General features: G+C 41.5%; 2 long non-coding RNA genes and 1 pseudogene across 4 annotated transcripts; 1 reads left to right on the top strand and 2 right to left on the bottom strand.

Moving 5' to 3' along the window:
* Nucleotides 1-44,810: 44,810 nt before the first annotated feature.
* Nucleotides 44,811-53,140, bottom strand: LOC105373260 (uncharacterized). Of its 3 annotated transcripts, XR_949340.3 has the most exons (4): nucleotides 52,808-53,140; nucleotides 47,628-47,812; nucleotides 46,422-46,737; nucleotides 44,964-45,483 (listed from the first exon to the last, which is right to left on the bottom strand). It is a non-coding gene; the product is annotated as an uncharacterized LOC105373260 (long non-coding RNA). The 3 variants fall into 3 exon arrangements; XR_949339.3 differs by lacking the exon at nucleotides 46,422-46,737 and having other exon boundaries at nucleotides 44,811-45,483; XR_949341.4 differs by lacking the exons at nucleotides 46,422-46,737; nucleotides 52,808-53,140 and adding an exon at nucleotides 52,427-52,587.
* LOC105373261 (uncharacterized) lies at nucleotides 52,672-62,777 on the top strand. The gene is made up of 3 exons (XR_949342.3): nucleotides 52,672-52,741; nucleotides 55,912-56,033; nucleotides 62,015-62,777. It is a non-coding gene; the product is annotated as an uncharacterized LOC105373261 (long non-coding RNA).
* RN7SL148P (RNA, 7SL, cytoplasmic 148, pseudogene) lies at nucleotides 66,920-67,198 on the bottom strand (annotated as a pseudogene).

Here is a 72,089-nt window from a genome sequence, read left to right as displayed (position 1 = left end):
CCAGTTTTCTTAGAATTATGAAACCCCGTCACCATTGATTTTGTTTATCACTTTGATCAACTATAAAATTCTATGCCACACACACACATACACACCTATACCTTAATGAAAATATAATTTAGTATGTTCTAAAGATTATTATCTATTTCATGATATTTCTTGAGTGCATTTGCCCTCTTCCTGATTCATTTATTAATAGCTATTTATTGAATACCTATTACTTGTTAAACACAAAATCCTGCTTTCATGGGGTTTACTTTCTACTAGGGGATACTGGGAAAAAAAATTATCAAATCAGTTAACAAGATAATTTTAGATAGTGATAGTGCTATTAGAAAACTGAAACTGCGATTTGATAAAGGTGTTTGTGGGGTAAGAAGAGAGCTATTTAAGACTGGTAATATTTCTGGGTATATATATAAAGGAAATAAAATCACTATCTTGACGAGATATTTGCACTCTTATTTTCATTGCAGCATTATTCACAATGGCCAAAATATAGACCCAACCTAACTGTCAATGGATGGATGGAGGAAGAAACGCAGTGTGTGTCTATGTCCATATCCTAGACCTATACATTGACCAGAAAAGACGACAATTTATTTTTAGGCAGACACAGACTCCATAATTTAAATATATTTCCCATTTGGCAAAAATGGTGTTGTAGTTAATGTATGTTATGTGTGTATGTATGTGTATATATATACATATATGTTTTTGTATATGTATCTATACATATATGTATGTGTGTATATATATACACAGATATACATACACATACACATGTACAATGAAATATTATTCAGCCTTGAAAAAGATGGAAATCCTGCCATTTGCAACAACATGAATGAACCTGGAGATCATTATACTAAGTGAAATAAGCCAGACACAGAAAGATAAATACTGCACAATCTCTCCTCTATGTAGAATCTAAAGGAGTTTTACTCTTAGAAACCGAGTAGGAGGGTGATTAGCAAGGGTTGGGGAGTGGGGTAGATAGGGAGACATTTGTCAAAGGGTACAAACTTGCAGTTATAAACTGAGTAAGTCCTGGAGACCTAAAGTATAGCATGGCAACTATAGGTAATAATAATATATTACATACTTAACACTCACTAAGGGAGCAGATCTTAAGTATTCTTAACACACACACACACACACACATACACACACACACAAGGTAACTGTGTGAGGTGATACATTCATTCGCTTGATTGTGGCAATCATTTCACAATGTATGCATATATCAAAATATCACATTATATACCTTGAATATATATATATATAATTTTGATTTGTCAGTTATGCCTCAGTCATGCTGGGGGTGGAGGAAGAGATTGATTGGGAAGGATCACTCAAGGAAATGACATTAGATCTAAGACTGAAACTACAGAAAAGATCCAGCTATGATCTAGGAAGGCCTAGAAGAGGAAGTAGCCAAGGCAAAGGCAGTATTGGGGAATAGTCTTTGCACATTTGAGGTGCGAAAAGACATTAGATATGCCACTAGAGCTCTAGGAGAAGAGCGGTAAGGACCCTGATGGAGAGCTCGGCAGGGGCTAGGTCACATAGCGCTTGCTGCATCATTGTGGCTCACGGGAAAAGACTTGGAGTTGATTCTAACAGCAATGAGAAGCCATTGGTAGTTTTAAGTAGGGGAACTACAAGATTAATTTATATGTTTAAAAAAGGTCACTTTGACTACTGGGTAGAGGAGTAAGAATAGAAGCAGGGAACCCATTAGAAGGTTGTTATAATAGAACATAAGTTGGTTTTAGATCATAATGATGCTATTAACATTTATTAAACACTTAACTATGTGTTAGGGGACTGGGCATGCTTTATCTTAGGTGATCTTCACCATAACCTCTGACTTAGGGATTATCTTCCCCATTTAATAGGTGAAGAAACCGTAGGATTTCAACCTGTATATGTCTCATTTGGGTAGGCTTGCTGCCTCTTCATGCTATGCAACCAAACTGGAATAGACAACCATTACTTTATTGTTTCTGTATGCCTTCAAATAAGAAAGAGATGATGATACAAATACATTCAGGCCAGGCACGGTGGCTCACGCCTATAATTCCAGCACTTTAGGAGTCTGAGGTGAGAGGATCACTTGAGTCCAGGAGTTTGAGGCCAGCCTGGGCAATGTAGTGAGACCTTGTCTCTACAAAAAATTTAAAAAATTGTCTGAGCACAGTGGCTTGTGCCTGTGGTCCGAGCTACTCAGGAGGCTGAGGTGGGAGGATCACTTGAGCCCATGAGGTCAAAGCTGCATTCAGATATCAAAGCCTTACATGTCATTTAAGTGAACAAAGTTCCTTCACAAGCTCTATTTGGGATTGAAAAAAATACTATGGCAGATATCTCTAAGAAAACAGGAAGAACTCAGACAACAATCTCAGGTAATCAAGGCTTATAATACCTTTTTGTGCAATTAAGAGTGATAAATGAGGCCGGGCGCGGTGGCTCATGCCTGTAATCCCAGCACTTTGGGAGGCTGAGGTGGGCGGATCACGAGGTAAGGAGATAGAGACCATCCTGGCCAACATGGTGAAACCCTGTCTCTACCAAAAATACAAAAAAATTAGCCAAGCATGGTGGTGTGCGCCTATAGTCCCAGCTACTCAGGAGGCTGAGGCAGGAGAATCGCTTGAACCCAAGAGGCGGAGGCTGCAGTGAGCCAAGATAGTGCCACTGCTCTCCAGCCTGGGCAACAGGGTGAGACTCTGTCTCAGGAAAAAAAAAAAAAAAGCAATTCTATTTCAAATCCCCAAAAGCTGGGTTTCCCTAGACGTGCTCACACAGGTTTTTACCTCACTCCTAAATTCCAATGGCTTCTTAAATGCTCTTATGTTTGAAATTTACCTGTGGAACATGGAAAATAATTTCTTCCCCTGAATTTATCAAATGGTAGATTTCATACCCCTTTTACTCACCAAAGTTATCTATTTACTCGAGCTGTAAACTTCCAGAGAGATTGAGAAAATTAAGTTCTAATAGACCCAGATGTAGCAAAGGGTTCTTACGAATATTTACTCTTGTTATTCTTGCACATGTGACAAAAAACACAAAAGAACTATAAGATCCCACCACTGCCACAGAAACATGACTAACTCATGGGGGAAACAGGCAATATGGCGTTTGTCTTGTCATCTGAGCTCTCTTAGATTTTCATACCCATGGTAACCTTGGGCAGAAGAACACTGTTCTCAGATCACATTACTTAATTAGCTTCATGAACTCTTCTTTTTAAAAAATCATTACAAATGTCAAGTGCCCATTACTTTTACATTGGTTCCCAGTTCTGATATCCTATCGCTTTCTATAGTAGCAGAAGTTTGTACTAGTAAGCTGACATTCAACATCATCAAACTCCCACTCATTAGTCTAAATAAATCTAATCTAATTAATGTAAACTAACATTTTTTTATCTTTATTGAGCAAGCAGATACTTCCACCATGATGATGTGCTTGTTTGGACTCAATTAACCAAATACTTTCACTCAAACAACTAGAAATTCATTTTATTTTCTTTTTGGTTAAATGTTTGACTAAATTGGTCATTTGTCTGAATGTATCCATCGGTTTAACTGAGAAAACAGATCTAATTATGTATATATGCTCAATTATACTATTGAAATCACTTTCATTTGAAGTCCATTTTTTACTAATATCAGTATTAGTATAATATTTTTACAGTATTTTGCTACAAAAAATAGAATAAACTATTTCCCTTATACTAACACTTTGTATACTCCTCCTAGGAATAAATGCTTCCTCAAAAATTCTGCCACTTGGTTTCTTCTGTCCGTTGAAAATGTTATGTCAGTTTAAGATCTTCTGGACTTGTCATGACAACTTATCAATGAAATGTAGCTAGTTTCACATCATTATTATCACAGACATTAGAATCCAGGCACGATGACCTTGAGATTCCTCATTTAGGCTTGAGCTGTGACTATTACCATTCTAACAAAAATACTACATGCCTGGTGCGGTGGCTCATGCCTGTAATCTCAGTGCTTTGGGAGGCCAAGATGAGGGGATTGCTTGAGCCCGGGAGTTTGAGACCAGCCTTGGTAATATGGAGAAACCTTGTCCCTACAAAATATAAATAAATACTATTTTAAATAATTTTTATAAATAAAAAGAAAAATTAGCCATGTGTAGTGGTGCACCTATAGTCCCAGCTACTCAGGAGGCTGAGGTAGGAGGATGGCTTCAGCCCAGGAAGTCGAGGCTGCAGTGAACCATGATTGCAGTACCGCACTCCAGCCTGGGTGACAGTGCGAGACCCTCTCTCAAAACAAAACAAAACAAAACTGTACAAAACAATAAGGGGGGATGGTTTTGAAAAATGACGTGTCTCCTTTGCTAGATAGGCCCAGAACCATCTAGAACATTCAACTTCCTAACCTCAAACCTAATAGGTTCTGGGTTTCTTCTTTTTTATATGGAATTCTTGGAAAATGTGATATTTGAGTTATGGTGATTAGAATCAGTTCTCAGAAAGGGGTCTGGTCAGAGAGGTGGCTGTCAGAGCTCCAGCATCCCACTGGATGTTTCTCTTCCTTGATGACGGCCTTGGTTGGGTTTTTAATAGTATGTTGAGTTTCACATTACAGCATTTTGTAGACAGCCTGTGGCATGGTTTATAATGAAAAACCTCTCAGGGCCATTTGATATCCTGATGTTTCATCTTGATGGTGAGTTGAGGGGACTGGCACTGCTGGTCCCTAGTCCCAGAACCCACACACACAAGCAAAGTGGAGCAAGCAACACTGTGGAGTGTTGTGAAGGTTTGTATCTCCCAGATAGACAGCCCCGATGAGACTGGAGAAAAAGGTCAGAGTATGCCCCAGCTACTCCACCGAGATGGTCTAGTAGACACTGAGAAACTTGCCTCTTCTCTCCTCTTTCCCCATCTGAAAGCTCCCATCCACTCCCTCCCTGCTCTTTGACCCCTGGAGGCGCTGTAAGGACCTCCTGGCCCTGCGGCTCTCTCAGGTGGAAGCTGTTCTTATTCTACGTCACTGGCTCTGTGTTCAGCTCTCCTAATGGCGCCTCCTTGTCACTTTTCTCTAAATGTTGGGGTATCCTAAGACTCCATTCTTGACTTTCTAATCTATCTACATCCTTCCAAGATGATCTCATCCAGTCCCATAGATTTAAGACATATTTCCTTGCTGTTGACCATCACATTTATTTATCCAGCCCTGACATGCCTTTGAGCTCCAGATTCACATACTCATCTAAGCATCCTTGCTTAGATGACTAAGTGAGGCACCCCACAACCAACAGTGTCAATGCTGAAACCTTCATCTTTTTCTGCCCTCAGATCACTTCTTCCCATCCCAACTGAGCTTTCCCCTTTTCAGTATGTGGCATCATTGTCCACCCAATTGCTCAGACTAAAACCCTTGGAGTTGTTACTGATTCTTCTCCTTCCCTTGGAGTCTACACCCAATCCATGAGTACATCCTGTCAACACTACTTGCAAAGTACATCCCCAAGCTGACCAATGCTCACCACCTCAACTGCAACAACCAGGTCCCAGGTCCCATCATTTCTCCTATGAACTGTTGCTCCTAACCTGTTCTCATCTCCTCATTGCATCCTACAGTCCATCTTACACAGGGCAGATACAGTGATTTTTCTAAAGCATAAATCAGATGATATCACTCCCCTGCCTAAACTTTGCTGATGTCTTTCAATGATGCTTAAAATAAAATTTGAAATGGCCTCCGTGTTCTGGCTCCTGCCTTCTCCTCTCACCTAACTAGGGACCCTTCTCCCTTTCGCCCTCTGCACTACAGTCATACTGTCCATTTAGCCACAGCCATTTTTATCTTAACACCATTGCACCTGCTATCCTGCTGTTTGGGGCACTCTTTCCCCAGGAATTTGTGTGGCCCCTGCCTCTCATTCTGGCATCTCCTTAGAGACGCATGCCTTCCTCACTCTGTTGATTAAGCAGTGCCCTGTCTTCCATCCCAGTCCCCAGGTTCCCTGTCTTATATAAGGGCCCTATTTTATCTCCTCAGTGTACTTAGAAGTACCTGAAATGATAGCATTTGTTTGTTTGGCTTTTTATGTTTGCTCCTTATCTCCCTCAATGGTAATGTGAGATTATAATACCTCACAGGCTAAAAGCTAAGATTATGTTTCTTCCCATCTACCACACAAAAACGTTGTAAGGTTTAATCCAATGAATGCTCCTCTTTAATGTAATGATCAGCATTAGCAATACTCAAACTCATGAAAACATCAAAAAGCACCCAATGCACTGCCCTACAAGGCTAGGGTAAAAATATTAAGAGGCCATCAATGTATCTGCATAGGATTGATTTTGCATTTCACGATGATTCATTAGCAAGAACAGGTGTTTGGAGCACAGGGACTGCGTCTTTGAGAGGCTTTAGTAGGGTCTAAAGTTTCACTCAGCATTGATCATGTGAGAACACTTAATCAAAGTGCATGATTAGTGGAGAGAGTTCTGTGAGCTCGTATGAATTTGGTTTGCTCTCTTTCCAAAGGGTAGCTTTTTGTTCAGACTGACAGTAGATGTCATTGATACCTCCTGAAGGCACAAGAGCCCGCTCTGTTTTGGGGGTTGCTCCAGACCTGCCTGGGATGTGGGAGCTCTGCTCTGACCATGGAGCACCCTAGACATGAGACAACCATATCCATGCCCAGTGACACCTATGTAAGGTGAGGGGCCACCAATCCCCAGGGACCACCCCAGAGGAGAGGCCAATATGGATAATGCCAAAAGCGATGAAGATAGTGTCATGTGGCTAGAAACACCTTCAGCACAGCCTAAGAATATTCAGAGATGCAAACTGAAGAAATGCGGGTAATGGCAAAGGCATTCGAAGAATCTCTTAGCTCTGGGAGTATACACAGGAGGAAATCCTATCTAGGAGGGAAGTGAGTCAGAGCCTGCTTACCACACTGGAGAAGGACAATCAGGTTTTAGAAGAGTCTTAGTACTTTATATCCTTGGGCTTTAAAACATTCTCTGATTTTTTTCATTTTTGATTGTTGAGTCCTGGAACAGTTATCAGGAAGTGCCTTTGGTGAACCCAGCTATGGGGAGAGGAACAGGTCTGGGGCCAGGCTCTGAAGGACAAATGCTCCGGACAGTGCTAGGAGGCCCCCGGAAGGCATTTCCGATGTACCCAGTGCCTTTCTGGAGAGTTGGCAGCAGTTCAAGAACTGTGCCTTATCCCGTCTTGTTAGGATATAAAACCGATGCTGGATATGGTGCATTGAGGCAGGTGGTCTGTAGTTTACATGCTACTTAAAATTCTGAAGCCACCTACAGTAAATGCTTGAAATAAATTGTGGGAAATCACTTGAATAATCTTGCAAACATCCATGTAATGCTTAAACAAAGGCCACCTAGAGACCAGGGAAAGGCTGCTGGAAGCCAGTGCACAGTTTACCTGGGAAGCCCCAGGGAGCAGCATGGGGAAGATGCTGGGAAATTACCCACCTGAGCTTCAGGCCATCCCCATTCATTCTGTTCTTTTTTTCTCATGATATATCACCCAGCCTAATCTCAAATTCGCTCTCAGAAATGGGGGAAGGACATCATTTCAGTTTTCGCAAAGTAACTGATTAAATCCCAGGTTTAAAATGCCTTGGTGAACAGAGTTCTTTCTATGCAAAGGATGAGCCCTGAATATACTATTTCCTTTTGGCCTGTGGAGGACTCTAATGTGAACGATTCTGCCATGTGGTATGAAATTCTCACGTGAATCATTGATGGCCTTGGAGAAAGGAAAGATCCTGATGCACGGCTCATCTCCTTATGAGGGAAATGGCAAACGAACCATAAAAGCAAGCAAATAAACCAACATGTGCCCAGGGAAACAGTGGCCCAACAAATCCTAAGCCATCAGAAGCAGTGAGATGTCCCTAGCAGGAATCCTCCCAACGGCAGCGCTCAGAGCTCCTGGTTAGAATTTCAGTTGTTGCTTATATAATTTCAAGTGATAACAAGAAGCTATTTTATTACTCTACTGGGTTCAGACTCTTGATCTATACTACCACCTTGAAGGATCATTTCATGTGTAATTTAGCAGCATTTATCTGATATGTGTCCAACAATAACTTACCCATTCTCTGTGGGTCAGCCTTATGGAATCTCTAGGGAGGCAGAGAAAGAAAAGAGACTGTTCCCACTCTCTAGGACTTCACGGTCCATGAGAAACAGAGACCAGCAAATCCACAATGGCAATCCGGGGGCCACACCGGCTGGGCAGAGTACAGAGCATGTCAAGGGTCACAGATCAGGGTAGAGGAGGGGCGCCGAATTCAGCCCTGGTGGGCTCCAAAAGGAAAGGTGTTGGGAGCAGAACATACTTAAGGTGAGTTTTCATGAAGAAATAGAAGTTAGCTAAGAGAAGAGGAGGAAAAAATGCACTCCCAAATAAGGAGGAACTGAGGCTGAGGATGGGATGTGTCAGGGAATAAGGCCCTTTTGGACACCTGGCTGTAGGGAACATGGGTGTGGGCCTCTGGGAGAAACTGAGGGAGGTAGAAACCAAGCAATGAAGATTCTTCTAGGCTACTAAGGATGTTGCCATTTACTCTGAAGGCCGTGGGGAACCCAGCATAATTAGGCTTATATTGCAGAAAATTGACTCTGGCATCAGTGTCAGAGGCATTTGAACCAGAGCAACTCCATCTTGAATAGGGGTGGGGTAAAATGAGGCTGAGACCTACTGGGCTGCATTCCCAGATGGTTAGCCATTTGATGTCACAGGATGAAATAGGAGATTGGCACAAGATACAGGTCATAAAGACCTTGCTTATAAAACAGCCTGCAGTAAAGAAACTGGCCAAAACCCACCAAAACCAAGATGGCGACGAGAGCAACTCTGGTCGTCCTCACTGCTACACTCCCACCAGCGCCATGACAGTTCACAAATGCCATGGCAACGTCAGGAAGTTACCCTATATGGTCAAAAAAGGGGAGGCATGAATACTCCACCCCTTGTTTAGCATATCATCAAGAAATAACCATAAAAATGGGTGACCAGCAACCCTCGGGCAGCTCTGTCTGTGGAGTAGCCATTCTTTATTCCTCTACTTTCCTAATAAACTTGCTTTCACTTTACTCTGTAGACTGGCCCTGAATTCTTTCTTGCGTGAGATCCAAGAATCCTCTCTTGGGGTCTGGATTGGGAACCCTTTCCGGTAACATCAGTATAGATGACAGATCAGAGAGCAGCAAGGCTAGAGGTTTAGGATGAGGATGAAGGTGGGAGATCAAACGATGCTTCATCAATAGAATTGAACACAATGGATGACTCACTATATAGAGAGACTGAGGGAAAAAGAGTTGGGTGTGATGTCCAGGTTTCTGATTTAGACAAGCAGACATTTGCTTAGAAATGCAACATTGAGGGATATGTCTTAAAGATGACAAAACTTCAAAAGTTTCCAAGGTAAACCTGTTAAAGTTTCTAAAGTAAACACAAATTATCTTAATTCAACAAGCTTATTCTAGGCTTCACTTTGACTATGAATCAAGAGGCAGAGCTTTAAGCACCCAAGAGGACTCTGGATTGCAGATTTGAGTTACAATGCTTGAAGTTCTCAGGGTATATTACAGTTCCCACGTAAGTGGGGTGTGACCTTGAATGCACAAAAGATGAGGACCCTAAGAATAGCGATTCTGCTGCCATGCAAGCAAGATATATAAATATGAATGTCAAGCCACTCCAATGCATGAAAGGCTTTAAAGATGCCTGAGAGTTCCAAAGTGCACCGGGCCTCACATAAGCACAATGAAATGATAATGAAGACAACCAGTAGCAGCGACCACCCACCAGCGGTTTTATTGCTGTAACTAGGAATGAAGGGTCTCCCTGGAACAATTGACACTGGATGGCATTGTCATTTTTAGCACATGCTAAAGCTGTGATTGTGAAAGGAATTGTCTCTGTTAAACCAAAGCCAGACTATTTATGGACATCCCTGCTCCCACTCCATTCTTGTGCCATGGCCATAGGTAGGAAAAAATGGAAAATGGCTGCTTGGTTGCCACACATTTTCCCATAAATCCCCTGTCCATGCTTAATCAACCAAGGAAGAAATATGCGTCAGAGGCCTCTTTTTGGAGGGCTTTGAGCTTAAGTTCAGCAAAGGCCCCTACCTTCCTATTTATTCCTTCACCTTCTGCAAACCTTGGGTCACGGTCCCCACTCAGGCCACCCACAATGCTACAGGTCAAAGGACTGCACTTAACCTTGGTGGGAGTAGCTTTCCAACAATCAGAAGAGACAAAGTCACTGACTTTAGTATGTGGAATGCAAATATCAGACAATAATAACGTCATTGTCCCTGTTTTAGAAACACTCACACACAGGCAAGCACAAAATCCTCGACAGTCTATGCTGTAGGAAGTGAGCTCAAAGAAACAGTTTTTGTGCCCATCTCCTCATTACTCCATAGTTAAGACTACTCAGCACTAGAAAGAGTGTGGTGAGGTTTTTGTGGGTTTCAGTCCTTCCTGGTTTTTTAACTCCATAGTCCAAGTAGATGAGCAGGCAGGAAGACTGAGTATGACGACTACACCGTCCATTTCGGTCTCTCAGGCGCCAGCACAGGTTTGGAGGCAGAGCGAGGAAAAGGACTTTGAAGTCAAGTAAGTTTATGCATTTTTTTTCTGCTCTAAGAAGTACAGTTTCTCTCAGTCCAAGAGCTCCATTCAACTGGACATCCAGCCTTTTTTTTATTTGATTATTTCCTACTGCCTATTAGGTGGCTTCTAGAACGAGGAACCTCTATGTTCAAGAAACATGATGTGTCAGACACTGGAGGGAGTGAGGGCTGACAGGGCCTACACAGTGTGGATTCCTTCACAGAACTAACAGGGATGCCTTGCACCCCAAGAATTCTATCAGGGATGACAGGCCACTAGGAAGTCCTCAGGACCAAAAAAACTTGCAAAGACAAGCATTCCTCTGACAAGAACTGAGGCCAGTTATGTGCTGGCATAAGACCAAATCAACTGAGTCTCTGCCAAGTAGGTTGTCATTTCATTCAGACTCGGGGGACATCCACGTGGGGGTAAAGATTTCGGGGAGGGGCACAGTGGAACCAGAGGTTGCATCTGACCAGCGTCCGCAGTTTCAAAGACACTTGCACAGCCTTTCCTAATGGCCTTTAATCTACAACGAGCCACAACGATGGTGCCCCGGCCACCACCAAGCAGATCCTTTGGAATAGCAGGCTCTGGAGTCACACACACCTGCCTTGGGTTTCACCTTTGCCCTCCGTGATCTGGGTAACCACAGGTATGTCCATCTGGCCAAGCTTTGGTTTCCTCTTTGGTAAAATTAGGTATGAAAATAATATAACTTCCCTGTGGAATTATTTTGAAGTGCTGTGAACTAGTGCCTGGAACATCCCAGCATTCAATAATGTCAGGTATGAAGACACAACTCTACTCCACAGGGCAGAGCCAGGAGGATGGAGAAGCGACGGCCCAGCATCTGGGCACAGAGCTGGGAATACAGGACTTCTCACTCTGAATTTGGATGAAAATCGTGACTTCCAAATTAGACAGCATTAGAATAAGGCCTCTATTCTGGATATTTCTGGCCTTGTTTGTCTCCAAGCCCAAATGCACCATGCTGCTAATCCCAGGACACAGGGATTCACAGCACTGTGCCAGGCCGTTGTTGGCACCAGGGAGACAGAGGTGTAACATGTTTTGCCTTCAGCTCCCTAAACTAACAGGTAAAGTACATGCCTGAAAACCCACTATCCCTATTTCACCACCTTCAGCAATTGTGTGTTGTCTGCAAAACAGATTTTGCTGCATTTCAACCAAGGTCCATATACCCGCAATGGGCCTGAGGTTACAGACTGCTAACAACACTGCCCGGTTTCTTACCAAGAGAAACTTGTCCTAGACTGGAACCCAGGAAAGAACTCCTTCAAGTACAGTTCTGACTTTGAATGAGCCTCAGATGTGTCTACATCTCTTGGACAAGGAGAGTTACAGGTAGATAAGAGTCACAGCAAACAAACTTTGCTTCCCACTTGCTGGGAGTGCAGGACTGGAGGAGAAGGAGAAGAAGAAGGGTGGGAAGGAGAGAGGGAGGAGGTAGACAAGGTAGATAGAAATGTGACAAAATTACCTATGTACTTATTAAAGATGAAAGCTGATGTGGCTTTAGAGAAGAAAATCCCTGCATTAACAAATAGTGGCCGGGTGCGGTGGCTCACGCCTGTAATCCTAGCACTTTGGGAGGCCAAGGCAGGTGGATTACTTGAGGGCAGGAGTTGGAGACCAGCCTGGCCAACATGGTGAAACCCCTTCACTACAAAAAATACCAAAATTAGCCAGGCGTGGTGGTGGGCACCTGTAATCCCAGCTACTTGGGAGGCTGAGGCAAGGAAATCATTTGAACCCAGGAGGCGGAGGTTGCAGTGAGCTGAGATCGCACCACTGCACTCCAGACAGGGCGACAGAGTGAGACTGTGTCTCAAAAACAAAAACAAAACCAAAAAACAAATAGCGACTTTTCTTATTGATGACTCCACCTGAAAGACGTATAATTTCTATTGATAAAGCTGGTTATTTTTAATTTCGATAATAAAAAATGAACTTGTATTCATCTCTGATGTGCTATTACAACTACCACAGAATGCACAATGGAGGCCACAGCATGACAAACTGTAATTCATTCAAAAAATTAGATATTTTTACCGAAACAATGGCTTCAGTACAAATTGGCTATTCTGTAAAACATTCTAGGCCTATGTCTGATGTCTGGATATTACTTGTTATGCTATTGGGTCCATCTAAAAGTCATGGTATTGTGAGATTGTAACTAATACTGTCAGAGGCCTGAGCCAGAGTGACTCCATCTTGAATAGGTGCTGAATAAAATAAGGCTGAGGCCTACTGGGCTGCATTCCCTGGAGGTTAAGGCATTCTAAGCCACAGGATGAGATAGGAGACTGGCACAAGATACAGGCCACAAAAACCTTGCTGATAAAACAGTTTGTGGTGAAGAAGCGGGTCAAAACCTACCAAAACCAAGATGGCAATGAATGTGACCTCTGGTCATCCTCACTGCTCATTGTACCCTAATTACAATGCAGTAGCACTCTAAGAGACTCTCCCGCCAGCACCATGACAGTTAACCAATGCCATGGCAACATCAGCAAGTTACCCTATATGGTCTAAAAGGGGAAGAACCCTCAGTTCTGGGAATTGCCCACCCCTTTCCCAGCAAACTCATGAATAATCCACCCCTTGTTTAGCATATAATCAAGAAGTAACTGTAAGTGTTCCTAACTGAGGAGCCCATGTCTCTGCTCTGCCTATGGAATCACCATTCTTTATTCCTTTACTTTTTAAATAAACTTGCTTTCACTTTATGGATTTGCCCAGGATTCTTTCTTGTGTGAGATCTAAGAACCCTCTCCTGAGGTCTGGATCTGGACCCCTTTCTGGTAACAATACATCTTGATACAAATTATATAGTGTACTCTGATTTCTTAAAAGTAATTTTTGAAATTTAAGGCAGTACGAAGTTGATTTAGTAGGCAACTGCATACACCCAAGGACTCTGGGTACTTAGAATTACGGTAAAAATGTCCCCAAAACCCTCAGTGTCCTAAACAGATATCTTCAGTGCCAGTTAGATCTAAGCTGTTTATCCTCAAAAAGCAAACAGGTACAGCAGCATTATTCACAACAACCAAAAGGTGGAAATAACCTGTCCATCAACAGGTGAATGGATCAATAAAATGTGATATAATATTATTGGAATATTATTCAGTCATAAAAAGAAATGAAATTCTGACACACGCCACAACATGGGTGAACCTTGAAGACATTTGCCAGAAGGAATAAGCCAGTCACAAACCACAAATGCCGAGAATAGGCAAGTTCAAAGAGACAGAAAGAATAGAGGCTATCGGGGGCGGGAGGGAGGAGAGTTACTGCTTAATGGCTAGAGTTTCCACTTAGGATGCTGAAAAAGCTCTGGATATAGATAGCGATGGTTACAGAGCATTACAAAGGTACTTAATGCCACTGGATTGTACACTTAAAGTGGTAACGGTAACTTTTAAGCTATGCATAGTTTATTACAATAAGAAAAAGAGAAGGAGGGAAGGAAGGAAGGGAAGGAGGGAAGGATGGAGGGGGAAGAAAGGGAGAGAGAGAAAGAAAGAAAAGAAAGAAAGAGAGAGAAAGAAAAAGAAAGGAAGGAAGGAAGGATGGAAGGGAGGAAGGAAGGAAGAAAGGAAGGGAGAGAGGAAGAGAGGAAGGGAGGGAAAAGAGAGGGAGAGAGAGAGAGAAAGAGAGAAAAGAAGAAAGAGAGAAACAAGGAAGGAAGGAGAGAGAGAAAGAAAAAGAAAGAAAGAAGAAAGAAAGAAGGAAGGAAGGAAAGAAAGAAAGAAAGAAAGAAAGAAGGAAAGAAAGAAAGAAAAGAAAGAAAAAGAAAGAAAGAAAGAAAGAAAGAAAGAAGGAAAGAAAGAAAGAAAAGAAAGAAAAAGAAAGAAAGAAAGAAAGAAAGAAAGAAAGAAAGAAAGAAAGAAAGAAAGAAAGAAAAAGAAACCCAGAGCAGTACCCCTTAGCTCTCACTGTTGGGAACCAACTCTTCTGCATCTAAAATTTCTGAAGAACAGCAGTGTGTTATGTCTCTGAGTTCTAACAACAGACCATTAACCTACTCCTTACCGAGGGTGAACTAGACACAGGCATAGAGGTAAAGTAAGATGCTCCTGAAACTTTCAGATTGTTGTACAGTATGGCTGGGAACAAAAGGCAGTGGGTAGAGGGTGAGGGAGGGGCCTTAAAACAAAGTGAGAACAATAGTGACAAAAATGAATAAGAAAACTAGTCGTGGAATAATATCAGCAACTGCATATGTAGACTAGACACCTCTTGCCCATACATTTATTTCTCAATCCCTTGGGAGAAGTCAAAAATCTTTTTTCCTTTCAAACATCTGGTGGGGGGTGTGTGTGTATCACTAAGCGATTAGTGTATCAGCCTCTCTTAAACATTCGCTCTTAGTGATCGAATTATGTTTGAGCCCACCCACTTTTCTCTGAGCGTTCATCATGGATGAGCTGAGTGCTGGGTGTTAATATAAACAGCATGGTAACGCACAGGATGCAAGGGGAGTACCCATTTAGAGAGAACTAATACAATTCAATCAAAGGACGTCCTCAGTGGTGGAGCATCTGTGTGCCTTATCCCAACAACTTCCACCACCCCTACACGGCAGGAAGAGGGGGTAATAAGCACGCAGCCGCCTGTGATGCCCACTCCTCCTGGAGACACTGGCGTCGGGGAAAGAAACAGGAATGAATCAAGCAGGGTTATACGGTGGGAGAGTTTGAGGAGCCCATGTAACCAGCCTCTATATTTACGCTGACAGCTCCATAGCTGGGGTCCTATCGGTGGTCCTTAGCAGATTCGGAAAACATTCTAATGGAGGTAGGTAGAACCAGAACATAGCAACATCGCCTGTACGCCCGTTACAGATACAATCTGGTGGGACCTTAGAGATCGATGTCCCTTACTCTGACTGAGCTGAGGTCAGTCGGATCGCATGTGCAGATCGCTTTTGGCCGGCGGTTGCAGCTGCTGTGGACTGGGCATTGTCCAACGCTGCCAGCGGGCTGCCCTGCACAGTGGGGAGTCCCTCCCTCCCTCCCTCCTAAAGCTGGGCCCAGGCGGCCTGTTTGTTGCTACTGCCGCTGCCGCCGCTGCTGCTGTTCCTCAGCTGTCCGCAGCAAGGCCGTGTGTTTGAAGTTGGGCACAGTGTGCCTTTGAGGTGGCTCTTTGGCCCATTCATTGCAGCTGTCCCACTTGTGCTGGCACAAAGCAGCTGCCGGCCCCCTGCACACATCCTGCCCACAAAGCCCGGCATGGGCCCCATGCCCTCAGGGTCCAGGGGCTGCTGAAGCCACGCCTGGCTGTGGGCTGTGGATCGTGTGTTATGTCCAGCTCGGCTCTGGCAGTTACCTTTCTGCCAGTTGTTAAGCATAACCTGAGCCAAGGTCACGAGGCAAGTCTGACGTCCAGGTGGGCTGGTTAGTTGCACACACTTGTTCTGTGACTCCAGAAGGCTCATAAATGTGAGCCTCTGATGATCACAGGGGGAGACAGGACAAGAAAGGGACGGTTGAACTGACGGCAGGGTGTCACTTCTACTGAAAAACAAGTCAGAATTTGCTGTCTGTGAACAATGGGTTGGTAGGACCCCAGCGTTTCTACAGGAGCACAGTGTGTAAATCATTGACTATATAGGACACTTAAATGAAGAAGGCTGGAAGATAAACTCAGTCCTTTTTATTTCCCAATCCAGCAAATGGGCTGAGCTTACAAGGTAGATAAAACAATGTCCGTGGACTCTATGTCTGCTATAGGCTTCAGCACACAAACTGCTCCCATGGGATTGTGCCAGGCAGTAAGAATTATATTTATAGCACGTTGAATTGAAAATATTTGCCACAAGTTCTGAGCCAAATTTTTAAAACAAGCTCGTTTCTAGACCACTTGTGTGGTCTAGAAAATTCAGCCTGCCTGAATAAAACGAGAAAAATGATAGTAATTTAATATTCAATCCTGCTCTATATAAATGCAGAATAAAACAGGAGGTCAGCCAGCTGATGAAAGAGGTGAAACAGTGGATGAAAAAGCCATATTAATCAAAAAATTACCATTTTGGTGAGACTTGACCCTTATCTTCAAGATAAAATATAAAAGGGAAGGTTGATAAACCACCGATAATTGCCATTTTCAATTTGATTTTTCCGGTCCGTGTAGGAACTTTAGGGGCTTAAAAATTAATACCTGATTTATCAAAATTAAAAATTCCCAAGCTTAAAATCTAATTTTTCCTCAAGTTTAGGTTCAACTCACAACTCTTATTATTCTATTTAAACATCGAATACATTTTTCCAACTACTTTTAAGAGTCCTTTTACTTCTTAATTAAATTACTTTAAATATTTAAAATTGTATTTATAAAAATAATATATTCTGCTTCTTTTTAAAAATGCTTCAATTATCTGATTAATAAACAAAAGTTTCCCAAGTATCTACACTGCTCTCTTAAATCTAATAAAAAGGGAACTTTTTCATACAATGGTTCTTAAGCCTCTTTAAACTTTTTGTATATTGTTTACAATTTTGGTAATATTCTCTTATGTTTTTCAACTTAGAATCGTAAGTCAAATTGATTACCTCCATTTCACATTTTAAACTGAAATGTGAAATTAGAATGGTATTCTGTTACACATTGAAATGTGCCCATTTTTCTTAAGTATTCCAAAATCCAAATACAGCAAACATATACTTACTCTGCCCAAATTTAGCCTAAAGTCTTAATTTATTGGTTTGATTTATTTTAAAATTTAAATATTTAATGCTATATCGTCCCAAAGTTTAAAAAAACATTTTTAATTTATCCACTCAAAAAAATTTTGTTATCCTAACCCAAACAAGTTTATGGAAGTTTCTTTAAGACCTAGGACTTGATTCTTGCTGCAACCATGATGAGACAAAATGAGGTGTCTTTATTGTTACTCTAACAGGTACACCAAAACTTGATAAAGGGATTGGTCACTCGTCCATGTTCCAAGACTTAAATCCTATCATTATTTAATTTTCTGTCCACTCTCTGAAATCTGCAATTCCCACCAAGACGTAACCAACTCCCTCCACTGTCTTAGCTGGATTTGTCTCTCTTTGACTCTTGAGATAAGTGAACACCAACTTGTGGATTTCGAGTATTTCCTAAGCCTTTGCCTGCCTGACGCTGTACATACAATCAAAACAATGCTAATGACACCAGTGTGCCCCACTGAAGACAATGAAAGAAATATGCAGAGATGCTGTTGATGAAGGCTATCTAACCCAGCCTGATGAGTAGGAGCTGGCAAAGAATGGAAACCTCTTGGCTAAATTCAGGTTTTACTGAGAATGCCCAGATAGCAGTGGGGACAATTCCTTTGACAAGACTGAAGGCAAGGAGGTGGCTGCAGAAATCCTGGTAAGAGATATTAGGCAGTGAGAGGTTATACACAAATGAGTGGGACAAAGGGTGACAGATTGACAGGTAGAGAAAATAAGTATTATTCAAAATCTGATGCCTTCATCAAGTTTCAAAAGTGCTCAAGTTTTGGCTGAATTTTTAAACAAGTATCTGTAGGTAGATATTCTATGTTGTTGCTTGAAGTGAGAACAGAAAGTTCTGAATGACAGCTGTATTAGGGTTGGGTAGGAGGAAAAAGTCGTCATCTTCTAAGGAACATTCAGGAGCCAGATGTGTTCACACTCCTTTTGCAGGTCATCTCCTTTAGCTTAAAAGTCACTTCTTTCTGCTTTCTCAGGCTTAGTGAGGGTGCCCTTTCCTGCACTCTCACAGTGCCCTGTATGTCTTCCTTAAATCATACATACAGATTTGTAATTAGGTAATTATTTGTGTAATTACTTGGACAATATCTTTCCCACCCTATGAGAACTAGAACCATGTCTGTCCTGTTCACTGATACATCCCTGGTAGCCTAGTACACGGTCCAGCTTCTAAGAGTCCTTGGACATCAGAACTCCAGGCTCTTTAGCTTTTGGACTCCAGAACTCACATCAGCCACCCCAGATTCTCACCCTTGGGCCTCAGGCTGAGTTACGCCATCAGCTTCCCTGGTTCTGACACTTTCAGGCTTGTACTGAGCCATGAACCCAGCATCCCAGGGTCTCCAGCTGCAGATGGTCTGTTGTAGGACTTCTCAGCCTCCATAATCATGATAGCCAATTTCCTTAGTAAATCTCCTCTCATCTCTCTCTATTTTTTAAAAAAGAACCTTCTAAAATGTAGGCAAGGGTGTCAGTTTAAAAGCTACAAATAGGAGGAAGGTTGTCAGGGGAGTGCGGACTTTAGACCTGAGATTCTACACATCTCTTCGAATGTTATAAGCAGCTCTCAAAACAATAAGAAGAAAAATAATTCCTTTGCGAATTATGTCAACCGAATGATTAAAAGTCATACTAAGTCTGAAACATTTTAAATGGTATTATAATGTAAGGCTGATGAGTAATTTAACTCTAATGTTTCATGTAGACATTTGTCAAATACATTCAGTATAATAATTACTTGGGTATTATGTTTAAAAAATATAAATTATAAAAAAATAACTTTTTTCTATTGCTGGGGAATTCTGACTCCTAGTCGCACATGAAAACTGGCTCCTCAAGTTTATTGCCAGGTTTATGATGCTCTGATTTATAGTAACATTTTAAAAATAAAAATTATAGGCAGGTTTGATATCACAAGGGACATGTGACTTCTAACCTCAGAGTGAATGTGGCCTCTCACGTTTATTGCCAGATTATGATTTTATGATGCTCTGGTTTATAGAGACTGCAAAAGTTCCTATAAGGCATTCTGTTCTTTATCACAATCATCTTTGAATCTTTATTTATGATCATGTTAATATTGTGCTTTAGTATTTTTGTGTTTCTGACAATTTTATGGCCCATGAGAGAAGGATCCTTGGGGCGTCTGCTCTGCCCGTAATTCCTGGCCTTCTAAAGTAACTGACCTCATCACAATTCATTGAAACAGTACTGTTACTTCACATACGACAAGAACAAGGGGCTATGGGCTGTTTAAATTAAGTAGACATAAGCCAATGACAAATTCCATAAAACATATTCAGACATAATTACAAATCTTAAGAGTAAATCAGAATCTGAAATCAGTAGCTGCATCAGGTTGTGAGACCCCTGGTATTTTGGAGCCTCCTTTTAGAAACAGGAAGTAAGGGGGCCACCAAGCGGAGCCAGGGCACACAAGGGGGTCCCTGAACTCCTTTGTACCCTCAATTTGGTGCTTATTGAGGGCTAGTCCTGTTCCAGATGGAGCTATCCGCACAGAAGCCATTCTCTGGGGGGCAGGGAGGCCTGACCACCGGAAAGCACCTACCCAATGTGAAACTTCTGGAAAATTCTGGTTGTACTCTCCATAGAGAAAATATTTATCTGGGCCAAGATGTGAATTAAAACCAACAGCTGTCCCCACTGGCCTTGTGGGAAAGCAAACAAAACTCAGAATTTCTGATGTTCCTCACTCTCCACACTCTCAGTTAAAAGAGAAAGGAGGCCTATTTGCCATTTTCTCAGCAGTGTGGGCTTTCCAGAGATACGGCACTTGGTTCACTTTCACGTTACATATATATATATATCTTTGTTTAGTCATAGTGAAGAGGAGGTGGGTTTTAAAATGTCAAAGCACTGGCCTCAAGACAGTGGGCGTGGTTCCCATTTGTACAGCACAGAATTTGAGGACACAGGGCCATCTATGAGAAGAGCTTGTTAACCTGGAATCCCTACCTGCTGTCTCCAACCCTCCTGTGGAAGTCGGAGGTTCTGAAGATAATTTGGTAAGTAAGCAAAGCACAGGAAACTCACACCGCCTGCCGTGTTTTTAAAGAGGAGTGACCCCTGATCTCGAAGTCGGCTTCTGGAGTCTGTCTCTTTCCTGAGTTTCCCTCTATGTACCCTGGAGGCAAGTGCGCAGTCCAGGCTCCCTGCACTGCTGCCCCTGAGAATGGTGAATCGGGAGCAAGAAAAGTACATTCACACTCAATCACATGAGGCAGCTAGCCATCCGTTCCTGACGGCGTGGACGGTAACCTGGCAGAGCAAGCAATAGGCTAGAAATTCAAAGTCTATGGATTTTAATCCCTGCTGTGCTGTGTGTGACCCCAGGGTGAGCCTCTTAACGTTCATCCTGCTTCAGTGTCCACATCTGTAAGAGAGAGGACTAGTCACACAGCTGGCAAATATTAGCAACATGTTGCTGTTGAACTGATGGATGAGGGTTCCTCAGAGCTCTGTCACCTTCTCCTTAGAGTATGGGGAAGGCTTCCAAGGCATGAATCTGTCTAATGTTTTGTTAGATCCTTTGCACAAATGCCTCATCCCTGTTTTAGATAAAACCTCATCTTATTCCTCTACTCTTGGGCATCTCTGGCAGGGCAGGGCCCTGGCTGCAGTTACCATTGGATGCCAGGGATAGGCTGAAATCACAAGGGGGAGACTGAAAAGTGGGGGAAGAGAATGGGAAGGTTGGAGACAGAGAGAGGCAGAAATCAAAGCTGTGCCCAGGCTAGGCGGGCTCAATGTCTTAAGAACACAATGGGACTTAGACCCAGACAGACCTGGGTTCAAACCTCCCACGCAGCTGTGACGTAACTGCCCTATGGCTCATTTTCTCCATCAATAAAATAAAGGATGGCTGGGCACCGTGGTTCATGCCTGTAATCCCAGAGCTTTGGGAGGCTGAGGTGGGGAGATCACTTGAGCTCAGGAGTTCACGGCCAGCCTGGGCAACATATAGAGACCACATCCCTATTAAAAAGTAAAAAATTTAGCCAGGCATGGTGGTGCATGCCTGTGGTCCCAGCTACTCAGGAGGCTGAGATGGGAGGATCTCTTGAGTCCAGGAGTTCGAGGCTGCGGTGAGCTATGATCACATTACTGCACTCCAGCCTAGGTGACAGAGTAAGACCCTTTCTCTAAAAATAAAAATAATAATAATAATAAAATAAACAAATAAATAAGATGGAGACAATAGTACCTACATCTGAGCATTGCTGTGAAGATGGAACCCGTGAGTACATGTGGAGCCCTTAGCACACAGTAGGCTTTGATAAGTGGTAGCCGTAATGCTACTGCTCAGATGTAGAGGGTTTTTACTTTTTATTTACCATCCTACCTTTTTCTGTATATGACTCATAGCCTAAATCAAGAAATCAAGGTCTTGCTGGGAGAGGGAGACCTGGATTTATTGCACATTTTTTTAAAACAATTTCAACTTTCATTTTAGATTCAGGAGGCACAGGTGCATGTTTGTTACATGTATTGCACATTCTTTCTTTCTCCTTTTTGTTTTTCTTTTTTTGTTTGTTTGTTTTTGTTTGTTTGTTTTTTGAGACAGGGCATGGCTCTGTCACCCAGGCTGGAATGCAATGGCGTGATCTTATGTCACTGCAACCTCTGCCTTCTGGGCTCAAATCATCCTCCCACCTCAGCCTCCCGAGTAGCTGGGACTAGAGGTGCAAGCCACCATACCCCTCTAATTTTTATAGTTTTGGTAGAGACAGGGTTTCACCATATTGCCCAGGCCGGTCTTGAACTCTAGGGCTCAAGCAATCCTGCTGCCTTGGCTTCCCAAAGTGCTAGGATTACAGGTGTGAGCCACCACGCCCAGCCCTTGTACTGCACATTCTTTACAGCTCCCTGGGAGGCTGCCTTCCCTCTCAGTGTTTCCATGCTGCCCCCTGACTCACAATAAAGCATCAGCTCCTGCTCTAGCATGGGAGGTGACTTGCTCTGCAGAAGAGGCACTGAGTGTAGCCACAGCAGCCTTTAGAAGGAGCTGGGCATGAGTTCAGATGCATCATGGAGGACATCTGCCTGGAGGAGCGGACGGGGAGACAGCTCATCCCATGACATTAGAGCTGCTTGTCTGTTTCCCGCTCTGGGTTCTCAACTCCTTAGAGGCAAGGACCCTACTTCCCAGGGATTTCAGAGAGGAAATAAATGCCTGTGAAACACCGAGCACAGTGACAGGCACATGGTTCTCACGAAATGGTCCCTACTTAAAATTCAAATGCTACTGCTGATCATAATCCTTATGACATTCATGATGCTTATATTCTTAAGGTGAGGCTTTTAGGAGACTCTCGATAAATGTCTGTCAAGCTGGAAAAAGTCTGTGATGATCATTTACAGAATTTATTCCTTCACCACCTGGGTGGGTTGACATTCTTGAGCCTATAAAGTAGAGAAGGATGAAAAAAATTCTATTTTCTCTGAAACTCCAGGAAATCTTGTGGCTAAATCTAAGGAAATGGTGTCCCATCACTCAAGACTGAAGAGCAAACACACAGGAAATTTCTCACAACTTCCCCTAAGTCACCTACTGTCTTCAACATCCAGAAGCACCCACTCTCAGCAAAGTGGGAGCTTAAAAGCCATTTTAGTTTGGAACAAATGTCGTTCTTCTTTATACGTTAATATGACACTGAACCACTTCAACCTTCCACTCTTTCACAGGTCAAACATGGTCAAATATTGACATCATAATAATAGAGATGACTTTCACAAACACCTATTGCATTGAAATAAAAGAAGAAATTGATTGCCTAATATAGATGGGTTTCAGCATCCATTTTTTCAAATGAGAGCCTTGCAAGAAATCGACAGTCCTTACTCTACATTCACAAAATTGTGACCAAAATGAACGACATTTCCCTTTCTTCAACAGCCTGTACATATGTTTAAAAGACTTTGCTATTGGTTTTATGATTCATTTTTTTCTCAGGCTTACTCTGGGAATGATATCATTGAATAAAAAAATATTTTTATTTAACAAACACTCAGACAGAGCTCATGATGTGCCAGGCACCATTCTAAGCACTTCATACACATTAACGCATCTTACTCTCTTAACGATTCTAATGAGATAGGTACTATTCTTCTCCATGTTTTACAAATGGGGGAAGTGAGGCATACAGAGGTTAAAGAAGTTTGCCCCAAATCACAAGGCTATTAAATAATGGAGGTAAGATACACTTCTTGTCACTGCTATACTGTCATTTCATGCCAAAGGTGAACATTAAAACAATAACTAAAAATGGTATAGCTGTTCTCAACAGGATTTCTTGACCTTCTCTTCCCTATCTTCTTGGCTATGGGTTGTTTTTTTTCTTTAATCTTTTGTTAATGGTTTGGGACCTTATTATACCTGTTATTTCATTACAAGCCGTTGAAATCACTACCCTTTTTATTTTTTAAAGATACTTATAGTATATAAATAATTAAATAGCAATTTCAACTCCTTATATAGTTAAGCCTAAGAGGCATTGTACAGTTTGGGTCTTTGCATTTATTCACTCCCTCTCTTCCTTCTTTGAAAGTGTTGGTTTTCAAGGTACTTATGTAGAACCCACATTTCACTATGCATTTACTTAGCCAACAGAACACAGTTACATTCATTGGTTTCTGCCCACACTTATAGTCCAGGATTTTCCAATAGCGCTATTGAGTATTTAAATGAATTATTTGTGAATATATTTATATATCTTTGCATTTGCATTTAATATAGACACAAATCATTGTTTGGAAGATTGCGTTTTAGCCTGTGGTGATTTATAGGCTCATAATAGCAGTAATAGCATGAAAGAAAAATTTTCAAATTTATTTACAGGTAGCCAACGCTGAGATCATAAATTAAATGACAAGAAGCAACTAAAGTAGTCATCAAAACTCTGGCTGGGCGTGGTGGCTCATGCCTGAAACCCCAGCATTTTGGGAGGCCTAGGTGGGAGGATTGGTAGCCTGAGACCAGCCTGAGCAACATAGTGAGACCTCCCCTCTCTTTAAAAAATTTCAAAAATTAGCTGGACATAGTGGCATGCGTCTGTGGTCCCAGCTACTTAGGAGATCGGGACAAGGAGATGGCTTGAGCCCGGGAGTTTGAGGCCGCAGTGAGCCATGATCATGCCACTGCATTCCAGCCTGGGCAACAGAGCGAGACCCTGTCTCGGAAACAAAAACAAAAACAAAAACAAAAACAAATTCTTCGTTTGCCTTCGACCTAAACCCTAACCTGTATCTGAATAAAGAGCATATTTAATCAAGTCATGAAGCTTTCTAGAAAACCAGCCCCTGCATCTAACAAGACATCAATTTCTGAACAGCTTAATTGAATTAACGAGAAGATTATTCACTTGGCAGGATGTTGTGTGTGTGTGGTGGTGGGGTGGTAGTTGTTGATCACAGAGCAGCCAGATTCAGGCACAATTGGCTACTGCTGTCAATTTAATTAGTAGTATAGATCCTGTCTCAAATAGTTCTTCATTCCAGTATTTGGTGTTAAAAGAAGTATCAATCATCCTTGGTCTATTTGGTTGAGTGCATAAGTTACTTCTCTGATTTTTAAAGATGCCATATCTTTTTCTCTCCCATTCACTCATTCATCCACACAACAATGAACACCTGCTATGTCGCTAGCAACTGGGGCTACAAGACGATGCATAGTCTTTAAAGGTAAAAACATTTGAGGTCATTTAGGTGAACTTGAAGGAGAACTCCTTACTTTGCCTCTGAAGAGATTTCCTTTATGGACAATTTCAGGCTTTATTTTGAAAATGTGTGAATAACAACTTATTAAAATGTTAATGTCAGAATTTTAGGATTTGCAAAATAATGCTTTAAACCTGTAGTTTGTGGCATTTAAAATTATGTTTCCTGAAATGTTTTGAGTTGTGTTTTTTTTCCAGATTGTCTTTTCATGTGGTAGATGGGAGAACAGGAACTTCTCAATGGAGTAATTCCACAGAGCAGGGTGGCCTCATAGGACACTGAGCTGGTGATAACCAGGTTGGCCTGATTAGAAGAGCTTCTAGGCACAGCTCTCCAGTCCCTGAATCCCCAACTCTCACCTGACTTTTCACCACTTGAGCAACATAATTTTGGGTCTCAGAAGCTGAGGTAACATCAGAAATCCCAGATAATACTGGGGCAGGGACACCTGGAGTGGGGATGGGAGAAAGACTGTAGAAAGGGTAGGAGGCAGAGGAGCTGGAGGCGCACCTGGGTCATACTCTGCAGCATCCAGTACCTGGCCTTTGTTAGACCTCCTCATCCAGAGATGCTTAGAGAGGAGGACAGAGGGAAGGCCTGAGGCTTCCCCTCCTTTTATTGCAAGAGGGGCTGCCCTTCCGGATTCAGGTGAGGTGAACAAGGGTCGTTAGCACCCCTTGAGTGAAGACCCTCTGACCACCTGCTATTTTGTGACCATCACACACCCCATGAGCATCAGCTCCAGGAATGAATCTTCTTCCTGGGTGGTGAGCTGAGCAAGTTCATCTCCAGGGCCAGCCTCTGTGGTGCTAGCAGAGTGGCTAAGAGCAGAAACAAGCTGATGAGTGGGGCCCAAAGCCACAGGGACTGCTCTTTATGAAAGTGAATAAATAGCTGATGAGGGAGACAGCTCAGCCTCACCAATCTGGGTAAGCCCAGGCATCAATCCTGCACCCTTTTGCTGTTCTTCCAAGGCTACTGCAATGGCCTCTTAGGTACAAGCAAAAATAATTTTATGAATGCTCTCTAGAGAGGAGCCCAATCAGTTTTTGCCCCATAATGTTAGTGTCTTCAAGCAGCCATGTTCTCATCTTCAATGGCTCTTAGCTAAAATGAACATCTTTATTTGTATATAGTAACTGATGAGAGTAATTTGCTTCAAAATAGACGTTATGGTTTAAAGGACAATCTATGTGCTTAAAACATTCCAGAAATGCCATAATTAAGCTGTTAAAAGGATATCATATGGAGAATGACTTATATGTGAGAATGTATAACGTAAACCATATTACCTACAATTTCTCTAAATGTTGAAAGTATAAGTATTAGCACGTAAAGGTGATTTATGCAATGTCAATTCCTTAAACCGAAGGTGTTCCACTTACCCATTGCTGCATAACAAGCCACCCACTGCTGGCATAAAGCACCAAAAGTGACCGTTTATCATTATCGTTGTTGTTGTTGTCTATCCTGGGTTTGGGAGGCAGACATAGTTCAATTTGACATTTCTCACTCAGGGCCTCTCAAGTGGCTGTAGTCAGATTACAGTGACTGAGGCTGGAGTCAACTCAAAGCCTTGCTCACTCACATGTCGGGCAGTTGAGGCTGATGGCCAGCTGGTGTATTAAGCATATATTTTATCCTGGTACTTGGACAGCAAGGGTCTTGCTGGCACTAAAGGGACTTCCCCTCTCAGGGCTAGCTGATTCATAGAGATAATGAATGACTTTCATATGCAAACCAACCAGTTCAGAGCCCTGTACCCCAGCCAATCCAGAGCCCTGTACCCCAACCACCTCCTTTATTGAGCTTTTCCAGCTTGGGCCACTTACCTATCTGCTCAGGGAACAGACAACTAGAGACTACCCTTATATTCTAGAGACCACCGAAATTACTCAAGCCAATCCTAAACCTGCTCAGCCTGCCTTTCTTTTCCTTCCCACAGAAACTACAATAAAGACTCTTGCCCACATTTTCCCCTCACTCTCTCTGCCTCCTGACCATCCTTAGCGCTTCCCTGTATGATCCCCCATGGTGTGATGTGCCTTCTGTTTCCAGGGATCTGTGAGGGTAAAAACTTCTTCCTTCAAAAGAGTCATTTCTGTGTCTATGTGTCTTACCACATTTCATTCAAACAGATTGCAGTTACATTTTCAAACAGCTGGGACCTCAGCTATTGGCCAGATCGCTGACATGTGGTGTCTCCACGTGGCTTGGGCTTCCTTACCTTATGACTGTTGGGTTCCAAGGGCGAGCATCCTGGGAGAGAGCGAGCGAGCTAGATAGAAGTTGTATCAACCTTCTAATGACCCTCACGAGTCACTCAGTATCCCTTCTGTCATGCTTTCTTTGTTAGAAGCTAGTCAGTAAAGCCAACCCATCTTCAAGGGAGGGGAATGAGATTTCACCTGTGAATGGAAGAGTGCCAAAGAGTTTGCAGCCATGTTTTAAAACCACCACAGGTGGATTTTATTCATGGATCTATTCACGAGTCCTTAAATAACCAATGAGCTCAGCTTAAGAAGAATAGTTTTGCTCAATTCAGATATTTCCATATGTGGAGATCAGGTTCCATTTTTTAAGTGGTGTCTTTATCACTCATCTTCTACTGTTTCATCATGGCAATGTACATATTTTTAAAATTGTACCTCTTTTGATATTTCACAACTCTTGATGCTGTGATCTTTAATGCCTTAAGTAGGGCTAAATTATTGAAAATAATTTGAAATGGTTTTAAGTCCCAGTTTGAAACTTTATTTTTTCTTCCTGTCAAGCCACTGTCTTAACACAATTTGGAATACTGTGTTCACTTAGAGAATTGACTGTAGGCCAAAATTAAAAACAAAAACAAACATTTAAAAATCAATCAATTAAAATGTAAAAATTAGGCTATGTGGAATGTGAAAAGTGGTTATTAGGATTTTTAGCTGTAGTGTGACTTGACTGACAAGAATTTATGTTTTTCTAATGGAATTGTTGCTTTTATTTTTATTAATTTATTTCATAAAAAGGACTTGAAGAAAATGGTAGAGAGAGCATTCAATCTCCTAACTGATGAGTAAGTGATTAATTCAAAATTCTTGATGACCCATTTTAAGACAGGAGATAGGGAAAGAGGAAGGCTTTTGCATAGTGCTTTGGTTTCACTGGCAAATAATACCAGAGTAGCTAAATCTACTTCAAGAAAATATGATAAAGGCATCAGAAAGGTCAGTCTCAGCATGAGAAAAAGGCAAACCTAGCTGCCTGGAAACTCCTTTAAAAATATCCAAAATTAAATGAACATTAGGGTTTGGAATTAAGGAAGTCAGACTAGGCATAAGAAATGTATAGATAAGTCAATAAAACCAAAGCAAGAAGGGAGATGTCACTTAGTAAAGCCCTGAGCCGAGAGAGAAAACACTCTTCCAAGAAACATCTTAAGAAAACATACAGAAAACCCTCTTCTCATTTTTAGATGGGCTTCATGGGCAGAAGACATCAAAAAGGTGGGGCTTTTGAGTAACGACTTGGTGCCCAGCTAAACAAAAGAATTAGTTTTACATCTCCAGGTTCTGAACGCTTCACCTCTTGCGGAATTTTTCCCATCATTGTGGAGATAATAGCTCTCCTTTTTGTGACTTGATGAAGTGCAAAACAATTCCAGAAGGCTCAACATCGCATTTGATAACACCAAAGAAAATGAAAGCAGAAAGTCTCCTAGGAAGTCAGTCTCTGGCATCCAAACCAGATGGCTTGGTGACGGCCCTCCTCCTCTTGAAGGCTGCAAGAGCATGGCAGGAGTTGGTGTCAGGAGCAGTCTCGCCCAAGTCCCTGTGGCATGAAATCAGAATATGTCCATCTTTTCTTCATCTGGTGAAATAAGGTGTTTTTTAAGCTTTTCTTTATTAGAAACCCTCTTTGTTTTGTTTGTTTGTTTTTGTTTTTTGTGTTTTTTTGTTTGTTTGTTTGGTTTTTGTTTTTTTTTTCTGAGACAGAGTCTTCCTCTGTCACCCAGGCTGGAGTGCAGTGATGTGATCTCAGATCACTGCAACCTCCGCCTTCTGGGTTCAAGTGATTCTCATGCCACAGCCTCCCAAGTGGCTGGGACTACAGGTGTGTGCCACCACACCTGGTGAATTTTTTGTATATTTAGTAGAGATGGAGTTTCACCATGTTGGCCAGGCTGGTCTTGAGCTCCTGACCTCAAGAGATCCACCTGCCTCAGCCTCCCAAAGTGCTGGGATTACAGGCATGAGCCACCACGCCCAGCCTTCATTTTCATTTGTGAGATCAAATGTCTCTATTTCTTCCAATTTTCCCTTAAGTCACGAAGACCAACTCTGGTCTAGATGCTACTGATTCTCTCACAGTTTATATTAGCTGAACAGTTTATATTTGCTTAGACACACAAGGTTCTTTGTTTAAACTGTAGCACTCTTTGCTAATTATTACCTTTAACCCATGAGACACTCTGACCCTCAAGATCTTTTTCCATCCTATTCCAAAATAACAACAACCACTTTCATATCTTTTCTTATATTTATACATGGAGTTTCTGTCCCCAAGTTTTAAAATGCTATAAATTACAGAGAAATTCAGAGCAAATGACATTATATTTTATCTTGTATTAGAGTTTTTTGTGTACATGTCTCATCTTTTCTATTAATTAAAACTCCTAATTGGCAGGAAATATTTATTACTCATTGTTGTGGCTTTTATACTGTTCAGTCAAAAGCCTTGCACAAATCTCTATCAACAGTACATTATGTTGTATCTATGTGTATACTACATATCAACCATCCCATTGTATAATCATTACTCATACTTTTCTCTCTCTCTTTCTTTTTTTTTTTTTTTTTTTTTGATGGAGTCTCTCTCTGCTGCCCAGGCTGGAGTGCAGTGGTATGATCTTGGCTCACTGCAACCTCCGCCTCCCGGGTTCAAGCAATTCTCCTGCCTTAGCCCCACTGACTAGCTGGGATTACAAACATGCACCACCAGGCCTGGCTAATTTTTGTATTTTTAATAGAGACAGGGTTTTGCTGTGTTGGCCAGGCTGGTCTCGAACTCCCGACCTCAGGTGATCTACCCACCTCAGTCTTCCAAAGTGCTGGGATTGTAGGCATGAGCCACTGCGCCTGGCCTCATTATTCATACTTTTCTATCTCCCCACTAGATTGTGTTTCTGTAACCTATTGTGCACACAATAACCGGCACGATGCATGCAGAAAATGTTTTTGAATGACATGTTGGTTGAATAAAACTTGTTGGATGAATGGATAGATGGGTGGATGGATGGGGTAAGTGGACAATGATGGAGGATGGATGGGTGGATAAATGGATGGATGGATGGATTGATGGCTGGATGCATGGATGGGTGAGTGGGGTAGGTGGATGGATGATGGAGGATAGATGGGTGGATAAATGGATGGATGGGTGGGTGGATGGATGGATGGATGGATGGATGGATGGATAGAACATCAACTTGTAATATTAACCAAAAACTTTTTCAGAATAAACTTGAACTTATACAGGTTTACTCTTCTGTCTTCCTTTTAGGCAATCTTAAATCTCGTTAAATGGTTATCCTAAATTAATTTCTAAAAGTCATGACAAAATTTCAGAAACATATTTGTTTACAAATAATGAAGAAGGGTAGCGGAAGGGTGGTGCTGAGGTGACTGTGATGCGGGTGCCCTCCCCACTCTACGGTATGCGCGCACACAGTGCTGTGCCCAGGCTGGTCAGATGCCGCAAGTCTGTGAGCACTAAAATATCCGCAGAAACACATCGCTTCTGTGTTCGTTATTTTCCAAATAACAGCAGCAGAATGCTTTGGGAAGAGGTCGTGAGCGGCGTGGAGGAGGAAGTCGATCTGAAATGCTTGAGGAGGTGGAGAAGAAAAGCCAGAGAGAGCGGAGAGACCTTGGGAAGAGACGGCTGGAGAAGCCAGACGTGAGAATCCAGCGCCCCGCTGCCACCTCGGCCACACGGAGGCATTTCGCGGAGCCTCGGTTCCCTCATTAGAAAAACCGAGGGGTTGAACTGCTTCGTTTTTGAAGTTCCTTCCAGCTCTAAAATGTCTTAGTTGTATGCAAGCCAAAATAAACAAAAAATGGTATCACTTTATGCATATGCTCTTCTAAATATCCCAGTGGGAAAGCACGAAGCCTGTGTTTCCAGCTCGCTGCTTCAGAGATGCCAGTTCACAAGTCGTTCTTTAATCTCGGGGACATTATCTGAATTCCTGATGAAAGTGAGTCGTAGTTGTGTAGGGGCCAGGGTGTGTATGTGTGAGAAGACAGAGAAAGAGCAGGAGAGCGAGAGAAAGAGAGAGAGAGAGAAACAGACAAGAGTAGGTCCTCCTCAATATTTGGACTATGATCCCTGACTACAAGAGAGCACCGCTAGCAACACTATTTCATTCATGATCTGGTTTACTTGGTAATTTTCAAGCCTCTACAATATATTAGGTATAAACATTTCCAAAACATTGCCTCTCCCAATTTCTTTTAACAAGGACGGAAGAATTATCTGCACCCACATGACACCATTCTACTGTATTCTTCACCTCTTTTTTTTCTTAATCCCACAGTACCAGAGACATGCATGTATCTTGTTGTCATCTTTGTTTTTAAACTGTCTTAAAATACAAGCAAAGGAAAAAGTGATCAACAGATTCAAAGAAAGAAGGAGATGCAGTTAACACCGAAGCTGCTTTTTTGTGGGAGCACTTACAAGTCTAAAATAAGAATCTTAAGTGCCATTTGCCTGGAAAAGAGCGTAGCAGGAGACAGATGTTTCTCTCATTATTTTTGTTCAGAGGCACCATTGCTGCTACGACATGTCACCATCCGAGAGGGCCACCAGCAAAGGAAAGGATGGCTGTGCCTTATTTACCCTGTGACTTCCAGCAGGGCCCAGGGAAAACAATTGTAGCTTGCAGTTTTAAAAAAAATTTAGAAGCCATGGCTTTCAGAATAAAGATATTGAGCAATCATCTGTTTCTAATGTCATGAGACAGATCTCACTTTCCTTTCTTTCCAAGTAGTATCTTCTCCTGTTTTTCTTGGTGGAGAGGTATTTTTGTAACATGCTGAAAACTAAGCAGAGAAAATGGGCAAAGTCAAGGTCAGATGTACATCTCTCCTTTAGTCTATTCTGAATCATACATATCATTTTTTGTATGTTCCAGCTAATTCATGTTGGGGCTTTGCTGAACATTAGCACCTCTGGGCATGGGTGATGTTGCTGGGTTTTCTTATTCGGTAAGAGGATAAGCATCTTTTACCGGGTTTGCTCAAGCCCACCCTAGAAAGCCAGGCCCGGGCAGCCCACGGTCCGGGAAATGCTCCATTCTTTCCTGTGTTGGGCAGGATTTCCTGCAAAGGGCCAAGAAAACATACTTTCCCATTGTCTTGGTTTAAACTGTAGAAAGCCCTTGCGTCCACATGGAGACTTTGTTATTTGCTGCCGTCATAACTAAGGGAGATGGACAGGCCACTCTTTGGCACTGTACACAGTCCCCCTGATGGTCACCTTCACAACAAAAGCAAATGAAGAGACAAGGTGTTTCTGTATCTGTTGCTGGGCTCACCATGCCTCACACCTCTCCCATTCACCTAATTGGTAAAACAGGAAGAGCGCAGCTGGAACCCAATGGAAGGAACAAAATATGAACCAACTCACCGGCAGTGCTGCTTGGTTGATTAGCACTCTTGCTTAAGAGCATGTTTATGATCTATCGCTTTATGAATAATAGGAAAGAGTATCAGTGTGTAGAAAAAGTGGAGGAGAGGGCCAGAAATGACCCTCTGAATCTTGAAGGGACAGTCTCAAAGTCTTGCCTATAAGGGATTAGCAATAGGGAGCCAGCGGATGGATTAATGATCTAAGATATGAGATGCCAGCAACTAACAATGGGAATAACAGTAGAAGCAGTGAGCAGGAAATCTTGGCTATGACTCTCAAACTCAACAGATCTGAAGCTCTGTCCACCGCAATCCAGAGCTGTACCACAGGCATCTCTCAGCTGGAGCTCCCGTATTATTCAACCACTGTCTTCCCACTCCCTCAATGTACTTGAAGCAGCTTGCACTACCATGACTCTGCAGGAAATGTGTGTGGCTGTTTAGAGATGAACATCCGCAGTGAATACATCGGAGCTGTTTGTCAGGTCAATCCTTCGCAGAATGGCTCCATTAAGAAGCTACATTTCAAGGGCTTCTTTCCTTATCTCTCAGAACAACCCATTTGCTATGGTCCTGAGTGCACAGCAGAAGTCAATGCCTCCCAGAATACTGGGAATTCAAAAGCCTTCTAAAAAGGCTTCTAAAAACGCTCAAAATGAAAGTAAGTGATCCAGAAAAATATTCTCTGTAGAGTTGCAGGTTGGTTTTTGACAAAAGATTTGCCTAGCTTCTGGCAAGCATTAATGGTGGTAATATGTCAGACAAACAAACAAAAAGGAAAAGCAGCATAGGAAACGGGTGTAAGGATCTTTTCACAGTGTCATGGCAGCTGTGAAACACACCCAGCTGTTTCCTAGATTGGAGAGGAAAACAACCCACTGGTCCCATCATCACTAGTGGGGCCCCATGACACTCTTATCTGATCAATTAATAAAGTCACCAGAAGGAAGCTACAAGGCTAAGAATAGTGTTTCAGATAAATCCCAAAAGTCAGCTGTAAGTTAACTCCAGTCTGATGAATCCTCCATTAATACTATTAGGATGGGGGAAAAATCCCTTATTTTTTATTATCATGCATATTTTCAGAAATGTTGGTTAAATTAGGCAGTGATGAATTGTCTCAGAATAATTCTATGCACACATGTGCATACACACACACACACACACACACACAGAGTGGTGTCTAGGAAAGATGACTAGAATAGAAAACTAGATCCCCATCCTCCGACGAGTTCATGGTAAGGTATCAAGTCTGCATCTCCACCAGCTTGGCTGAATTGAATAGGTTTAGGAGCATTCAGTTTAATGTATTCTGTTGAAGGCACTGTTCCAGATTCTGCTTTTTTCTACCGAGAAGTTACATAAAGGAGCTTGCATCCTCATCATTGAAAACACACACAAAATTTATAAAATACCACAATCCAGGCAGAATATTAGAAGGACCTAAAGGTAAAAATGGTATCATTTCATTTATATAAAGTACAAAATAGTCAAAACTAATCTATGCTATTAAAAGTCAGAGTAGTAACTCTTTGGGGAATAGGGGTGAATGATTCCAAGGGGCTTCTGGGGTGCTGGTGTTTCTAGCGTAAGAAACAACTAAATCTTGCAGTGACAAAGAAATTAAGGCCCACAAGAAATTCAGTCTCGTGAGGAAAAGACAAAAAACTAAATGAATGGGGCAAGGTTTCCTAGGGAATTCATGGGTGAGCCTTGGGAGAACATTATTTTTCTTCGATCTGCCTTTTTGTTACTTTGATAATTGCTTTCATTAAAAATAGTGTTTGATGGCTGAGTGCGGTGGCTCATGCCTATAATCCCAGCACTTTGGAAGGCCAAGGATCACTTGAGTCCAGCAGTTCGAGAGCACCCTGGCAACATAGGGAGACCCCCATCTCTACAAAAAATAATAAAAAAAAAAAATTAGCCAGGTGTGATACTCTGTGCCTGTGGTCCCAGCTACTGAGGAGGCTGGGGTGGGAGGATCGCTTGAGCCCAAAAGGTCAAGTCTGCAGTGAGCTGTGATTGCACCACTGTACTCCAGCCTGGGTGAAAGAGCAAGACTCTGTCTCTTAAAAAAAAATCGTGTTTAATATCAATCATGTTATTAAGATATTTTGCTTCAAACAAGTACAAGGGATTCCATTGTACATGGTCAAGTAAGGTAAAAGTAATCATTATTACCATGATATGGCACTGAGATTAGTGTCCTATAGATCATAACGAAAGGAAGTATAACCTGACATCTCTACCTTTTCACATAGGCCCAAGTTCAGTTAGGGGAAATGTCATGGAAAAGAAACAAATGATAAGTCTTCCATGTCTTTATTTCTACTTTCACTATTGAACATCAGGAGATACAAACGCCACAGTGCTCCTGTGTGGCCTGGATCCTCCTGGTGAAAGCACAAATCCAGCAAAACTGTCCAGCCGCTCAACAACATCGGGCAAGGTAGTTATTTTTGGCGGGAACCTTACCAAAACGCAGCTTCACTTCAACACAAAACTTTGTTTTCATACATTTCTCCAAGATGTTTATAATATTCCTTAGGAAAAGAATTCACACACAATTATGAAAACTTTGTCCTGGAAAGTAGTTAAAAGAGATATAGTTTGGATCAGAGAAGGAATATTAAAACAGTATTCCTGTCAAATAAAGTCATCTACTTCAGAATCACCAGCATTTCTTTCTATTATTTGATGAAGGTCGTGGAAGAATTGGCTAATAAGCCATTTCCCTTGAAGATAGTTATTGAAGTCTTTCAACACATCTACCTTTTGATTTTTGTCCATTAGGTGCACACTGATGCTATCAGAGAATTCCTATGCTGTCAGTCTTTTCTGGAAACCTCAAAGGCCATTGACATCTCCAAAACTGTAAAAGAGTTTTGTTGCCAAACAAAAGCCTGACTTGGACACAAAATCTTGATACTTGTTGAATTTATGATGCACATGCTATGCTTAGCATCAATGTACCTGGTTTTACTTCTCTGGTACATAAAGAAACACCACATCCCATCGCGTCTCATTGCTTTTGATGTTGGCATGTGCTCACCTCTAAGACTTGGCTGATGATTTTGAAATTGTGTTCACCACTGCTTCACATTTGATAATTTCATCAGTGTCAGAGCCTTGAATTATCCATTAGCTATCTAAAAGACTTTTGTCAAGAATGTAAAAGAGACTACGACATTCTTCCTTAATCCACATAAGCTCAGCAACTTTCCAAATGGCAAGTCTTGAAGTATTTGGTTTAACCTCAAGCACAAGGTGTTTTGTTGTTGTTGTTTGCTTGTTTGCCTTAAGAAAAAAGAAAGGTTCTCTACTAGAACATAGAATAGATTATTCATGGGCTTGAGTTACTTGGTGGATAATTCTTTCCATAACATTGATATTGATCTTTCCATTCAAGACCCTACATCATGATCTTCGGTGCCATCACTCTGGAAGAAGACAACGTGAGCAGACAACTATGTAAATGTTCTAGTTCTAAAGGAAGGGTTCTGTAGCTTGAAGACTCAAGGGTTCTGTAGCTAAATGGTATCAATGTCTTTGAAGGAAAATAACCTATCTGTGGTAGTCAGCCTCTAAAATCATTCTCTGTCATTCTCACCTCTTTGCATTCGGACCCCTGTGTAGTCCATGCCTACAATAAGTAGTGGCAATCAGTGGAACCAATAGGATACTATAGAAATGATGGTGTGTCATTTCTGAAGATAGGTCATCAAGGACATCTGGATTCTATATTTACTTATGTTGATTGTTATTAGCATCCATTTCTAAGTATACTATTTTGTAAAGTTACACCTCCCCCCTCATTCAGGCAATGCATCTTTTCTGAGCCCTATAGCTCCCAGTGGCATATCTGGCACCCACTCGCAGGAAATCAGTGTAACCAGCAAAGGGACTGGGGAAAAACACAAAGTAGCTGAGCTGCAACAACTCTGCCTAGTGACAGAGTATCACGGGAGTTCCCTGTGTCTGCTCTGAGGTTGCCCAATTCTGCCTGACCCCCAGTTAGAGAAGAAATCTGTTTAAAAAGAATCACTGAGATTAAGATTTCAAGTCAGGGCTTTATGTCTACTTTTTGTGTAAAACAGCAACAAATTTTGGGTAGGTATGGGGTAAATAATTTTTAACCTTTTTCCTAGACTGCAAGATATTTCAATATGCTCAAGCTTTGCATTTTGCTGTCATTAATTAGCGGGGACATCTGCATTAACACAGGATCATTAATTTATGATCTAGTAGATCTTTTCCACCTCTCACTTCACTGATGAAAGAGAATGAAACAAAAAGGAACTGTTTGATCAAGACTTCTCCCACAGATTTAAAAGATGGCCCTTGAATAACATTAAAGATATTGATTTTGCTGTTGTCTGTTTAGTTTGCTGTGAGATAAACATATTAACCAAAAATGAAGGCATTAAAATTCAGATTTTTGTATTACTGTCTGCTAAATCATTAACATGAAAGCATATTGTCATACTCTTTAAATTCTAAATAAAACCAAATGTCAATAATGTCAACCGAAGGTGTACCATTTCTTGAAACTAAAATCACAGCTTCCTCTAAGGGACTGTCAGAAAATATAACTGAAATGATAAATAGTTCTGTTGTACTTACTCACTTAGGCCACATCCTCATCTTTCCATATTCACTTTCTTCTCTGTCTTGGTTTGAGTCTTGCTGAGTTTTCCTGATGCAACATGTTCTAGAGGCACTCAGAGTCATAATTCCAAACAGAATCCTCAGAAACAAAAAGTAACATGTATCCCAAGTAGATTAGTCTCCTATTGCCGCTGTAACAAATTATCACAAGCTCAGTGGCTTAAAACAACACACATGTATTGCCTTACTGTTCTGCAGGACCAAAGTCTGGCACAGGTCTCACTGGGCTAAAATCATGGAGCCCAGGAGTTTGAGACCAGCATGGGCAACACAGTGAGATCCCATCTCAAAATAAAAAATAAAAAAAAACTAGCCGGGCATGGTGGTGCATACCTGTGGTCCCAGCTACTCAGGAGGCTGAGGTGGGAAGGATCACTTGAGCCCAGGAGGTCAAGGCTACAGTGAGCCATGTTTGTGTCACTGCACTCCAGCCTAGGTGACAGAATGAGAACCTGTCTCAAAAATATAAAAAATTTAAAAATTTAAAATAAAGGAAACCATGGTTTCATAAGGCTCTGATTCTTTCTGGGGCTTTAGCAGAGAGTCCATTTCCCAGCCTTCTCCACTTTCTAGAGGATGCCTGCATTCCTTGGCTCATGATCCCTTTCTCTGTTTTCAAAGCCAACAACTTTGAGTCCTTCTCATATCACATCACTCTGACCCTTGCTCTGTAATCACACCTCCTCTAGGCTCTTCTTCTGCCTCCCTCTGCCACTTTCAAGAACTTCTGTGATTACATTGGGCCACCTGCATAATCCAGGATCATCCCCCATCTCCAGGCCCTTAATTTAATCACACCTGCAAAGTCTCTTTTGTTGTGTAAGGTAATATATTCACCAGTTCAGAGATTAGGATGCTGACTTTGTTTGGGGGTGAAGCATTATCTTGCCTACCACAGTAATTTTTAGGGTGTCTAAAAATAATATTCTTTAGGATACAGTGCCTTCTCCCTCCTGAAAATTTGTGTTTCTAAGTTATAAGAAGCCCATGAAAAATCAAGAAATAATCCTATTTACAGTAACTACAAAAAAAAAAAACACTTAGGAATAAATTTAAGCAAAGAGGCGAAAGGCATCTATACTAAAAACTACAAAACATTCATGAAAGAAATTGCACAAGATTCAGATAAATGAAAAGATACCTCATGTTCATGGATTGGAAGAGTAAATGTTGTTAAAATGTCCATACTACCAAAACTAATCTACAAATTCAATGCAATTTCTATTAAAATACAGATATAGTTTGCTTGTTTGTTCCCTCCAGATCTCATGTTCCAATGTGATCCCCAATGTTGGAGGTGGGATCTAGTGGAGAGTGTTTCGGTCATGGGGCCAGATCCCTCGTAAATGGCTAGCTACCCTCCCCATGGTAATGAGTGAGTTCTCTCTATTAGTTCATGTGAGAGCTGGTTGTTTAAAAGAGCCTGACATCTCTCCTGTTCTTTCTTTCGCCATGTGACATGCCTATTCCCCTTTTGCCTTCCATCATGAGCAAAAGCTTTCTGAAGCCTCCACCAGAAACCAAGCAGATGCCAGTGTCATGCTTCTTGCACAGCCTGCAGAATCATGAGCTAAATAAATATCTTTTCTTTATAAAGTACCCAGCCTAAGGTATTCCTTTATAGCAATGCAAGACAGACTAATACAAATGCCAATGAAATTCTTCACAGAAGTATAAAAAACAATCCTGAAATTCCTGTGGATTCACAAAAGACCCCTAATGGACAAAGCAATTTTGAGCAAAAAGAACAAAGCTAGAGGCATCACACTACCTGACTTCAAAATATACTACAAAGGTATAATAACTAAAACAATATGGTACTCATTTGTTTTTATGGAGGAACAAGAAAAAGAAAACCAAAACAAAACAATATGGTACTGACATAAAAACAGGTACATCAACCTATGGAATAGAATAGAGGGCCCAGAAATAAATCCATGCATTTATAGCCAACTGATTTTGACAAAGGTGCCAAGGACACACAACGGAGGAAAGAACAGACTTGTCAATAAACAGTGTCAGAAAAACTGGATATCCACATGCAGAAGAATGGAACTATACACATCTCTCACTATACACATAAATAAACTCAAAATGGATTAAAGTCTTAAGTGTAAGACCCGAAATGATGAAACTGCTGGGAGAAAACATAGAGAAAAAGCTCCAAGACATTGGTCTGGGCAATGATTTTTTGGATATGACCTCAAAATCACAGGCAGCAAAAACAAACATAGACAAATGGGATGACATCAAACTAAAAAGCTTCTGCACAGCAAAGAAAACAACAGAGTGAAGAGATAACCTACAGAATGGGAGAAAATATTTTCAAGCTATACATCTGATAAGGGATTAATAACCAAAATATATAAGAAACTCAAACAATGCAATAGCAAGAAAAGAAATAACCCGATTTTAAAAATGGACAAAAGACCTGAATATACATTTCTTAAAAGAAGACATACAAATAGCTAACAAGTATATGAAAAAAATACTCAACATCACTAATCATCAGGGAATGCAAATCAAAACAACAATGTGATATCACTTCATTATTGTTAGGATGGCTATTATAAAAAAGACAAAAGATAGGAAGTGTTGATGAGGATGCGGAGAAAACAACACTCACACACTGTTAGTGGGAATATAAATCAGTACAGCCATTATGGAAAACAGTATAGAGGTGTCTGAAAACATTAAAAATAGAATTACCATATGATCCAGCAATCCCACTATGGGTTACCTATCCAAAGGAAATGAAATCAGTATGTTGAAGAAATATCTGCACTCCCATGCAGCACTATTCACAATAGCCAAGATATGGAAGCAACCTAAGTGTCCATCAGTGGATGAATGGATAAAGACGATGTGGTATCTATACATAATGGAATACTCTTCAGCCATAAAAAAAGAATGAAATCCTGTCATTTGTGACAACATGGATGAATCTAGCAGATATGTTAAGTAAAATAAGCTAGGCACAGCAAGACAAATAAGACGAATCCTGCATGACCTCACTCATATATGGAATCTAAAAAAGTTGATTTCATAGAAGTAGAGAGTAGAGTGGTGATTAGTAGAGACTAGGGTAGTTGAGGGGAAGAAGGCAGGCAGAGATGTGGATTAAAGCATGCATATTTACAGTTAGACAGGAGGAACAAGTGCAAGAGATCTATTGTACAGCAAGGTGACTGTAGTTCATGATGATATATTGTTTTCTTGAAAACTAAGAGAGTGAATAGAGTTCTCACACAAAAATAACTACGTGAGGTAATGCATTTGTTAGTTAGCTGGATTTAGCTATTCCACCACATATATATACTTCAAAACGTCATGTTGTATGTGATAAATACATACGGTTTTATGTCTATTTAAGTAAAATAGATACATTTTTTAAAGAGTGGAAGGATAAAAAAGAAGCAAATGAATACCCTCATATCTGCACCCACTAAAGTATCACACAGACAGACCATGGCAGCCAACAGCAGGGGTCTGCGCTTTCTTCGCAACAAACTTCCTGATGATCTGAGCATGAAAAGAAGATCAGGGAACACACAATCCATGAAGCAGCCCTATCTAGAGAGGGAGCTTGCATCTCCCAGTGCTATTGTTGCTACTATTTTTAAGGTTCCATGGAGTTATCAAGCATTAGTCCCATAAGTGTTGCTGTTATACTTAGGAATTATTAGAATTCAAAACTTAAGAATTATTATAATTAATTTTTAACTATAAAAATTAATAGTATTTGAGCCATAGGGAAGAAATGCACATCTTAAATGTGTTACACATGAAAGAAATAAGGAGGACGCCAAGATTTCTTTCTATTTAGCATGATTCTTTTCTCTCTCCCCAAGAGGCAGGCATATAATGGATCCACATTTTGAATTACGTTAACCATGTTCTTCCCAACAGTCATTATTTATAGACCTAAGCAAGCAATACATTACTTAACCATGCCTTTTTCCTACTAATACTTATGTTTTCCTACTGAAATTCATATTTTCTTATTTATGTGATATATAAGTGGTATTTTATGAAATCGGGACAGTTGCATCACTCTGACCGTATGGTATGGGCTCAGTGATTTCATACATACATGAAATTCACCCAATTTTCATCAGATTAGAAAAAATAAATGAAAATGAAATAGCTGCAATGACAAAGCTGTTTAACTGGCCAAAAGTTTCTCTCAAATCTACATTCCACATGTGAATTTAGTACACCTAAAAATGTTACCTGGAATTCTAAAGATGAAATAAGATGAAACAGGGTTCATTTGGACTTCTTAGATAGGAACCAGGGCAAAAGTGAGTAAAGGAAGATTTATTTCTCCACTGGGCAAATGGCACAGATTTCCTTTTGATGGTCAACTCTTTCCAACACAGAAGGAGCCCTGGTGTTGCAAACTCCACCCTTGATCGTAAACATACGTAAAGTTACAATAAGGATAAATCTAAGACATGTGCTGCCCACATTTTTCTTCCTATTAAAGCATCCTGGACAAATGAGAAGGAAAGACGGAATATTTTTTCAAATCCTACAGGTGGTTTCAGTTACTCTATATGTTTGTGTAATTGCTCAAATGTTACCTACATAATATTGAGAGCAAATAATCTTTTGTAAAGTTTTTTAATCAGCATTGAATGCAGCCTGCACCCTCTTTAGCATAAATCCCTTTTTCTGCATGCAAAAGCTGAAATATGCCGTGTTCCTGTCTTACCCTTTGCCATCCAGTCTCAAGAAGCTGGATCTGACAAGCATAGCATTTTTAAAAAGAAGGGGGGGTGGTTCAGGCAGGGGACTGCCACCAGCTGTTGCTAATAAAACAACTGCAGCCCCTCCACTGGTAGCTTCCTCCTCTGACTTCATATCCCTGTAGTGATGGCAGTAATTGGGCGGGGGGTTAAGGGGGCATTTCTCTCTCAAGGGACACAATAAGAATATTAATATTAATGCAATATCTGCTCCTTCAGATGGGAATGGATAAGATGAAATGATTTAAAGGAGGCTTGATCAATCATTCCGTTTCTTGGCAAGAAAATGATGCCTTTGCATTTAAGAGAGAACATCTGGGGAGAATCACTGTGGTTAAAAGAGCTGGGTGGTTGGCAACCCAAAATTCACCTTGAGAGAGTGAGACTTTCCCTTCACTCTGAGACCTCTGGCTCTGCTGGGGGCAAAAGCAAGGCTTTGAAGTTCTTGCCTTGAAAATCCATGCTTACCTTTCGGCATTTTTTCTTTTTTTGTGACCTTGCTGCTCACTGAGAGTCTAGGAAGGCAGCTGGGGTAGCTGGTTGACTTGTCTGATTCTGAAGAAAGGATGACTGCCCTGAGAACCTCTCTGACTCGGTGACCCTGGATCTGGCCCATGAACCTTTTTCTGCTCCCAGGGTGGCTTGAGAAGTGTCTGCAAACCAGGAGCCTTTTGGAGCGATGTGGACAGTGAGTCAAATCTTTCAGAGTCCGGGAGAGTCAAGAGGTGGCTGCTCACTTATGATCAGGGCACTAGTGAGGCTGCCACACAAAAGGACCCTGCACATAGCAAATAGATGTGGGTTTCTTAAGACTAAATATTTCAAGGTTTTGCTACTGAAAGCACAAATGAAGTCTTGTGTAGGAGACAAAGATGTGTGGCCTCCGGGAGGGGGTGGGGACACTGATCCTTCTACTGTTCTCTCTTGGAATAGTGACGGCGCCAGCATGAGACATCTGTGACCTGCAACCCCCTTGCCAGATGCTAGATGGCCAGCAGTTAACCAGAGAAGCGACCTTTTCAGTGACATCCTCGCCACCTATTCACTCCCTGCAGGAAGGCTTTTGGGAGTCAGAGCTGGGGATACAGAGGAAGGTGGGCCTCATTAGGGCAAAGTCAGCACACAAAACAAATTTGGAGGATTACGGGAAGGCTAAGGCACTCAACTCCAAGTCAACAGAGGAGGTAAACATTCAAAGAATCTTTCCAACTTAATATGAGTTTTCAAGATCAAAGTTGCATCCTAAGAGATATACCCCATTTTCCAGAACAGCGTTCACCCACACGGAACTCATTCCTTTATATTTATTTGTAATACCTTAATTGTCCAAACCCCTTAAGACACTCTTTGCTATCCTTAATGTAGTGAGGTTGATCCTAGATCAGAATCTCTGGCAGAGCACCCTGGGAATCAACTCATCAGTTATCATCATTCTTAGCACTCTCCTTTTCCATTATTCCCTGCATCTTTCATATGTTATTGCAACATGCATTCTTGCTAAGTATTTAAAGTGTCACTGACATCACCAAGGAGCACTTCCATATGCACAGTGGCACATGATGTGACATTCCTTGTTGTTAAAAAAGAATTTTCTTGTTTTCCCCATTAGAATGTAAACTCCATAATGTCACTGAGTCCTCAGTGCCTAGAACCGTGCCTGGCATATAATAGGTGTTTAATACATATCTGTTGACCAAATGAACTAATGAATGAACATGGATCTATTTTCCACCATCTAAGAGCACAGAGCCTAAAAAGACACTACACAGATGACCAAAAGCAGAAGGCTGACAGCGTTAGGCAGTAGAAAGCTGGCCGAGTTTCATTTCATAAGATGATTGATTCGATTACTATTGTTGTTCCATTTTGGGACCACGAGCAGGTGAGATGCTTCAAAGCCCTTCATGGGAACATGCATCCATACACGTGGTTTCTAAAGAAACACCATTCTACTCTTTAGTACATTATGTTATTGCTATGGAAACAGCGATATTTTAAAGAACACTGGAACTTTCCAAATACAGTATTTATTCTTCTTGTACTAGCAAAATAATGTGTTTCGCCTAAGAACTTGTTAGGTGCCCTGCAGCTAAATATAAAGAGACAGATTCTCATCATGTGTAAGTCTAGGGAAAAATTTGGACCACCAGCTTTTCGAGATACATTTTAAAATAAACTCTGCAAAACTCTAGACATAATTGGGGCCTTCAATGAAACACTTAATATGTTAGATTTGTTTCTGAGTTAGAAAAACTATTTATATTTGAACCCCAGTAACACCCTGTGCAGAATTACAAGCTGGCATTGCCTTTGGACTTCCAGAAGACCAACTTTACTTCTTTCTTTTTCCTTACTTCATCCATACCTGCATCAGTGTTCAGCTGGCTATGTGGTCCTACCTTTCTTGTACAGATGTCACTTTTTTTTTTTTTTTGACGGAGTCTCGCACTGTTGCCAGGCTGCAGTGCAGTGGCGTGATCTCGGCTCCCTGCAACCTCCACCTCCCGGGTTCAAGCGATTCTCCTACCTCAGCCTCCTGAGTAGCTGGGATTACAGGCGCCTGCCACCACACCTGGCTAATTTTTGTATTTTTAGTAGCGAGGGGGTTTTACCATGTCAAGAGACAAGGTTCTCCATCTCTTGACCTCTTGATCTGCCCACCTCAGCCTCCCAAAGTGTTGGGATTACAGGCGTGAGCCACCACGCCCGGCCCAGATGTTACATTTTAACCAAGAGGTTATGAGACAAAGCACGAACCCGTACCTAGGCTTTGACAGCAAAAGAGAGAAAGGGCACTAAATAGGATTAGATGAGTGTTATCAAAGTGCCACTCAATGCTAGTTCACATACATGGAAATTCAGTATCATTAATAATATCCACTCGTACAATTTTGCCTTCTAACTGATCTATTTTTAAAGCAAACCTAGATAGATGCATTTTTAAAATCTGCTGATAAGAAATTAGGAGCAATATGTTAAGATGTACATTCCCAGCATTGTAGTGATCATAATTTCTCCCTTCTATTATGTGCAAAATTGATAGCGTTTTAACGTTTGTTTTTAGTTTCAGTCATTCATGTGCCTCTTCTTCCCTAGTGATGGAAAGAACACAGACTTGGAGTCAGCGAGACCTAGGTTTGCCTTCCGCCTTTGTCGCGTGAGAGCTGTTTCCCTGGAGCAAATTTCCACCTCCTTCAGCTTCACTCAGTTTCCATCTCACAGAGTTGCCCTGAGGACTAAATGAGAACACATATGAAGGACCTAAAACAGGTCTCAGTAAACATGAATTTTCTTCTTTTCCCTGAAATTATAAAATAACCATTGCATATCTTTTTATTTTTGTCAGCCTGTAAAGTGCAAGGGTCTTTGAAACTTTCAGCAGTTGAAAGATTTTAGAATCATGTTTCCATGGACATAGTTCACTTTAACCAAACAATTCTCCTGATAGTAATTTTAGCTCAGGTAAAAGATAAACACTCATTTGACAAAATGTATTGCTCATATTTTTATAATTTGTAAAGATGTGTCATCTTCTAAGCAAGAGATCAAAGGACTTTACAGGTAAAACATACTTGCAATCTGTAAGGATATAGTTAACTATTGTATTTAATTGATAGGTAAACTACCTTGCATATTCTGTCTACCTTCATGAATGGTGAGTATGTGGTAAACGTACCCCACTCTCCTCTTCTGCAACCTTACTAGCTGTCACAAGTTGACCACAACACCATTTCCTGTTGATCCCCCAAATTTTCAGTACAGTACTCCAAGCAGCCACCACCAAGCAGGAGTTGGTTTATTAGTTTAAATCTATCTATCTTCCTTGAGTTAGACTGTTTTCCAAGTGCTGGCTACATTAAAGATGTATTTACATAATAGAACCCAAAGGTTTATTTGCATACCTCTTTTCTATTGAGTTTTAATGTATTTACATAATAGAACCCAAAGGTTTATTTGCATACCTCTTTTCTATTGAGTTTTAGGATATCTTTGAAAATTTACTTATTCAGCTTTTTAAATTGGGCCAGGCACAATTAAATTCCCAATACACTAACCCCCGGAGAGAAATGATTTCCTGAAAATTCTTCCTCCCTCCTATTCAGAGAAAATAATATGCACCCAGTTCTCCAAGAGCTCTCTCCACCCCAGCACTGGGCCCCATCTTTCTACTTACCGCATTTTACCTTTGCTCCCATCTCCTCCTGCCTGCTCCATGACCTGGCTCCATCAAGTTTCTGCCTTCTGTCTCTATCTTTAGTGTTCCCTTCTGATCTTCTCCCACTCAGATTTCATAGGAAATTACCATCCTATCTGGCTCCTCCATCACCAACACATGATTCCTGATGTCAGCTGACCCTCAGGGCTGCCCCACACTTCTACATAACCACAGTTGGTTCTGTTCTCCATCCACTTCATCAGAGCTTCTAAATCTTCTCAGCCTCCACCTCCTGGCTCCTTTGACTCAACAGGAGCCAACCTGTCATAGAGAACTATGGGTGCATTAGGTGTGGACTATCTCCGCTGCCCTGAGCTCTGCCTGTTCCTCTGCATCTACTCGTCTTGGCTTGGCCTCAACTTCTTCCTTAATGAGGTCTCTGCCTCCCCTTGGCCCCTGTGTCCCTCATCTTATCCCAAACACTATGCCATTATTTTCCTACCTCTCGCCTGACACACCTTTGCAATCTTTTCTTGCATGAATTCCCTTGAACCTAGAAATGAGACCAAGAGAATTCCTCACAAAAATAAACTAGCAAGCAAGCAATAACAAAACGGAAAAAAAATAGAACTTAACACTGCCAAAATGCTTGGAGTTTCACATAAAAATGTGGGCTTCATCTCACCTCTATGTGCTTTCCATCTTGCTCGCTCTCCCTGGGGTAAAATTTTACCTATTTCTTTGCATCCAAATGCTGCCCACTCTTTTTTTTTTTTTTTTTGACAGGGTCTTGTTCTGTTGCCCAGGCTGCAGTGCAGTGGTGCAATCACAGCTCACTGCAGCCTTGACCTCCTGTGCTCAAGCAATCCTCCCACTTCAGCCTCCCAAAGTGCTGGGATTACAGGCATGAGCCACCACACCTAGTGTCTGCCCACTCTTTAAGACTCAAATCAAATTTATTTTCCTTCCCAACATTCATCCCCAAATGCAAATAGCCACCTGCTTCCCTGGACTTCAGTAGCAACCTATGCCTCTCTTACTGACCTCATCTCTTTTTTCTTCTTTGTATCGCAATTACCGATACATCTGATCTCATTACTGCTGGAAGTTAAAATAAGTTCCACAGAGTGCCCAAAATCGTGATTATAGATAGTAGGTACTTACTTAGCAATGGCCACTTTAGAGGGGCGAGAAATCTGATGCACAAAAGCCTTAGCAACATACCTTAAATCACGAAGCTTGCAAGTGGCAAGGTTGCCACCAATTTTAGTGTTCTTTCAACTCCTTATACACAACATTCTGCTTCAATCGGATCACTATTATACAACTTCTGTGCTCTGTAGCAAGTTTCTTTGAATATCTGCCTTCTGAAGACTTTTCAGTTGATTTCATGTTGCACACAGTAGGAGCTAAATCATTGTTGAATGAATCAGTAAGTGAACAAGTTTGGGATGGTGATATTCATAAAGCTTAAATTTGTTATGGGTTAAAAAAAAAACAATCAGAAGTGTTTGGAGAGTGGGAACATCGGGGAGGGTAACATTGCTCCCTGCCGGCGGCATGCTCATGGGAGCCAAGTGTGCTGTTTGCTGTGGACCCTCGGACTGCTGATAAGCAGTTGTCCCTCAGCCCAACCACAAGGCTCCATTCTCTTTTGTTTTGCTACATTTCCATATTTAGGATTTTGACAATTTAACATATTTTTAAAAATTTAACATAAATGCCATTTCCCCTGAAATCTAGCTGTCAAATTCTGATTCTTAAGGTTAAAGATAAAAAAAATTATCAGTCATAAGGAAAATTATTCGATGATTTATTTCAGCCCCCAAATTTCACACCAAGGAAGCATCTACCGATGTTGAGCCAGGAGATCAACTCCAGATGATTAAAGAAAACTGCTCAAGGACATTTTGTTAGCTACTTTTCATAAGGTCAGGTAGAACATAAATTCCAATATATGCACAGCTGGGGGCAACCCTGCCGAAGAGAATTTGGGTGGCTTTGTTGCTTTTCGTGTTATTTATAGTAACTGATGTTCACCTGGATCTAAGTTTTATTCTCTTTGGCAATGATAGGATTATGTAAAAATCCTATAGCACCACAGGTATTCTTGGGAGATCAAAGTACAACCCATGGGTAATAAGCAGTTTGCAAGTGCTGAGGAATGTACACTTTGTTATTGGATGGGACAATTTGTGATTCTGAATAGGGCCGGTGAAAACATTCACTTCAACCCAGAAGAAGATTCTATTATGCAAAGAATGTAAGAGCTCTATTGCACCTTTAACAAAAAAAAAGAGGTTTAGTAGCAGATAACCACACTCCAACAAGAAAAGAAGAGTGTTAGCCCTCAGCAGAATTTTTCAGTAATTGCTTCACCGAAAAGGCTCTAAATAATCACGTAAAGGTAAACTGAAAGATATAAAGGAATGATTGAGCACATTTAGGTGGGGCAGCTAATGCCTGGTTGTGTTTGTTTCTTATTCCTCACTGAAAAACAGGAGTTGTGTTTCATATCTGTGAGAAGGAGCTATAGGACTCCATACAGAGATTAAAATACATCATAATTGCTTCAGTCAAATGAGCATACTTTATATATAAAAAGGACCTGTAAGTATAATTTAGGCAGTTTTGCATGGAAATGAAGTATCAGTTACAACTCCAGTTTCCAACTACCTTATACAAATTGCCTCCCCAAAATGGATATTTTAATCTCTAATTTATTAAAAGATGAAATGTTGGAATGTTGGATAGATTGAAATCATTTGTCAGATCACGAAGTCCTCATAACATTTCTCAGCCTTAATAACACATCTGCTCTTAGAATGTGGTCTCTTGATAATAGCTGTCTGAAAGTGTCTGAATTTAGGGATTATTTGAGACAACAGATTTCCTTCTATTTGGAATTGAATGAGGCATCTGCTCCCTCACCGTTAGCTTTGTGTGATAGTCTCAAGGCATTCATAAAAGGGCAGATCATTTTGAACATTATAAGAGGGAAAAAAGACCTCTGTTGACAATATGAGATTCAGAAAGAGGAATTAAGAAACTTTAAGGGTTGTATTTTATGTTTAAAAATGTTATTCCATAGTCTGTTTTGCAATCTGGAGAGAACATGGTAGCTAGAACTAGAGTAATGCAATCCTCCAAAACCAACAATTTAGAAAAAACGTTCATAGAACGCTAAGTAGAAACTCACAAATTTTTATCTAATTTGATTCAGTACAACCAACAGAACTCAGTGGAAATGGACAACCGTGATCATTCCAAAGACCATATGCCAAATGAAGTGTCCAACTGCAAGACTAGACTAAACTGAATGAAAAATACTACATAAAAATTACCTTCTCCATTTCACTTGCAAGAGAAAATACTCCAAAAGAGGAAACCATAGCAAAACCTTTCTGCAAGTTCAAGGACTAACTACAGATACAAAGAAATGCAGGTGAAGCGCTCAAACAACTTTGAAGGATCTTGACTGATAAGGAAGAAGCCAGGATTAGGCTTTTTTAATTTTGTAATTTTAATTACAAACTTACCATTTATATTTGGGCAGATTCATTTCTACATGATCGTGTTGCCCTTTTATTTCTACACACCCACAAAAATATTCTTTACATTTAGAAAAAAGTAAAAGGAAAATTTGCATGTCATCATCCTACAGATAGCTTCACAGATGGCATTAATGGATTCATATCAACAATGAGAAAACATTTTTGCTTATCAAGCTACACTCTTCCATGAATTAGCCCATATTACATGCACATATACAAACATATACACAAATAATACATAGATTAAATATAAAATGGCATTTTTACTAGAGTAGATCCTCAGATTGTATAACTGTGTGAACAGGAGTATAATCAAAAAACATAAAAATTGAGCCTTCCCTGAAAAAATACAGCTGTCGTATCACTGACCACATAGGACAACACACAGACATTTTGGAATAACCAAAGGTGTTATGAGAAACACCTCCCCAATTGTCTTCTGTTTTCTCAGGGTGTCCTTATTGATCTTTCTGTTCCATTTGACACCACTGACTACCCTCCCTTTGGGAACCTTTTTGCCTTTGGACTTTCTGTGACGCTATTATATCTTGGTATCTCTTGGACAATTCTTCCCTGAATGCAGATGCTTTTCCTCCCCAGAGGAGTTCTCAACGGGCCGGGGTTGGAGGGTCAGAAAACATATTCTGTTTAGATATGTGTGGGGCCTTTTCCAGTTGTCCCAGTGATTGGAGGGTACTGCTGACATTTAATGGGTGGAGGAGGTGGGGAAAGGGGATAGGAGCAAAAACTTAAATTGTCCTGTGGGATATATGGAACAGTTCCATATGACAAACACATGTTATGCCAAAACATAAACAGCGCTACCCTCTTAGGAAACACTGAGTGTGCAAACCAATTCTTGACCTCTTGTCCGTTATTTCTGAGCCCCTACTCTTGAGCTCTTTGCCTCAACTGGGGTCAAATCTCCCCTGTACACACAAGAGCCCCAAATGTGGCTCTCCCGCTTCTTCCTTCAGTGCTATTCCACGCCCTTCATTCACTTCAGTTACTGCCAAGATCTCGTGGGTAGTGGAGACTCATCTCCACCCAGAAGGTGGGCAGATGTCTAACATTTTTTGCTTCCTTTTTTCTCTTTTATCACCATATCGAAATGATTGGGTTCTGCACATTCTTTTTGTCTATAACTGCTTTTGGAAATGTTTATTTTCCATTCCCTACCCTTCAACCCTTCCTACACGCTGTTGCTGCAGTTGTCCTTTTGGGATACTCCCCACTGTTTTTGGTAATTCACTGTGACAAATCTTGCCTATCAGTTCTCGTAGGTTGAGACTCAGGTTATGACTGCTCATCCCACTCTTAATGACTTCCACATCTCTTTCTCCATTTCACCTTTTATCTTTTCTTTTCTTTCTTTTTTTTTTTTTTTTTGAGATGGAGTCTTGCTCTGTCTTCCAGGCTGGAGTGCAGTGGTGCGATGCAACCTCTGCCTCCCAGGTTCAAGCGATTCTCCTGCCTCAGCCTCCCGAGTAGCTGGGATTACAGGTGCCCACCAACATGCCAAGCTAATTTTTGTATTTCTAGTAGAGACAGGGTTTCACCATGTTGCCGAGGATGGTTTCAAACTCCTGACCTCAAGATCCGCCCGCCTCAGCCTCCAAAAGTGCTGGGATTACAGGCGTGAGCCACCACACTCAGCTCACCTTTTATCTTTTAACATCCCCTTACCTGGATCTCTATCCTAGCCAAGCTTCTCTGCCTAACAGAATTATGTGAGTTTTTCATTCTTCTATCAGTACCTTGGTAACTATCTCTAATGCACTAGCCTCCTTTCCTCCATCTCCTCTCCCTCCTCACTTACAGGCTCCATGTGGAGCCATGACAGAACCTGAGAAAGAAAGGGAAAAACCAGTAATATCAACCCTGTCTTTCTTCAACATTTTGACATGTTGCTCATTATTGATTTTTTGTATTAGTTGTGATTTTCAAAACTCTTGTGTTCAAATATGCCTAATATGACTCCTGAGTTTTTTGGCACCGTTTTAAATTCGGCACCAGATGCAAATGCTTCCTTTGCCTCTCCCTCTTCCTAGCCCTGCACAGAAGTGCAGCTCCCTCGCCTCCCATTCTGCTCCTAAATGGCGTCTCTGATGAAGACCTTCAGTGTTGACAGCCCCCTTGCTCTGCAGTTTCAGCACTGATCTAATCCTTGTCTGCTGTCAAGTATCCTGGGGGTGTACGTTGCCATGGGAGAGTTCTTGTCATCCACAGGGGTAGGGCATTTTGTCCCTCTCTCTATGATCAAGGTTCCCATGCTGTGCTTGCCACAGGGCTAAATATCTCACCCTCCACTCAGTGGGTGCTTAATAAAGAAATCCACGTGCATCACAGAATACAAGAGCTGGACAGTGATTGAAACCTCAGATAAGATATCAAGATGCAATAATGAGAATGTCGACCTTCAAGAACACAAGAGAAACAGACGAGCCAAAAAAATTTTAAAAAACCTACTCATTGATTTCACTATTATTTTGCTTTAAAAATTGTCTGTGAATAGGTTAGATGTCACTTGTCAAGAATCCTGGAAGGACAGAAATAGAAAAGTGAAATGGGCACTGGCACCGTTAGTGGGTTACGGTCTCTGGGAGGTGTCTGAGCACCCCCTGGGTCCTGCTGGGCCACCGCGCATTTGTTACTTTACAACTGCCATTCCCAACTGCCGGGGGGACCCTCTCGGTTCAAACAGTCCATCTCTTTCACAGTGAAAAAGAGTCGAAACAGCTCCTCCTACCTCCGCACGAAAACACATGGCTATCAAATAACAAGGTTAAGTATTTCTGAAGCATGTGGCAGAATACATTAGTTTCATCTCACTGGAGAAAGAAGACGTACCATGTTTGAAGACAGGCACATGGGAATCCGAGGGTGGGGCTTTAGGAACTGAACAGGATTTGGTGACACAGTTTTGAAAAGGAGTAGAATCAGATATTCGGACTCTTGAACTTCATGCTTTGGAAAGTTCTGCTCTCTGCCCCTCTCCCGACAGCATGTAAATAAGTTCTGATATTCAGAGACTGGGCAGCTGGGAATCTCGGTCAAACCTGCTGCCTTTCTCCTCAGCATCCTTTATCTCTTTCCTCCTCACTCACTTTCCATTCAGCGACTCCCCTCTCCTTTCCCACCCAAATCCCCTTCCTCACACCTAGATAACAGATAACAGCCCTAATGGTTCCAGAGCAAAAATTCAATAAGCTTGAGAGCAATAAATGATTCTTTGGTATGGCTGCTTTTCTTAATAGTTTCAATGTAGGATACTTTTTATGCAGAGCAGACACAGAAATTATACAGGACCTGTTTCAGACTCTTCTAAAATGCAGTAACTTTTCTTAAGATTTGATTATTTTGAACATTAGACATGTGGCCAAAGAAATACAGGAACAGGAAAAGACAGATTAGTAAACATGAATTCCATTGCTGTTACTCTGGGACACACTGAGGGTAACTACCCAGTTCCAATTGGGTTATTCAAAAGAGACATTAGATTGTCCAGTTTTTGTAAAAGACAGCAGATTTAGGTGAGATTCCTCAGAGCTACCCAGGATGCTGGGGGGAGGGGAGGCTCTCCCTGGGTCTCTCCCCTCCCAGAAAGGCATCTCCCCTGGGCTATTAGCTCACTGGATCTACTGGCATCTGCAGAACTTCTAGCACAAAAAACTTTTTAATTTACCAAACAAATAATAACCAGTAGCTGGTAAGCATTCTTGTATCATCAATATTTGAAAACCCAAAAAGGAAGACATTCGAAAATCGTTATATATCTGTCCAAACAATATTTTATGTTTTCTGACCTCTAAGTGACAACATTTCAAAAGACCAGTGTGAAGTACGGATGTCAGTCTGGTAAGCTCAGATATTATAAGAAAATATGTGGAATGTGTTTTATGGAAACGTAAATAATATGTATATAGATTAAAAGGAAGGAGGAGCATACAACCCAAGGAGATTACAAGAGTTTTAGGAACATCAAAGAATAACACAAGAGAGTGTATTAGTTTCCTGTGGCTGCTGTAACAAACTACCCCCCTACCATCTGGTGGCTTAAAACAACTGAACTTATTTGCTCAGAGTTCTGGAGGTCAGAAGTCCAAAAATAAGTATGACTGGGTTGAAATCAAGGTGTCGACACCAGCCACATTCCCTCCACAGGCTATAGGGGTGAACCTGTCCTTTGCCTCTCCTGGTTTTGAGTGGCTACCACCATCCATTGTCTTATGGCTGCATGGTCCCAATCTGCCACCGTGGTCACTTCACCTCCTCCTCTTCCATCTGTATCAAATCTCTCTCTACCTCCCTCTTAGAAGAACACTTGTGATTATATTTAGGCCCCACCAGGACAATCTCCCCATCTCAAGATTCTTAACTTAATCACACGTGCCGAGTCCCTTTTTCCATGTGAAGCAACATTTACAGGTCCCAGGGATTAGGACCTGAGAATTGTGTGGGCGATTATTCTGCCTACTAACCATAGGAGGCTCAGACATGGGATGACTTACTGGGCCACGTTCACAGAGGGAGGTGAGGAACAAAGGAAAGATAGTCTTCTTTCTTAGGGATGAAACAAGTGGAGCTACTTAACTTCCACTTTGCTTCTAGTTTTTCCTAGAGGGAGAATGGTCTTCACATTTGAAATGGTTGAACTCATACCCTTGACAGACAGTTAAAGATCAAGTTGAGGTTGGGTGCAGTGGCTCACGCCTGTAATCCCAGCACTTTGGGAGGCCCAGGCGGGTGGATCACTTGGGGCCAGGAGTTCTGGACCAGCCTGGCCAAAACAGTGAGACCCTGTTTCTAATGAAAATACAAAAATTAGCCTAGACGTGGTGGCAGGTGCCTGTAATCCCAGCTACCAGGGAGGCTGAGGTGGGAGGATTGGTTGAACCCAGGAGGCGGAGGTTGCAGTGAGCCAAGTTCGTGCCACTGCACTCCAGCCTGGGTGACAGAGCAAGACTCAGTCTCAAAAAAAAAAAAAAAAAAAAAAAAAAAAAGAATTATTAAACACAGATTGTGAATAATGTGAGATCACACCAAGTTTAGAAAGGATCTCTAAAAAGGCTGGAATTTAGGCCCCCAAACCTGTTGTACAAGTACAGGGTAAATATTAATAGAAATATATGTGAAACAAAATAAAAATGAAAACATAAAGCTTTGAGCCTACTTCAAGATTAATACAAGTCAGCATTATGCTCTAGCCAAAGGAAAATGTTGTCATTGCTGACTGTTCCAATCATAGAAGTAGAGTGTCCTAATTATGGGAATAATAAAAATTGTGGCAAACATGTTAGAGTGGAGAGAACACGAGTCAAGTTGACCTTGGTGACATGAGCAAATTACTTACAATTTCTATGGTTTTCTTTACTTACCTATACTACACAAGTCTTCAAGGGTTAGTATGAGGAATAAAATAAATAAAGAATTAAGGGTCCGGCACAGGGTAAGTTTTAAATAATGTGAGTTCACTTCTTCCTTTCTCCTCCTTTTGTTTCTACTGTAAAAGGCCAATAATGGATGAACAGTGAGTTAATTTAATTCTGATCCCCACATTTTAAGGAATACAATGGCAAACTATGGGCACAGCCATGGGAAGGGTGCTAGATTGGTGAAGTGGCTAGAAACTACGTCTCATAGTGATAAAAATATCTTACGTTTTCATAACATCTGACAATTTTCAGAGGGTTTGATTCCCCAAAACAATACTACCAGGTAAACAGACAAGTGTAAAAATGCCATCTTATACATGAATCTATAAATGACCAGAGCAATTAAGTGGCCCACCAAAGGTCACATAGATCATTCGCAGCAATAGGACCCAAATGCAAGTTTACTGAGCCCTCACCTAGCCGTTTCCTCTTTCTTACAAGCAGTGCTGGAGGGATTGGGAAATATTATTCTGGGGACGCCTAAGGGAAGATGTGATAACTTTCTTAATATATTAGCAGGATTATCCTGTAGTAAAGGGAATAGACTACTCCCTCCAACATAGAGACCGGGATTCATCGGTGGAAATTACAGCCAGACCAACTTTGGCTCAACATCAGGGGGAGCTTTGGAACCACTCGTGGTAAGCTGTAATAGGCTCAGGTTGACTAGTGAGATATTCAGGAATGCAGAGAAGGGCTGCCTGCATCAGGGTATCAGTTACACTAGACCCATTCATTTATTCCAATGTTAAACAGAATTATTGAGCAAAACACTGTGCTGGGCATTGTAGGAGATGGAGAGATCATTAAGATGTTGTTTCCAACTATGCAGCTCACCTCAAATGCCCCCTACAACTTTAGAAATCATATGAGGGTTTGACATTTTTATTCAAACAGATTTTTAAGACATTTGGGAAAACACAATTGGCATCAACAGTGGAGACTTCAACAACTGACAGAATGATGCTTATACCCACCTAAATGCTGCCTTATTTTCCAATACCGAAAGGACATGTGGACAAGTGTGCATGGCCCTGGAGCACTGTGTTCACCTTTCTAAGCTAGAAACCGACACCGTGACAGGGTGATGAGTGTTTTCTCTCTCTCCGTTCTTCTGAGAGAAGTCATTCTGCTTATTCTTGTTCAGTCTAGAATGGTAGCTGTAATTTGGAAGGAGGTCAGGTCAGTATCTCTAATTCTGCCTGTCTTTGAAATTGTTAAAATGTAACCATGTGCTATTCTAAAGCATTTCAATATTTGCATTTCTAATTCCTATAAATTATAAGCATTTATTTTATGAAACTTGGAAAGATCACTATTTGTCTCGAATTATACCAGTTTTGCCGGCATCACACCAGAACACAGAATTGTAGAACATATGAGATAGAAACCTGACACTCAGTTCTCTGCGATGTGTTAAACAGAGAAAGAAAAATAGTACTGCTGTATAAAAAGCTGGATAATCAGTCTCAAACCTCAAATTATAAGATTAAATCAATAAAGAAAACAATGGAAAGCGTACACTACATCAGAACTGCTGAAGAGAGTCTCAGGGGCGTGATGGAGAGTTGAGTAAGGCAATCAAAGCAAACGTTCTTAACTTGCTGCCGAATGTCTAATCTGGATTAAAAATGGGTTTGCTCAAAACCATTGCTCATGTATATTTCTCTTAAAATAGCATGTTGAAGTATGTTTTGAGTGTTTGGAAATTGTTGCTATTGTTTCTTTAAAAAAAACAGACTGGCACTTAATGGCACATAGAGAATAATATTTTTCAATGATTGAAAGTAAAGAAGAAAGACAATAATAATCTTTTCCAGCAAATGAGTTTTACAAGCTAGCCCTACTCGTCCACAAGCAATTTCCAGCCCACAAGATTTTCCCAGGCCTTCTCACATTTTTTTTTAGTTTCAAAATAATGATGCATCTGGTGACAGCATGCCATCAGAGCCTTAAGAAATCACCAAAAACAGCTCCCTGGATCAGAGTTCCAAATTTTATCAAAATTCTTACTTCCCACAGACTGATTTATCACTGATATGATCTCCCCAAGACCCTGTCTCTCCCAAAGAATGCGGACCTATGATGAATCACTAATTAAAATAGACCTTGAATTCCTCATTCAACTGCTGCATGCATAGAGATTTCTTCTTTGATTAATGGTTACTTTAAGAAGTAAAGATTTAAAACCTTGTTTCCAAAAATTATTATTTCATTTCTTTATGGCTTAAAATAGAAGCGAACTACAACTTTAAGGGCTTGTGAATGATTTAAAAATTTGCTTCCAGCCAGACGCAGGCTCACGCCTGTAATCCCAACACTTTGGGAGGCCAAGGTGGGTAGATCAACTGAGGTCAGGAGTTCGAGACCAGCCTGGCCAACACGGTGAAACCCCGCCTCTACTAAAAATACAAAAATTAGCTGGGTGTAGTGGCAGGTGCCTGTAATCCCAGCTACTCAGGAGGCTGAGGCAGGAGACTCTCTTGAACCTGGGAGGCAGAGGTTGCAGTGAACTGAGATTGTGCCACTGCACGCCAGCCTGGGCGACAAAGCTAGACTTCATCTAAAAAATAAAATAAATAAATAAAATTTAAAAAAATTGCATTCTCTATAGGAGCTACAGAAAAAAGGGTCATTTTTTTTTTCTCTTTTCAATGGCTTTACAGGACAGAGTCTTGTACCTCCGGAATAGGAAAAAGACTGTTCTAATTGTATTTAATTAACAAATACTAAATTAGGATACAATCCTCTTCCTTGATTCATGCCCTTCCTTCCAGTACTCATTTCTCATCTAAACTGTAATCTTGAGGTTAAAAATGATGGCATCTCACCCAGTTTCAACTCCCAGTCTTCTTTCTGAGTCTGCAAATATTTGGCTGTCATGGTCTCAAATGACTTATTGCTAGAAGAATGTAATGCCAGAAGACTATTTAGAATTGTAATGGTTACAGAATCCTAGAGGGAAGGAATTCTGCATCCTCCCTGTGGGTCTTCACTTCTGTTGAAAGGAAAATCTATCCTATGTGTTAAAGGGCTCCAGCGAAACAGATTCTGTCATTTTCCTTGAAGACACATTCCTGTGTCTCACAACTACCTATATGGGAAAATATTTTATGTATTTAAACTGAATCCTTCCTATTCCAGAAGACATCCATTTATTTCCCTCCCTGGGAATGTTGAAGAATAGTCTGTTACTGTCCTCTGCATAACAGTCCTGGGCCCTGGAAAGCGGGAATCACCTTGCCCTGCCTTTCTCTCTCCTTCATGTCATTTAGTCTTCCCCCACTGTCCTGAGCAAATACTCCCATTACAGATGATTTGCTTCAAAATCTATACTCCATGATTGCCTACTTTAAGAAATCTGAACTAAGTATTTTAATGTTTAGCACAGCAATCCTCTTTTAGGTATTGGGCCTGGGCCCGTTTTCTCACTGTGGCTTCAGTAGCTGTACCATCGTGAGCAAGTCGCTTACTAAAGTGGAACTAATAACGCATTCCACAGAAGTTAGTTGAGAAAACTCAGGGAGATAATGCGCAGAAAATGCTTAGTTCATTGGCTAGTACACAGTAAGTCTTTAATAAATGTTAGTTTAATTTTACATCAGTAACTTATCTGCTTGGTTATAAAATCCATAAACTTAGATGTTGGGCTGTTATAAACTTGGGGAATCACCATGGGCTGGAAAGTTGGCCTCTTGTATGTATCTTTAACACTCATGTGATATCTAAGTTAAGATTTAATATTGGTTGACACCAAGCCTGACCCTTTTTGGTACCTGAATCACTTTGTAATAACATGATGAGCACCAACAGAAGCCTAGTACCTTGGATAGGTTTAAGTGGACAGAGGTTAAAAAGATCCAAGAAATGTCTCATTCATGATTAATTTTACTTACAGATTTGGACTTTCTAGGGTAAGTCTTTGCAAATGTTTTTCTCATTTATTGCTAAATATCAACATTTTCTTTAACCCATCTGGAGGAGGGTAAGGGTTGACAGCGTCCCTGACCAAATCCAGAAGAGACTATTAGGATGTAGTCCAAAACACAAGATTCAAAGAAAGGGTTGATAGGGCAGGAGCGTGGTTACAGTGAGACGGTGTTCAGGACGCAGGTGAGATTCATTGCTGTGAGCAGCCTCACTTTGAGCTGGGTCCTGATTTGGGCAGGGAGCTCAGAAAAATGAGCTGATTAAGAGATGCAAGAAGGGAGAGTTTCAGGAACACAATCACAGGCATCCTATGTGTTGGGGACAGCTTGGCTTACACCCACATCTCAGAGAGGGCTTTGCTCAAAGAAGGTATGCTATTGTGTGCTGAACTGGGAATGGGGAAAACATTGGCCTCAATTACACTTGTACTTTCCAAAGCGTTAGCCATCAGGTGATATTTTTATAAGACTCTCTAGGGTACTTCACATAATCGAAGCACAATACATTGAGTGTGCTAGGAAAGCACCTTAGTTCCCCGTACTGTTGAAGATTCCGCAGTCTTTAAGTTCAGTGGTACTAATGAAGCCTGTCCCGACACAGGGACCACAGATCTTGTTCATATGTGCACAAATGTGGCTAAGAGCAATCAACCACGCCCGACTGCCTTTCCTTACTTCCCCCCTCCCTCCCTCCTCTTTTCTCTCCTTTCCTCATGCAAATATCAAGCAGTTTTGCTCATTCTTTAGTTCTGGATCCTCTACAGATTTTCAAGTATATCTGAAATGCATCCCAATGGTGAGAATCTTAACAGCACAAAATACTTCACATGGGATATTTATTGAGATAAGATGAAAAGGATGTTTCTTAATTTTATTTCTAAAATAGTATAAAATGTATGTACACAAGGCTATAATAGATAAGTAGAAAGAATGATGGGTTGATCTAACTGTAGCTATAGAATCAGAAAGAAAATATTTCTTTTTTAGAGTGATTTCTCAGAATAAGCTTTATACTTTGCAGTATTCACCAATAACGCAGACAAAATTACAAGGTTGACCCTTTTTTTCAATCTATTGCCTCTCACTATATAGGCATTGCCAGAAAAGGAAGAATGTTGGTTCAAACTTTCAAAAAAAAAAAACGATTTCTAAAGGGAAGTTGTACTTTAAATGATTATTAGATGTTCTTTCTAGCAAAACCTTGGCAAATGGGGTAAAATTTGTGATTTGCAGGTAAAATACCAAGAGGTTAGAAGCCTGAATTTTCTACTCACCGGCATCAAATCCTAGTTTTGATGAAAGGCTCCTTTCAAAGTCTCAGGGTCTCATTTCCTAGACTCAGAGACTGTCAGAGCTGGAAGGACCTTGGATGGTCGCTAGTCTCAACCTCTAGTTTTACACTGGGGACCTAGGACCCTCAAGAGAGATAAGTGACTTGTACAAGATCCCCAGTTAGTATTATAATTAGCAGAGCCAGGATTGGAAGGGTGTTCTCCTGAGTCCAAGTTGAATGCTTTTTCTGCTACAACATTGCATCTTCTCTTGACAGAAATGGAACCTGCATCAGAAGAAGTCTCCTGAGAGATGCCATGTGGGTTTTTTTTAAAAGTGTGATGCATTTTTTAATCCACTTTGAGAAAAATGCTGCCAAACTCTTCTCTAGGGAGTAGAGCCTCTATAAGGGGAGGAGGAGATCACAATGAATAATCATTCCTTTAACACCTAGACTGCATCCGAAAGGCCACAACCACCCTGGGGAAGATGATCAGATGTAGAGCATCTGAACTGGGTGAGGGAGAAAAAGACACAGAGAAAAGTGGAGGAACTTAGCAGTCAAGGGATATTGGGGTAGAATTGAAAAGTGAGCAAGACTAGAGAATGGAAGAGGTATAGGTAGTAGAAGAGAGGCTCAGATCTTCTCTATCTATTAGAAATATGATATTTTCTTCATACATATGAAATGTTTTGTTACAGCCGATGAGAGCCCAATAAAGAACTAGATAGATTCCTTTTGTCTATGCTAGGGTATTGGGAATCCAGTCTCTTTTTATGTGTGCGTGCTTTTTAAATTCACTAAACCCTTGGGGAGTAGGGGACAGTCTGGGAGAATACAGGAGTCAGGATAAGGGTCAGATGAAAAGAAAGGCATCAAGAAATGAACAGAATTGAAACATAATGATAGGGTGGGACCAGTGCAAAGTGCTTTGTGCCCAGCTCAGTAGTGAAATGTTGATCAATTTCCCTAAGACTGATAAATTCTGAGGATTACTCCCTGTTTTAGAATAACTTCAATTAGGTTTCCTTTGGTTTACAACAAAAAAAAAGGTAGTTTTAAATTATTCTAAGCCTACAGAATGAGTCTAGGTATACTAAACTTGGTATATGAAAGTTCCCCAATAAGACTTTTAAAAATCATTGTATTTTCCAGATAGTATTAATTATTACAATATCTAGCATATTTCTATACCTGCAGTAGGTGCTGTATAGATAAGCTGCTTTAGGAGCCACCCAAATGTTTGTTGATGAACTTAAGATAGTACACGTGTAATACCAAGTTACTGCTATGCGAATATTCAAGAAGCATTTTTTCCCATGCTTTCCTCTCTAAACACAGTCTCAGAATATAAGAAATCTGATGAGATCTCACATCTAATTGATTTGTTTTTCTTTCTTTTCCCACCAATGTCGAAAAGGATCTTTTCAGCTATTCCCAGGAATCATGTGGTTTGATACTTCCTAAATTTTCCTCTGCACTACCTGAGCACAAAACAATGCAATGATGGGAAAGAACACGTTCTTTCTTTGAATGAAATTCACATTTATTCTGAGAGCAAGACTTCTGGGGTTTGTCTGTGACCCTAATGATGAATCCAAAGACTGTGCAAGAGAAAATAAAAGACAGGTCTTGCTTAAGGGCCTTTCTTACATTCTTGAATGCAGACCATCTGGGTCCCTCCACAGAGAACTGCCTGCTGCCTCTCGCAGAGAAGAGAGCTCCAGCAACCACAGGTGCCTGCAGGTTCCTCAGACTTCCAGAGTGTTCCAGGGAAGGGACTGCTGCTGACGTTGCGCTGCAAGAGCAGTCCTGAGTTTCAACCACATTTTCAGTTATGACTTCTTCAAAAGAGAGCATCTGAAAAACACAAGATCATTTCTACTCACATGAAAACACATTCAACAGAGAAAAAACAAAATCTCTGTCCAGAGACGTGCTTTATTTCCATCCTACATTCGGACAAACCCATTAACACTGCAGGTGGCTTGCGAGGATAGACCCCCAGGCTGAGACAGGCGTATGGCTGAGATTTTCAAAGTTACCACGTCGCGGCCGGGCGCGGTGGCTCACGCCTGTCATCCCAGCACTTTGGGAGGCCGAGGCGGGCGGATCATGAGGTCAGGAGACGAGACCATCCTAGCTAACACGGTGAAACCCTGTCTCTACTAAAAATACAAAAATTAGCCGGGCGTGGTGGCGGGCTCCTGTAGTCCCAGCTACTCGGGAGGCTGAGGCAGGAGAATGGCGTGAACCCGGGAGGCGGAGCTTGCAGTGAGCAGAGATCGCGCCCCTGCACTCCAGCCTGGGCGACAGAGCCAGACTCCGTCTAAAAAAAAAAAAAAAAAAAAAATTACCACATCTTCTCACACTGAGGACTCTTCTAGGAAAAAAAAATGCGAAGGGGGCATCATATTTCATCCAGAAGAAATACCATTCTAGGCAAACATTTTTTGGTTTAAAATTCACCTATGATAAATTTTACTTTATTTCTTTTATTTCTAGTATGTAGTTTCGAATAGAAAATTTATCATTTTCAAATATGGCTTTTAAAACAATCCTAACAGGTACTGTCACATTATTATTACTATTATTCAAATTTCAGGCACTGTGCTTCCGTATTGTTTATTTGGAGTAGCTTAAATGTGTACCATCCTTGAAAAGACTGCTATGTTTTGTTATCCATTTGAATTAAAGTGCTTAGAATTCAGTATCAACAGCAGCAAATGACCTTTTTAAATACACCTAATTTACTGAGTCCATTAGGTTTATGATAATAAATAAAACCTCTGCAATGCTTCACAATAACAATAATGCCTTTCAAATCATTCTGCAACTTAATGGCCAATTTCAGAGCATTAAATGTTGTTAACAATCAATTTAGTGGATATTATTGTGCTTCAGTTTATAAATATCAAATTATATAGGTCATAGTGTTACCTTTGCAGGCTAGTTGCGGATTTAGATCGATGTCCTGTAGAATAATTGCCAGATATTTTATCATGCTGTCTTTTTGAAAAAGTCTGATTCACAGCAGGTTCCTAGGCTTTTGCACTGACACTTTTCCCTAACTTTTTCCCCCTCAGGATCAGGTAATTAAAAGGGTATTGATGCAAAGGGAAGCCGAGCACCACATGGCTTGGCAAAGTGTTTCCATAAAGTTCTGTCCTGTAGCTGTGGATACAAACTCAAGCTGGTCATGTGCAGAACTCCAGCATGTCGAGCCCACTACCCCTCGGCACAGCCAAATGTTTCAGCAGCTGCCCTTTTGTCCTGTTTCTTAAATAAACAAAGAACAGATACAAATTAATGACCTAAATTTATGGCAAAACACACTGCCCTCCCAGAGCAAATAGCCTTAAAAGAACAGATGCTAAAATAACATTTCTTACCCACAGACCCCCAGAGAAGATACTTCTGTAAGCATGTTAGTTTATATTCTATAGAAACTAATAATTGTAGAAATGTAATCGGATTGTGCAATGTCACGCTTAGGCCGACCTCACAAGCTTCCAGGCATGGGCAGAGGGTACTCATGGTTTGTTCCATGATCCGCTGCCCCATTCTGCTCCAGGATCTTAATCACTTTATTTCACCTTTGCATTTTATTTTGCTTTTTTGCCCTGGCAAGATCAAAAGATCATGTTTCTAGGTTTTTAAATCATATCTAATGATTGGAGTTGATTGACATGGTCGCTACTGTGATTTCTAGAGAACGTCAGGAATGTCAGATCTTCTTTGTTTTGCTCTGAACCGCAGGACAGAATTGTAGAAAATGGGGTTGTTCCTGTGTAACTCCGTTCAAAATTTGCTTTCTGCTTTTTTTTTTTTTTTGTCTTGGTTTTTGTTTTAGCCAACGCCAACTACACATAACAAAAAGCTGATGCAAACTATGAAAACCTCACTGCCGACTTTGCATCCAGAGCCTTAGCAGTAGCTTCATCATTTATGGCACATGGGGATGAAGCTAGGTCACCTCCAGGCAGGTATTATAATGAAAAGGTACAGTATGTTCATTGGCCACACGTTGCACATTCTCTTTATCCCACACTGTACAGTATTTCCCATCTTATTCAATAATTTAATATACATTTTCTTGTCAAGCTTCTTGGCAGCAGGCTATGCAGCTTGCAAGATGGACTGAGAATGCCACAGGTGGGCTGATTAGCGGGTGGCATTTCTGAATTCTAACAAGCTGTTAGCATTATGTCTGTTTGCTTTAGGTACAGATGTGAAATGATTTGACAGTAGATTTCAAAAGTGTATGAGTACATTTTTGTATGTCAAACTATGGAAATACGGGGTTTTAAAAATTTCACACATTGATGGTATGTATTGTATTTATTAATTTCAGAAAGTATATGCCACTGACATGGCATAAAAATGAAAAAGCAGTCTCCGCAATGTATCAAATGAACAGATTGAATAAACATCCCACTCCCAGTTAATCAGAAAGTCTTATCTTGTGCTTCAGAAAAAGTCAGAGGTTGGAATAGCTCAGCCAGAAAATAAGAGTCTTTGGAGAGTTTATTTTAATTGGTTTTATAGTATGATGGTGATTAAAAAAAAAAGACAGAAAGAGAAAAAAAGCAAAAAGGAAAAACAACCACCACTCACAACAAATGGCGAGTGGAATACTTGCCGGTCACGTTAAGTGACATCTGCCCTAGTCTAAAATTTCAAAGGTGATTTCAGGATGGATAAAGGAAAGTCTGCCTAACATACAAAAAGGAAATTTAAAATAGATCTTAGAAATTTAAATTTCGATATATGCCAAAGCTGCACTGCAGACGTGAAAACTGAGAGACACCCAGAAGTTAGAGAGCGAACTGGCTGGCATGTAAAGGTCATTCCAGGTAACTCAGGGGAAGAAGGCCTTTCTTTCTTTCTGAGGATGGCTCAGCCATGAAGCAGGAGGGATTCAAAGGGGTATATTCATGCTTAGGCTTACAGGGACTATTCTGCTTTGAGTCTATGGAAGAAGATTTGGATGGCTCCACGATACTCCAAGGCGTTCTGTTCCCCAGCCCTTGGGGAATCCATCATCACAAAATCCATCCCAGCCTCTACCTGTGGCAGAGCCTTACAGTAGCTGTAGATGGGAGGATGCCTCGGTCCTTCTTTGGGAGGATCTGAGAAGTCCCTCGATCACATCGTAACGGGTCAGAAGGAAGACATGAGGATAGGAGACACCAAAGTTAACCCCACCGCATACCCAGGAAGCTCTGGATGGGTAGCAGGGAGTGTCCTGCATACCCAGGAAGCTCTGGGTGGGCAGCAGGGATCCCCCAAAGGAAGACAGGCAACATGGGTCGGAATTATGTTGCCATCAGGCACAAGAGCTGGGGGCTTCCGGATGGAAGTGGCGGGCAGCGCATCTGCCGTCAGGTGTAAGGAGTCATCACAGCCAGTACCAGGCAACACGAAAGAGGCTCAGATTTTTGTCTCCATCATTACCGTGGACTGTAAGAGGGCGAAATGATCTTAAAGTATAGCTAATACAGCACTCTGAATTTACAGATGAAAACCACGGCTTAGAGAGGGAACGTGTCAAATCACTTTACAAGCAGGGCTGCGTTTGCTCATGGCAGCAGTGCTGTGAGGTGAACGGAGAAAGCATGCTTCCCAGGTGAGTAAATAGACTTGGGGTGAGCCGTTTGCTCACAGTCACACAGCTGGGCTTCTGAAGTCTGAGGCCACTGCTGCAAAGTGGTCACTAAAGTATCTTTTTAATCATCACATTCATCTGACAAAGATGTCCTGGGCATTGACTTTGTGTTGGGCACTGTTCTAGGTACCAAGAATGAGCAGGGAATAACATGGACAAAATTCCTGCCCATGGGGGTTCTGCCTGCTGGTGGGAGAGATCAACAATAAATAAAATGAGTGCCTTTGGCATAATAGTTAAGAAAGTGAAAGGGTTAGGGAGAAAAATGAAGCAGCCGTGGGTGACTCAGAGCGTGGAGGGTTGGGATGACTGTGGTCAGAGAAGACCTCCCTGGAGGGAGAGAAGCAGTGAGCCACTTGGAGATTGATCAGGGACTGGCATTCCAGCCAGAGGGAACCAGTGCAAAGTCCTGAGGCAGGAGCAGCTTTGCAAGATCAAGGCACAGTGAGTCAGTGTGACTGGGACAGCTGAAGCTGGGGGACAGTCGCCGGGCAGCAGTCACAAGGCAGCCTGTGCAAGGTGACGAGTGGGGTGTGGGGCCTTGAGGCCATTGTAGAGACAGAAAGCATTTCCAAAGGTCATCAAGGGGCTCTTGTTAGTGTAAAAATACTATATATATATATATATTTGGTTTTTAATATATGTATTTGGTTTTTAAAAGACAGGGTCTCACTATGTTGCCCAGGCTGGAGCACAGTGCCTATTCACAGTTGCAGCCCCACTGGAGATCAGCACAAGAGTTTTGACCTGCTGCATTTCCCATCTGGGCTGGTTCACCCCTCCTTAGGCAGCCTGTGGTCCCTGCTCCAGTGAGGTCACCATAATGATGCTGAACTTAGGGCAGACTCCCCATGGGCCAACCGCACTTACAGCCCAGAGCTCCTGGCCTCAGGTGATGCTTCTGCCTCAGCCTTCCTGAGTAGCTGGGACTACAGGTGGGGGTCCCTAAATGTCTTATATTCTTTATCCTTTTTTTTGAGGTGGAGTCTCACTCTGTTGCCCAGGCTGGAGTGCAGTGGTGCGATCTCGGCTCACTGCAATCTCCGCCTGCCTGGTTCAAGCGATTCTCCTCCCTCAGTCTCCCACGTAGCTGGAATTACAGGCGTGCACCACCACACCCAGCTAACTTTTGTATTTTTAGTAGAGACAGGGTTTCGCTATGTTGGCCAGGCTGGTCTCGAACTCCTGACTTCAAATGATCCGCCCACCTCAGCCTCCGAAAGTGCTGGGATGACAGGCATGAGCCACCGCGCCCGGCCCTAAATATGCCTTATGTTCTTATGCAGCAGAGCAGTCTACATTCCACGACACAGACTTCCGGGTCAGCTTTTGGAGCCCAACTCATTTAAAAACTGGAGCCTTCCTTTCAATATAAAACAGTCCAGAAATCTCACTGTCCCATCTTGGGGGTCAAGCACTGTCAAGCACTTTACAAACACAATTGGAACATTCTCTTGTTCAAAATGGCCCTTATAACTTTTGTCCTGGTTTTCCTCAGTGTATCATGGTCTCCTCCTCTTGCCATATAAAACTGTCTTTCTTAGACATTTCCAACCATTTCAACAAGCAACAATTAAAAATAATCGTCATCTTAGCTCCTAGATCTTAGAGACTATATTTTCCTATCTTTTTTTTTTAAATTAGTTTTTCTCGTAATAGGCCTTTGGCTAAAAAGATATTCCACAACCTCAAGTATGATAGTTATAAGAAAAGAGGTATAATATGGAACCCATAGGGAAACCCTTCCTGACTCACCTCAACCTGAGGATCTGTGTCGTCACCCCTTAGCCTCAGTGGCTGGTGTATTGCAGGGGCTTCACCAAAATCTGTTGACTGTTAAAAGGCACTTCCATCAGAAAAAGAAAGTGGCCACGTAGCATAGGAAAACTAACTTGAATTTTACCTTCTCAATACTATTGGAATATGGGTTATTTCCTCCTCCATCACACAACCTACTTCCAGAAATAGCACGTGCAGGAGGAAGGTAACTCCACCCTCGGAGGGCTGGCAGCTAACTCCTGGGTCAGCATCTTGGGATGGGGTTTATACACAGACCATCCATCCCCTGGGTGTTATTCCTGGGTGTGGGGCTTTGATGTATCCCACCGTCCAGGGGTGCCTAGGGAGAAGTCAGCGTCCACAAACACGGCCTGACCTCTTGCGTTTGTGCAGCTGCTGCGGGTTGTTTCGGCCTCCCCGCTGCAGGCCAGCTGCCTCACGCTGCCATCGCGTGCCTGCCATCACTCACCCTCGTGGTCAGTCCCCAGGACCCAGCCGGCTTTTCTGAGGACTTGAAGCTTCCTCCTCCCCAACCCCGACCTCACCACACACACTACCTTTAAAAAGCTCAAGTCATAAAATAGATACCAGTCGACATTTATTTTCAGCACAAGGCAAAAAAAAAAAAAAAAGCTCTCCTTTAAAAACCAACACCAATATTTTTACAGAACCTTTCTTTATTGCAACGTGCCATCTCTGTGCAGAAGGAGAATGCTGCTGGTTTGTCATGTGGAGGACCAGCACTTGAGTGATGCGTTTGGAGAGATGATGGATTTGCGCTGATCCATCCGCACTCCCAGCTTGCCTGGTCCCCCCTGTGACCAATGGCAGGCATTTGCGAGACAGCTGGCGGGGTGAGGGGTGCAGGCGGAGGCTGTGCTACGGGCTCACTGGCCTCTGCACGGATCAAAGACTCATTAGCATCCCGCTCTCACCAAATCAACTTATTGGCTCAGACAATCTGTATTGCTTTAAATCTTCAGACAGCTATAAAATGTATTTGTCAACTAAACAGGGTTAGGATTTGGTTTTTGACAGTTCCCATCCGAAGACAAAAAAAGTACACATCCCCAAAGCTGCACCTATTGCACATGTTGTCACTGTAGGGTGGGATTTTTTGGCAAACACAAATTAAAAATTATTTCTCAAAGTACTAAAATAGGACAAATAGGCCACAAAAAAAAAAAAAAAAAAAAGAAGAAGAAGAAAATATCTCATCTGGAAGATCTGGTGGCAAACCACTCAAAATGTTTCTGAATGGCTTATGATGTCTCAAGAATTTTCTGAAAGATTTACAAGATTGTAGCATTTACACTGTGACAGTGCGTGTTTTCTAGTCTGTTGAATATTACTGTTTGTGTGACTCAATGGATGAAGTGAAAGTTGAGGACTGAAAAGACATTTCATTTTAATTTAGATTCTACCACCGACTGACTCCTGACTAATAGCAAGTTATTTTCCTCCTCTGTCTCTTAAATTTGCTAGGCACAAAATGGCAATTGCAAGAGTCCATTATTTGCCCTTTGGGTAAACTGTGGAAAGAAGATTTTTTTGTTTAAATGGAAAGGACTCTTGATGCTATAGGAAGATCTAGCTACAGGATACTGAGAATTGCTTTCCTGCATAAGGGAAAATGTACTGCGGATATGAACGTTACATTTGGGCTATGTACGGTTGCCCATTCTGACGATTCTCTGTGTAGGCTGTCCAGTCTGCTGGAAATAGCAGAGGCACCAATCTTTCTGCTGTTCATTTTCCTTTTAAGAATCCTCCAGTTCCCATTACGTTATTGCCTGGAAGGAAAGGAAAGCAGCAGCCTGTTTTCCAGTTGGAGCCTGGTGCGATCTGTGTGGTTCCTGGGTACTGAGAGAGAGCTCAGGGAAGATGCAGGCTTTGTGACTCTCACCCTCCAGCGAGGCCCCAGAGGCACAGGCACCTCAGTGAAGGCCGCTAGGGCCGTGACCTCCTGTGACTCCGGTCTACCTGTCCAGTTCACTGAGATGTTAACCCTGGGACGACCAGCCTCTTGGTTTGGTGGTGTCAAATATAGACATGGGGGAGGAGAGAAGAAGAGCAGTCATTTAGTTAGAGCCCAAAAGGAAATCATGAAAACTATATAAACATCTTTTTTTTTAAGGCTTAAAAAAGCCTCACGTTGCACGGAGCAAGCAGGAAACAGCTGTTGAGTGGAGGGGGTAATGGATGGCGGGTCTGGTGAGCAGCGCGGAGGAGATGGCTCTGTGGTCCTGGGCAGGGGTGAGGATGCTCCTGCCAGGGGAAGGGAGTGCGTCAGGGCAATCAATCAAGTCAAGAATTTCAACCATCGGGTCTGCAGTGAGGATTTGCTTCCCAGGGGGTTGCATTTTCTCACTCATAATTCTTTTCAGTGGAAAAGAGAAAGGAAAGGGGGAAACTTTAGGATCATTTGTATTATGAGGGTATCAGATTGAATAAAAACGCTTCCCATTTTAAAGCTGACCTGTCATGAAGGACCTTGTGTCTTTTCCTCTTTGCTAAGCATGTAATTAGGCACTTGAATTCCTAATCACAATACAGAGGTTAGATAATGGGTGTACAGTTGTTTATAGGACTTAAGGTTGACTTTAAAATCGGAGATGCCTGCTCTGTGAGTCCTTAGACGTTTTCTGAGCCTGAATGTTTCAGATTTTCCATCCTGGCATTTCTGTCCTCTTATGCAGTGACTCCCCGTATGGTATTTTATGCAAATTAAATAGTAGGTCGACAGGCATATTAACATTTTTAATAGTTTAAATTATTTCACTTGAGTATCTATAAATTAGATTTTTCAGATGTTTTCCTGTGTATTCCTACTTACTCATACAAGGTTAAATTTCTATTAGACTAATAAGGCAGTGCATTTCTTAAATGATGTTAATAAAATACGTGTAAGGAGTTTTAGCTTAAAAATGTGCTTTCACACGCAGATTGAACATGATGCTAGTGTTGGGTTGGGTTTTTTTTTAATCCTATACATTTTACTAAAAATAGTTTACCAAAAGAAAGTCTGCTTTAATTTAATTGTACTTTAAAAAATCCCATCATCTTCCAGGAATTAGTTACAGTATCGTTAGAATTTGAAACTATAGTCAGCAAAAGAAGAACCTCACATAAAAGAAAGTGTATGATCAGGATGCAGAAACCCATGCCCGTACTGGTCTTTTCACCTTCATTTCCTGTGCTGGGTATTTCACGGTTAATGGTGAAAGGAAGGGATTTGGAGACAACCTGGTGCCCTGCTACGTGGGGTGGAGGCTTTGCTGGGCGCCGTGGGATGACAGCATCCTCTTGACGCTGATACAGAGAGAAGGGTCATCGCCATGCCAGGACAGTGACAGCAGGGGCAGCTGCCACCCCCACTGGCACATGCCGCTTGACTCGGTGCCTAAAGATAACAAAACTAGAGCCATAGGAAAACAGAAGAATTCCATTAGCGGGAGCGTTCATCCTCGGGGAGAGGTGAGCAGGCTTCAACCTGCCAAAGTTCCGTGAGTAATGAACGGCCCCGGAAAAAATCCTGGATTCCACCGTTTTCCACTGCCCTACAGGGTTTTCTGTGCCTATCAGCAAGTTTAAATGTATGCTTCTCTGTTGCCTTCCCGACTGCCATGCTGAATTGGCAGCTTGGAAAGCCAAACCTCCTCTTTCCTGGAGGGGCTACTTTCCTCAGTGGGAAGAACGGCGTTAAACATTTAGGATAGAAGATGAGAGAAAACTGGGAAAGGAGTAATGTAAATAAAGGCAGCAGGGATGCAAAGGAAGGAAAGTTTAAAACATTGGAGTTGGGCTAATGCAGAGCAAGAGGGTAGTCAATAGGCATAGAGAATAGTACCTGCCTTCTCCAGTAGAGATCCGGGGTTTATTCCGAAAACATTTTAAAAATGGAAACCCAGAAGTATGAAGCAAAAAAAATCATCCAAGCAGAGAAAAGGGGCACTATGGCAGTGAGACAAAAATCTGAGGTGCACAAAAGTCAGAACGTTCGCGGTGCAGCAGGGAAACACCATAACAGGAAGGGGAACCTGGATAT

Source organism: Homo sapiens, chromosome 1 (assembly GCF_000001405.40).
Source record: "Homo sapiens chromosome 1, GRCh38.p14 Primary Assembly".
NCBI classification, from domain to species: Eukaryota; Metazoa; Chordata; class Mammalia; order Primates; family Hominidae; genus Homo; species Homo sapiens.
This window is presented reverse-complemented; position numbering and strand designations above follow the sequence as displayed.